The following is a 72089-nucleotide window of genomic DNA, read 5'->3' as shown; positions in this document are numbered from 1 at the left end:
TCATGGGTCCCTTCCCATCTTCTTTTGGAAATATATACATTGTTCTTGCTGTTGATTATGTGTCTAAATGGGTTGAAGCTCGCGCTACCCGAACTGACGATTCAAAGGTTGTGGTAGATTTTTTAAAATCTCAGGTATTTACAAGGCATGGAAATCCGAAAGCGCTCATTAGTGACCGAGGTTCCCACTTCTGCAATCGCACGGTCGAGGCTCTCCTCAAGAGATACAAGGTCACTCACAAGACATCGCTAGCCTACCACCCGCAGACCAACGGTCAAACAGAAGTTTCAAATCGGGAAGTGAAGTCTATCTTGGAAAAGACGGTCAACCCGAACCGGAAGGATTGGAGCTCTCGACTCGATGATGCTCTTTAGGCGTATCGAACGGCATATAAGACACCCATCGGTATGTCTCCATATCGAATAGTTTATGGAAAATCCTGTCACTTACCTGTCGAATTGGAGCATAAAGCGTGGTGGGCTGTAAAGCAATGCAACATGGATATCGATGCCGCGGGGTCTCATCGAAAGCTTCAACTTCAAGAGCTTGAAGAGATTCGCAATGACGCCTATGACAACGCAAAAATCTATAAAGAAAAGACGAAGGCATTTCATGACCGTCGAGTGTTAACAAAGGAATTTGTCATCGGCCAAAAAGTACTTCTCTTTCACTCCCGCCTCAAGCTTTTTCCAGGTAAGTTGCGTTCTCGTTGGATTGGCCATTTTGTTGTTACTAATGTGTTTTCTCATGGTGCTTTTGAGATTCAAAGTATAAAAACAGAAAACTGTTTAAAGTGAACGGCCATCGTCTTAAACCATACTACGAGCTATCCACTGAACACACCATTGAAGAAATACCACTTGCCAACCCGGAATACACCATGTAGAGATGACTCCATGTCAGGCTGAGGACATTAAACTAAGCCCTACTCGGGAGGCAACCCGAGTCTTGTTTTGTTAAAAAAAAAAAAAAAAAAAAAAAAATTGCACAGCTGTGGAATCAGAACCCACTGCTGTGATTTTGGTTTCAAATTTTCGGCAGGCTCAGATCACTGCTGTGACTTTATTCTCACAGCAGTGAAAAAAAAAGGAAAAAGAAAAAAAAATTGCACAGTTGTGGAATCAAAACCCACTGCTGTGATTTTGTTTCAAATTTTCGGCAGGCTCTGATCACTGCTGTGACTTTAATCTCACAGCAGTGAAAAAAAAAATTCACAGCAGTGACGAATAAAAAAAAATAGACTAATAATAATAATAATAAATATATAAATAAGTAAATAAATACAATTAGGTTACTTTTTTCCCTGCCTCTCTCCCACACAGCCTCACCCTCCATATTCACATCAGTTTTTTTTTTTCTTTTCCTTCTTTCCTTCTACTCACTCTATTTCTTCTTCACCAACCCCCACATCTTTTCGACCTCTCCTCGTCGCTTCAATACCTTCGGCAACGAACGCCGGTGCCGAACTCCGAGCACCCACCACACCAGCGCACGACTTCCTCCGCAACTCTCTCCGTCACGAGATCCATTCACGACCGTATTCTACTATAACGAACTCCTCTCCAGCACGTAGCAGCGACTTTCAACGATGACACTCCACGCCGAGTATTCGAGTAAGTCATAAAGGAGATTTTAATTGTGTGGCTTTTCGAATTTGTTTGTGACTTGAAACATAGAAACAGAGTTGAGTTATTTGTGGGCTGGAAATTAGTTTGTATCGTGGTGCCGTGATTTTGTGTGCTCGTGGTTGTAGAAATGCAAGATGGTTCAGAAACGACGCCGCGAAAGTAGAGCATCTTCGTCACACAACACTCCCACTGCTCCGGCTCCGGCAACGTACAACACCGACCACTTTGCCAGCCCTGCCGCGGCCGCCCGCCATGAGAAACTACGCCACCGAAGGTGCATCCCAGAGCGTGGTTTTCAGGTTTCCCCCGTTTCGAACCCATTGGGAAGCTAATCACGGAACTCCTCGAAACTCGTCGTTGGACCATATTCGGTGAACAACCACAGACCAAATCCATTGACTCAATAGTCACCGAATTCTATGCCAACTTGCCCGACGCTCGCAACGGCAAAGTTATGGTTCGTGGCAAAGAGGTTCCGTGCTCCGCCGCAGCGATCAACCGTCATTACAGCACGCCAAACATTCCCCTGGGTCAAGACGAGTACGTACGTTGGCTGGAAGGATCAAAGAATATGGACGACATTCTCCGAGTCGTCGCCAACCCCGGCACGCAGTGGTCTTACACACGCAGGCACCGCCTACCCTTCCTCGAGCTGGGGGACTTCAATCGCTACGCGAAGACTTGGCTCTACTTTGTCAATGCGCGCCTTTACCCAACTACTTCCTTCAGCACCATCGACTGTGATCGCATCTACCTCCTACACGCCATACTATCGGGAATCTCCATTGATGTTGGTCATTTCATCGCTGCTCGCATGCGCACGGTACCTGGGGAAGACATCCGCCCCGGACTGCCATTCCCCTCCCTCATCACGGCTCTCTGTTGTGAGGCGGACGTTCCAATCACTAACATCGACATTCATGTCAAATGTGGGAGTGTAATTATAGCAGAAATCATTCGCCGGTATGTACAGAATGATGATGTCGATGGTGACGAGGTGCGTACCCCGACCACGAACAATGACCAAGAGCAGCGTCCCAGCGTTCCCACGTCTCCATCGGTGCCGCTCCCTGTCCTATTAGATTTTGTCGCTCATGGAATGCACTACATGCTCAGCCAACTATACTACTCCGAGGCGCGACACCGACATACCGAAGAGACGCTCGCTCGTCACAGAGCAGCATTGGGCCTCCCACCATCCACACCGTTCCCACCGTTTCAATACCAGGAGCCCGTCCAATGGCCACCCCAATGGCCGCTGCAGTCACCACCACCACCTCCGCCAGACCCGGACGGGCAGTGATGCCACGAGGGAGTTTTCTCAACCCTTATGCTTTTTAACACTTTCAAGATTTCACATCGAGGACTATGTGTGTTTCAAGTGTGGGGGAGGGAAAACATTCAGTTTATCTTGTTTTCTAGTATAACTTCTTTATTTTTTTATTTTATTTTTTTTTTTTTTTCTTTTCTTCTTCTGCTTTATGTGTTTCTGAATAAAAATACCTGCTTGATCTCATCTCAACAGTTTTCAAAATACAAAAATAATTCCGGAACGATTCCAGTACAGCTTAGACCCAGTTTCTTAAATTGTTTGACATGTAGCTTGTTTTGCTCAAAATATCATCCACTTGAATTCATTACCATGTATTTTGCAAATGCTACTTGTCGACTGTTTATTTAACTGCTTTCGGTGCAATTTTTCTCATCAGGGCCAGTCTAGAACTCATCTTCGTAACCGTTCGAAGCGCAACATGCGATCGTGCCGATGCTTGGAGAATGACTGAGGCAATTAGGATAATAACACCATGGCCAAATCGACCAAGTTCCCTCAATGATGCTCTGCGAGAGCATCCCAATAGTAAGCCCCTCTGAGCCTTTCACGCTATAGCCGATTTCTTTTGAGCCATCCACATGACCAAGCTTCTAAAAAAAAATATATCCCCTCTACACCCTTATTCACGAGTGACTTTGACGTTTAAGGATGCCTTTTTGCTTAGATTTTGGATTGCGAGGCGTGTTAGTGGTTTTGTAGATGTTTGCTAAGATCCGGGCATATTTTTGAGATGTCTCCAGAATAGAATTCGGACTGTGGGGTTCGGAAATACTAAGTTCATTGTGTTGAAATACCTGCTGTGGGAAAGACTTCTGTACAACTGGTTTGAAAAAAAAAAAACAAAACAAAACTTGGGATTATGACAAGAAATATTGTTCTGATTGCTTACCAAAGATTGATCGTGGTAAATAGTAAAAGCGTTTGGGTTTCGAAAATGGGTAGAAAGGGTCCTAAGCGTCAAATGAGCTCGTGAATCATCAGAATTCCAAATATCCTCCGTTACTTAGCCCAAATTTAACCCAATGGCCCCATTACAACCCGAAAAAGACCTCATGACTTCAAGCAGAGCCTTCGTGCTGTGGAGACGGTCCCGGAGTGTGAGCATATCATCTGGCTCTCTCAAAATACAAATGGGAACCGAAAGTAAGTGGGTAAGCATGTTAACATGAGCATTCTGCAAACGATATATGTGGTAAAGCAATCCGTTCTCACTCCCACTCGAGCAAATACAATGCATACATGTGGAGCACTTTAGACATCTTGAGTTTGGGAGGTATTGGGTCGCGTTCGGTACGTTCTTTCATACCACTTCACTGTTGAGATTAAGGTTGAGATGTGGTATTTTGTATTATGAGTTTTGGAGGTAAGTTTGTCCGAGGACGCACAAAACCATAAGTGTGGGGGGATTTGATAAGTGATCTATTTCTTATCTAATTAATTTCAATTTCCACCATATTTCAGGTTTCAATCACTCATAACTACACTTGTATTAATACTTTTGTGTGTCAATGATTTATGTGCAGTTATATGTGAATTGGGGAAATTAGAGCAAAATAATACAAACTTTGGTGGTGGAAAGAAAAGAAATAAATCAAGCCAGGAAGAAGAAGCAGGGTGGGCCGCTGGACATCATCAAATAAAAAGCCCATTGATGTATTTGGGCTGTTTGGCTAATAAAATACGTAATATCTAGGTTTTGAGGGATTTTCGGGAGAATTGTTTCTATTAGACGGGCGAGTATTAGATTTGAGGGGTATAAAGTTTTGGACGCATCAGTGATCTGAGAGCATTCTTTTCTTTTGAATTTTTATTTGGCTGCGCACGAAGACCAAGATTGTTGTTCACGTGCTTTCGTTTGACCTTCAATATTTTTCTTTGTTTCATATTAGTAGATTATTTGTTCTTTTATTATAGTGTTCATTATTCAATACATCAATTCTTCTCCAGCCGCAATATCTAAAGTAATTTATGATGCAATCGTATTATTTTCTTATTTTAGTTATGTCTAGCTAATTCTTTTAAACGGTCGAGGGCTAATTCAAGCCCGAGACATGAACGGATAGCCACGGTCTAGACTTTGCTCAGTCTTATTATTGTGAAATTGTTATTACTCTTCGGATCGTAAACCGTTCCTGTTTATTATAATTTCTATTTGAATTGATCACCTAGGTAGAAATTTTAATATCTATAGCCATGCTAGTGTTTTTAATCCGTAATTGTTGAAAAAACTAGTAATTAGTGGTACGACTATGGTTATGAATTTCGTGAGGATTTTGTAATCTTAGTGTAGAGCTTAACCGAGATTAATTGAATCACGCGTGTGAATTTACATTATTTCGTTCACCTTACTTCCAAATCTTAATGCTTTTGTTAGATTAAATTTAGGACCCTTGGTCTCTGAATTGTTTGACAATTAGGGTTAGCTATCGGCGCGTCGTCATAGTTAGCTAATATAGTAGGGTTGTGTGGAGTAGTAATCGCTTGTTTTTACTATTTACCGTGTTGATTTCATAGCTAGTTTTCTGAGCATTGTCGAAGCCGAGGTTTGAAGTGATCGTCGAGGGTGCGAAAGAACCTTTAACCGTGCTTTTTATCATTTGATTGTCTCTCTTTAGTTTCTAATTTCTCAAAGCCCCTGCTTCTCTTTGTTCTATTTATTATTCCTGAAATTAGTAAGTTAAATTGTTTAAATATAGGTCTCTGTGGGTTCGACCCTTATTTGCTACTATACTCTAGTAATATTTAAGGAATTTATTTTTGAACGCGGAACGACACGCATCAGACGCGTTGTCCGTTATGATCTCGTGGGGAGTTCCATGCCGACAGATTATATTTTTCCAGATGAATGTGGTGACGTCGACATCTTTTATCAAGATGAAGGCGTCAGCTTCAACCCATTATTTGGAAAAATAGTCTGTTAAAAGTAGCAGGTACCTAAAACCGCCAGGGGCGATCAGCATCGGTCCCATGATGTCCATCGACCATTTCATGAATGGGTATGGAGCAGATATGGAGGACAATTGTTATGCGGGTCTTCTTAGATTGGGTGCATGGCGTTGGCATTGATTGCAGCGACGCGAATGTGCCTCGCAATCTGCCAGCATGGTAGGCTAGAAGTAACCTTGCCTCTTTATTTTAATGTCGAGTGCACGTCCACCCGCGTGATTTCCGCATTACCCCTCGTGTACGTCTTCTAGGATTCGCTTAGACTCCTCCGTTCCGACGCACTTGAGGTATGGTCCTACGAAGCTTCTCTTAAACAGGCTTCCGTCTATGATGCATGTTGTCGGCCCGTCGACGACCGACATGGGCAAAGGAGTCGATACGCATTGCAACTCGAAGAACCGCGAGGAAGCGAGGTGTTGCTGGCCAATCCGAACCAACAAAGGACGAACCGTCGCGATGCCTCCCGGCTGGCCGACGTTCGTCTGGGTTTCTCCCGGCCGGTCAGTCCCGCTAGGCAGTCTCCCGGCCGGCCATCCTGCCCGACCGTCTCCCGGTCGGCCAGCGCCCGTCCGGCCGTCTCCCATATGGCTATCTCCCGTCCGGCCGGTCCCCGTTCGGCCTTCTCCCGGCCGGCCAGTGCCCGTCCGGCAGTTTCCCATCCGGCCAACTGCCGGCCCTGGACCTCCCCTCGACGCATGGCCGGCCCTAGGATGTCGCTCGACCAATGACCGTCCCAGGGCCGTCACTCGGCTGATGGCCGGCCATGGATCGTCACTTGGCCGGCCCTGGGCCATCACTCGGCTAATGGCCGGCCCAAGGCCGTTACTCGGCCAATGGCCGGCCTAGGGCCGTCACTCGACCGATGGCCGGCCCTGGGTTTGCTGGAATTGATCTAGGGTTTAAGAAAAAGTTTAACGCTTCGTTAAGCGGTGGAATTTTAAAAAATTTCTTTTTCAAGTAAAACAGTCTTTTACTAACCTACACAAAGAGCAAGCACATGTAAATAAAAACTAATATGAGCATAGAAGTTTACTAACCTTTTTAGACGCTTGAATGTTGAGAAGCTTTTCGAAAAAGGTTGCAACGTTCGTCTCCCCTCGCAGCACGTCTCTCTTCCTTCCTCGGCAACTCGAGCAACCACGAAAGTTTCTATCACTAAATCACTCGAGAGAAAAGGAATTAGTGAGTGGGCACTTTTAAACACGACGACTCGAGAACAAGTCTCAAAGTCGAAGAGCTAAAACACTAGGTCAAATGTGGACCTAGGTGCCAAAACAAAAACGAAAGAAAACTAGAGAGAGAGGGAGAAGAAGTCGGCCACCACAAGGTCTAGAGAGAGAAGCTCTCAATCTCTAACTTATGTGGAATGAATGAATTGAGAGGAATGAGGTGAGGTATTTATAGGAGGAGGATTACCTTCAAAGGGTAGTTTCCTCATACCCCTTGCACGTCCAAATGAGCTTCTAGAAGCCTTTGGATTTTTTTTCTCATTTGCTTTCTCTTTAGTTGGTCGAAATTGCACTTTCCTTCTAGAGGAAATTTGTTTCCTCTTTTTTCTTTTGGCAAGTATCTTCATACATTAATGCACAAAATAAACCTTCTTTCCCACTATGGCATGAACGAAATTCAGCCTTATTTTCCTTGGGTTGGACGAAATTTGAGCTTCTAGAAGGAGCTTCTAGATGTTTCTTCATTTGTTCATGACAACATAAGAAGAGCCCATCAAGAATTTTCAAGTAAAATTCTATGAAATGAAATTAATCCTCAAGGCCCAATAAACTATTAATGGCTGAGTGTTTTAAGTTTCATTTGTCATCAAATGACCTTGTCAAAAAATTTATTGACATTCATTTCGTCCTATGTCCAAAAGGACAGAAATACCCTTTTGACAATTTTCGTAAAACTTGTCTCGTTCTTGTTTTGACTTAGCTTCTAGTTTAACTATTCCTACTCGATATGATTTGTGACAGAGACCTCATGGATCCAAATGAACAAAGCTTGAGCTAAACACTTGGACTCAAAAGTTCACAAACATTTTCCAAGTTTAGCTTAATGTCAACTGACTCCACTAAAGAGTTGACACTGAAAATCTCTCGGTTCAAATGAATTTATTTTCTACTCAAGAATTCAACCTAATTGTAATGAGCGGATCCACTGAATATTATCAATGTTTACCCTTCATGAATATCATCAGCTAGTCGGGATTTACAAAATTACCATTTTACCCTTCTAGCTGTTATTTCCTCAACTCTTTTGTCGCTTGTGAATAAGTTAGAAACAATGTATTGACGAGGAGCTAACAAGTCACATTGTTTCATCCAAAAGAGTCAAGACTCAATTTGGACACTGGCCAGTTCATTTATTCACACTCAAAGGAACAAAGCATGAGGTGATATACATTGCATTTCAGCAATCTTGTACATGAATTCCATATCTATGAGAACTTCACAAAGTTACTCATGACATTCTAACAACTTAGTACTTCACCAATAGGCCCTGTTCGGAATCACATAGTGAGTCCGAACTCTTACTTTCTCAAATGAGAATACGTAAGCTGTGAAACGACATGTCTCATTTCAGGATTAAGGTAAGCACGATGCAATTCATACGTAGTGACTTCGAGACATAAGAGGTTAAATGGTTTGTTCTTATTTTGTCTCTACAAGTGCACTGGTCAATTCAGTACCTTCGGAAGATACCTAGAAGAACTATAGAGTCTCCAACTCTCAATGCCCCATAACCAGACATCATAGATTCTCCTAACAATCATACTGAGGTCAATAGTCCTTTGACCCTTAGATTGCGAATATATCGTTTTAAGCAAACTACGAAGAGTTTGTTCATGCAAATCTACATTTATCTCTTCGTAAATTGTTTAGTTTGTTTATGGACTAAAGACTAATGTTTTATCATAAAGCTTCAAACAGACACAGAAGAATGAATGAACGTTTCAACTTTTTATTAAGGAATAAGCAATTACAAGCAAGAGTCTTCATGAGACTTTATTACATCAAATGTACAATATAAAGATTACAACTCTTCTTGTGGGCACCATTGACAACAGGGTTGTCACTTGGCTGGCCCAGGGCCGTCACTCGGCCAATGGCCGACCCAGGGTCATCACTCGGCCGATGGACGGCCCTGGGTCATCGTTCGGCCGGCCCTGGGTCGTCACTCGACCAGCCCTGGGTCGTCATTCGTCCAATGGCCGGCCCAGGGCCGTCACTCGGCCGATGGTCGGCCCTAGGTAGCCACTCGGCCAATGGCCGGCCTGGGTCGTCACTCGGTCGGCCATGGGCCGTCACTCGGCCAATGGTCGGCCCAGGGCCGTCACTCGGCCGATGGCCGGCCCTGGGTCATCACTCAACCGGGGTCGTCACTCGGCCGGCCCTGGGTCATCACTCGGCCACTGTTGTCAATGGTGCGCACAAGAAGAGTGGTAGTCTTTATTTTGTATATTTGATGTAATAAAGTCTCACGAAGACTCTTGCTTGTAATTGCTTATTCATTAATAAAAAGTTGAAACGTTCATTCATTCTTCCTTGTCTGTTTGAAGCTTTATGATAAAACATTAGTCTTTAGTCCATAAACAAACTCAACAACTTACGAAGAGACAAATGTAGATTTGCATGAACAAACTCTTCGTAGTTTGCTTAAAAAGATATATTCGCAATCTAAGGGTCAAAGGACTATTGACCTCAATACGATTGTTGGAAGAATCTATGATGTCTGTGTTGGGGAATCAAGCGCGTATCAGACATGAACAATCGCTCTGATACCACTCGTTGGAGATGATTCTCCCATATAACCTTATTAATGCGGAAAAATAATTAATTACGCTGATCATAAGCTAATTAAATTATGGTTATAATTAACAAGATCTAGTTATGTTTAATTAGTTTAATTCACAAGAGCATATTTATCAAGCAACCGATTTGAGCAAAAAAACGAATACTTACATTGATTTTCGGTTCAACTACAGAACGCTCCTAAACCAATCGCGCACTCCTTGCGTCGTCTTCATGAAGGACTCGAGGATGACACCTTAGTCTTCCGAAACGTAATCTCCGAGACGAATAAGAAAGATGAGTGGGCACAGTCTTTATCTCACTAGATGAGAAACGTGGTGTTTCAAATCTTGCTCTTATTTTACTAAGAATGGAAACAAATTTTCGACGGGGAGAGGCAGAAAATTTCGCACGGTCAAGAGGGAGAGCCACGAAATTATTGGGTCAAAATCCTTCTTCTTTTTGCCTTCTCATGAACCCCTATTTATAGTAGTAAAATAAGATATTCATGGAACCTTCCAGAATATATTATTTCCTTTTATTGTGTTCACACTAGAGGATTTAATCAAGGCCCTTGGATCTCAACAAGTGAATCAACTTTTTCTCTCATCCATCAGATCAATATCTATGAGATATTATTCTCTATTTAAATAGAGAATATTTTATTTAGTGAGATAATAAAGGAGAATATATTATTTCCCTTTAAATATATTCTCATATATTCTCCTAAATACTTTTCTTTAAATAAGGAGAGAATAAAAGACAATATCTTATATTATTCTCTCTCCTTTATTTAAACAACTAAAGAGAAAATATTGGTAAATACCAATATCATAAAAGTCGGATTTTAGGCACACGGCCAAGGCAAATTTGCGCAACTCCCATGCCGAAATTCCCAAATCCGATTTTCATATTTTGTGCAAGGCCCAATTGCTTAAAACCCAATTAATTATTTATTTAATTGGTCCAACAACAAACAAATAATTAATAATTGATTATTTACTTGATCCAACAATAAATAAACAATTCTACAATAAATATTTATTTAATTCTGCGAATACCCGTTTTTCAGAATTAATGCTGTCAATCACAATTACAGCAAGTGAGATTAATAATGATAAACATTATTATACGAAAGATCTTATCCGCCTTTATTAGAGCCGAATCGGTGACTATGGACCTAGTAATAGAAGCTTAACAAATCCGATGAAAAAGACGAAATAGTCATTTCCCTTTTTCCATCGATTCGGCTAATCTTGGTCAAATACTCCATTTTGTAAGCCAAGAATGAACTCTCCTTTAATACTAGAATTATATTTACTCATCGTGACGAGTGTCCACTGATATAGTCAGTTTGTGATCAAGATCCTCCAGGTTCAACTCGTGTCAAGAGAAGTCAATTTTTCCGTTATACTTCTCTTGATACATATCAGCCCTAAGCAGTATTGTTTCCCTAGTGAAAGATTCTTTCGAACGTTACTTACTTTGAAAGTGCTAGCAATCTATCGGTTCTGGAATCAACCCTTAGGTGAGTGAACATTCACTAGGACAAAAAACGTCATCCGGTGCGACGATTGTCGCACCAAATACCTCATATGTCGCACCTAATAGTTTATTAGGTGCGACATTAGGTGCGACAAAGTCGCACCGAATATGCCGTCGCTAAAGGCATTAGGTGCGACATGTCGCACCTAATAGTCATACCTTTAGGTGCGACAATGTCGCACCTAATATGTTTTTTAAATTAAAAAAAAAATTACAAAATCAGAAATATAATGCTGTTCGATCCAGGCGGCGGGGCGGGGGCTGGTCCAGGCGGCGGTGGGGCGGGGCAGGGGGCTGGTCCAGGCGGCGGTGGGGCGGGGCGGGGGGCTGGTCCAGGCGGCGGTGGGGCGGGCGGGCAGGGGGCTGGTCCAGGCGGCGGTGCGGGGCTGGTCCAGGCGGCGGGGCAGGGCTGGTCCAGGCGGCGGCGGGGCAGGCTTGGAGAGACAGACAGAGTGAGAGATGGCCGGTGAGACAGATAGAGAGAGAAATAGAGGGGGACGTACCAGGAAGGTCCGGCAGCGGCGGAGCGGAGAGGGACGGCGGCGGGGACTGGCTGAGAGAGAGAGAGAGACAGTGTGAGATGGTGAGAGACGGCCGGTGAGACAGAGAGAGAGATAGGGACGTACCAGGATGGGCCGGCAGCGGCGGAACGGGGAAGGATGGCGGCGGGGGCTGGCTGAGAGAGAGAGACCTTGTGAGATGAGAGAGAGAGAGAGAGTGAGTTAATGTGTGAAAAAGGAGAAACGCAGGGTTTAAAACCCTAAACCTATTGGGTGCGACATTGTCGCACCTAATACTCATATTGGGTGCGACATTGTCGCACCCAATATGAAATCCCAGATCCAAAAAAACATTCGGCGGGATTCGCTGACAAATTTAATTTTAAAACTCATTGGGTGCGACATTTGTCGCACCTAAAGGTATTAGGTGCGACATATTCGTATTAGGTGAGACAATGTCGCACCGAATAACACTAAACATTAGCGAAATTTTAAGTCATCCGGATGAGTATCCGGTGCGACATGTCGCACCTAATATGGGCTTAGGTGCGACTATTAGGTGCGACATGTCGCACCTAATACCCTTCCGCGCCCAATATGCTAATTTGTAGTAGTGATTAACCTTCTTTCAGGAAGGCTGAATTCCGTATCTGAAATCACTTCCCACTCGAATCATGCTCTGAGAGACTCCCAAGACATAAGCTGTGATTAGCATGGATAACCTTTTAGCGAATGATTCAAAGAGCTCAGTAACATGACCCAGTGTCCATGATCACTTCAGGATTCAGATCAATTCTCATTGTGACCATCATAGCGGCCTCGGTTAGTGTGTCGTAACGGTCCTTAAACGACACATCTACAACCAAGACATGTCCAAGTCGTACACTTACCACAAGTGTAGAATGCTCCCACATCGTGATCAGCCATCACCTATGTGTTCCACATACAGGACTTTAGATATAGCTTTCCAGGCGTATATCAGTCATCGACCTCATTTTAGCTCACCGCCCGAACTCGGGTGCCCAGCACGTGACTCAGTTTAATACGGAGGCTATGGAAGATAGCTGTTATTGATTCTAATTGTTTAGAAATCAACCCACTAATCATATAATGCTAATAAAGTAATCTTATTATCGAATTTAGTAATCATTTGTTCATTATCTTCAAGTGGGCAATATTCCCAACAGTTTGGTTATGCGGCATCGAGAGTTGGAGACTCTACAATTCTTCTAGGTATCTTCCGAAGGTACTGAATTGACCAGTGCACTTCTAGAGACAAAATAAGAACAAACCATTTAACCTCTTATGTCTCGAAGTCACTACGTATGAATTGCACCGTGCTTACCTTAATCCTAAAATCAGACATGTCATTTCACAGCTTACGTATTCTCATTTGAGAAAATCAGAGTTCGGACTCACTATGTGATTCTGAACAGGACCTATTGGTGAAGTACTAAGTTGTGAAGATGTCATGAGTAACTTTGTGAAGTTCTCATAGATATGGGATTCATGTACAAGATTGTTGAAATGCAACGTATATCACCTCATGCTTTGTTCCTTGGAATGTGAATAAATGAACTGGCTAGTGTCCAAATTGAGTCTTGACCCTTTTGGATGAAACAATGTGACTTGTTAGCTCCTCGTCAATACATTGTTTCTAACTTATTCACAAGCGACAAAGGAGTTGAGGAAATAACAGCTAGAAGGGTAAAATGGTAATTTTATAAATCCCGACTAGCTGATGATATTCATGAAGGGTAAACATAGATAATATTCAGTGGATCCACTCATTACAATTAGGTTGTATTCTTGAGTAGAAAATAAATTCATTTGAACCGAGAGATTTTCAATGTCAACTCTTTAGTGGATTCAATTGGCATTAAGCTAAACTTGGAAAAAGTTTATGAACTTTTGAGTCCAAGTATTTATCTCAAGCTTTGTTCATTTGGATCCATGAGGTCACTGTCACAAATCACATCGAGTAGGAATAGTTAAACTAGAAGCTAAGTCAAAACAAGAACGAGACAAGTTTTACGAAAATTGTCAAAAGGGTAATTTTGTCTTTTTGGACATGGCATGAAATGAATGTCAATTAATTTTTTGACATGGTCATATGATGACTTAAATCACTCGGCCAGGATGTGTTCATTGGGCCTTGTGAATTAATTTCATTTCAAAGAATTTTATTTGAAAATTCTTAATGGGCTTTTCTTATGTTGTCATGAACAAGTAAAGAAAAATCTAGAAAGCCTTTCTAGAAGCCTTTTGGCCGTCCAACCCAAGGGAATGGGAGACTAATACAAAGCTTCCATGAATCATGTGTTGTCAATGGTGCCCACAAGAAGAGTTGTAGTCTTTATTTTGTACATTTGATGTAATAAAGTCTCATGAAGACTCTTGCTTGTAATTGCTTATTCATTAATAAAGTTGAAACGTTCATTCATTCTTTCTTGTTTGTTTGAAGCTTTATGATAAAACATTAGTCTTTAGTCGATAAACAAACTTAACAACTTACGAAGAGACAAATGTAGATTTGCATGAACAAACTCTTCGTAGTTTGCTTAAAACGATATATTCGCAATCTAAGGGTCAAAGGACTATTGACCTCAGTATGATTGTTAGGAGAATCTATAATGTCTGGTTATGGGGCATTGAGAGTTGGAGACTCTATAGTTCTTCTAGGTATCTTCCGAAGGTACTGAATTGACCTGTGCACTTCTAGAGACAAGATAAGAACAAACCATTTAACCTCTTATGTCTCGAAGTCACTACGTAAGAATTGCATCGTGCTTACCTTAATCCTGAAATGAGACATGCCATTTCACAGCTTACGTATTCTCATTTGAGAAAGTCAGAGTTCGGACTCACTATGTGATTCCGAACAAGGCCTATTGGTGAAAAACTAAGTTGTGAGAATGTCATGAGTAACTTTGTGAAGTTCTCATATATATGGAATTCACGTACAAGATTGTTGAAATGCAATGTATATCACCTCATGCTTTGTTCCTTGGAGTGTGAATAAATGAACTGGCCAGTGTCCAAATTGAGTCCTGACTCTTTTGGATGAAACAATGTGACTTGTTAGCTCCTCGTCAATACATTGTTTCTAACTTATTCACAAGCGACAAATGAGTTGAGGAAATAACAGCTAGAAGGGTAAAATTATAATTTTGTAAATCCCGACTAGCTGATGATATTCATGAAGGGTAAACACTGATAATATTCTGTGGATCCACTCATTACAATTAGGTTGAATTCTTGAGTAGAAAATAAATTCATTTGAACCGAGAGATTTTCAGTGTCAACTCTTTAGTGGAGTCAGTTGACATTAAGCTAAACTTGGAAATGGTTTGTGAACTTTTGAGTCCAAGCGTTTAGCTCAAGCTTTGTTCATTTGGATCCATGAGGTCACTGTCACGAATCACATCGAGTAGGAATAGTTAAACTGGAAGCTAAGTCAAAACGAGAACGAAAATTGTCAAAAGGGTATTTTTATCTTTTGAGACATAGGATGAAATGAATGTCAATAAATTTTTTGGCAAGGTCATTTGATGACTTAATGTCACTCGGCCAAATTAGATTAATTGGGCCTTGTGAATTAATTTCATTTCATAAGAATTTTATTGAAAATTTTTAATGGGCCTTTCTCATGTTGTCATGAACAAATGAAGAAGCTTCTAGAAGCTCCTTCTAGAGTGAAATAGGCGCCCAACATACCCAAAGAAAGAGAGAATATTTTGTGCATAAATGTATCAAGATACTTGCCAAAAGAAAAAGAGGAAACAAATTTCCCATGCATGCATGAGGATATTCGGCCAAGAGAGAGTCAAAGGCAAGGCATGGAACAAAATAGGAAACAAATCAAGGCTTCTAGAATGCCTTGTTGGCCGTGTGACTCTATGAAGGAAAGAGGGAAATTGGCTCATGAATATGTGATATTCTATAGAAGAGGAAACTACCTTATAGAGTGTGAGACCTCTCCTATAAATAGGAGCCTCATTCCACACATTTCATTCATCCAAGTTTAAGAGATTTGAGAGACTCTCTCTCTAGAACTTGGCCGACTCTCTCTCTCTCTAGCTAATTTTTCGGTTTTTTGTTTTGGCACCTAGGTCCTCATTCGACCTAGTGTTTAGCTCTGCGACTTCAAGACTCGTTCTTAAGTCATAGTGTTTAAAAGTGCCCACTCACTAATTCCTTTTCTCTCGAGTGATTTAGTGATAGAAACTTTCGTGGTTGCTCAAATTGCCGAGGAAGGAAGAGAGACGTGCTACGAGGGGAGACGAACGTTGCAACCTTTTCCAAAAGCTTCTCAACGTTCAAGCGTCTAAAAAGGTTAGTAAACTTCTATGCTCATAATAGTTTTTATTTACATGTGCTTGCTCTTGTTTAGGTTAGTAAAAACGTTTTACTTATAAAAGAAATTTTTTAAAATTCCGCCGCTTACCGAAGCGTTAAACTTTTTCTTAAACCCTAGATCGATTCCATCAACATGTCGGACGCCCATGAGGTGTGAAAAGGAGGAAATGATATTTCCTCATGAATATGTGATAATCTATAGAGAAAAGGAAACTACCTTTGAAGGTAATCCTTCTCCTATAAATAGAGCCCTCATTCCTCTCATTTTCTCATCCCACATAAGTTAGAGATTGAGAGCTTCTCTCTCTAGACATTGTGGCCGATCCTCTCTCTCTCTCTCTAGTTATTTTCGGTTTTTTTTGGCACCTAGGTCCACATTTGACCTAGTGTTTTAGCTCTTCGACTTTGAGACTTGTTCTCGAGTCGCCGTGTTTAAAAGTACCCACTCATTAATTCATTTTTTCTCGAGTGATTCTTGTGATAGAAACTATCGTGGTTGCTCGTGTTGGCGAGGAAAGAAGAGAGACGTGCTGCGAGGGGAGACGAACGTTGCAACCTTCCATAAGCTTCTCAACGTTCAAGCTCCTAAAAATGTTAGTAAATTTATAATGCTCATAATAGTTTTTATTTACGTGTACTTGCTCTTTGTCTAGGTTAGTAAAATCGTTTTACTTGTGAAAAGAAAATTTTTAAAATTCCGCCACTTACCCGAAGCGTTAAATTTTTTCTTAAACCCTAGATCAATTCCAACAGCCACGGGGCCTCTAAACACTTTTTGGTCGCCTATAAATACGAGGCTCGACCCCTCAAGTCAGGTAATACGAAATTGAGTACTAAAACGTTGTTGAACTCATACTTCACTCGTTTCTCTCAAGCTTCGGCCCTCTAAACACTAAACTCTCTATATTCCACCTCAATCCTGCTAATGTTGAGCATCGGAGAGGTAAACAGAGGCAACCCCTCTGTTTCCCCTTTGTAGTTCATTGTTTCCTTCTCTCGCATGATCGACGACGGACGTGGTAAACACCACTCACAGCTAGGGAGAACACGGGATATCGAGTTCGAGACGCTCGAGTCTGAACGCGACCACTTGGTCCGGCCTTGGGTCGAACCGTTTGGGGCTCCTAAATAGTTGTCCGAAAAGGAGCGACAACAATGCAAAATATCGCGCTTCTCAGCACGAGTTTGCGTCTTGCCATTTTGTCAGATGAGGCCGTACCAGTTGTGATGTAATGCAATATTTCATTTCTCCAATCCCTCCTTCTATTTCTATGACGGCGACAATGGTCATGGCTATAGAAGGGTGTTTGATTGTTTCAACCGGTATGATCCTTTTGAGGTCCGGATCCGAGGTAGATGCCAAGGCAGCCAACGCGTCTGCCGAAGTATTCTCGCTTCGAGGGATTCGTGTCAGGGAGAATTCCTTGAAATATTTTGTGAGATCTTTTACGACTTTCAAGTAAGCTTCTATTCGCTCATCCCTAGTCTCGTATTCCCCTGAGTATTGGTTTGCTACGAACTGAGAATCGCAGAAAGCTTCCACTTTCTTTGATCCGACTGCTGTGGCTAACCTAAGTCCGACGATTAGTGTCTCGTATTCGGCTTCGTTGTTGGATGCAACGAAGTCGAGCCTGAACGATTGTTCTATGGTCTTGCCGTGAGGGGATGTCAGGTGTATTCCTACTCTTGCCCTTTGCTTTGACGATGCTCCATCCACTTTAAGTGTCCAGGTGCCTTCGACTTCATTCACGGCGGGATCTTTCTTCGGGAGTTCGATGATGAAGTCCGCTAAAACTTGTGATTTTGCGGAGGTCTTCATTCAATACTCAATATCGTATTCGCTCAGTTCTATGGCCCACTTAGTCAACCTTCCAGATTGATTGGGGTTGTGTAGAAAACTTCTCAGTGGATGCGTCTTCATTACTATTATGGTGTGAGATTAGAAGTATGGTCGAAGTTTCCGCGTGGTGAAAACGACGGCCAAGGCCAACTTCTCCATAACGGGGTATCGAGTTTTAGCATCGACTAACGACTTACTCGTATAGAATATTGGTCGTTGGTCCCCTTCTTCTTCTCTGACGAGTACTCTGCAAACGGCCGCTTGGGATACGGTGACGTATAGGTAGAGCGGCTCTCCCGCGACGGGTTTTGCCAAGATTGGGGGTGTCGATAGATACTCATTCAATTTTTTGAATGCTTCCTCGTATTTGTCATCCCATTCGAGCTTCTTATTTCCTCTAAGAAGCCAGTAGAAAGGGAGACATTTATCCGTGGATCGAGAGATGAAGCGGTTAAGGGCGGCAATACGTCTCGTCAACCTTTGTACTTCACTCCTATTACGGGGTGAAGGCATTTCTCGCAAGACATGTAGTTGATCTGGATTAGCCTCAATTCCTCGTTCGGTAACTAAATACCCAAGGAATTTACCGGATGAAACTCCGAATGAACATTTGGTGGGGTTGAGTTTCATTTAGTACTTGTTCAGTACCTCGAAACATTCCTCCAAATATCATATATGATCATTTTCCCTCAGGGATTTTACGAGCATGTCATCGATATACACTTCCATTGTTTCACCTATCTTTTCTTTGAACATTTCGTTGACTAACCTTTGGTAGGTTGCGCCAACGTTTTTCAATCCAAATGGCATGACCTTGTAGCAGTATGTGCCCCGGTCCGTAATGAAAGCTGTATTTTCTTGATCGTCTGGATGCATCAGGATTTGGTTATATCCTGAGAACACATCCATGAACGAAAGGATCTTATGTCCCACGGTTGCTTCGACCACCTGGTTGATGTGAGGCAACGGGAAGCTGTCATTGGAGCACGCTTTGTTCAGATCCGTGAAATCAACGTATACCCTCCACTTTCCATTCTTTTTCTTCACAACGACGGTATTATCCAGCCAATCCGGATATTTTAGTTCGCGGATTGAACCTACACTGAGCAGTCTTTCGACTTCATCGTTGACAACCTGTGCCCTGTCGGGCTCGAGTTTTCGTCTTCTTTTGTTTTACGGGTTTAAAACCAGGATCGGCGTTAAGTTGGTGAGACGTAACGTCGATGTTTATACCCGGCATATCTTCGGTCGTCCAGGCGAAGGTGGATTTGTTTCATTTTAAGAAACAAATCAGTTCTCGCCTGATACTACCTTTAAGCTCGGCTCCGATCCCAACGTCTTTCGGAGCCATCGAGCTGTATTTGTACTGTCATTTCAGTACTAGGAGCATCAAGGGAGTCGGACTCTTCCAGGTCAGCAACTTTCTTAGCCGATTCCACATTCATTAATTGCTATTGTTCATCTCTAGTTGCTTTTACATAATGTTTGTGACTAGTGAGGTAGCAACTACGGGAGGTCGCCTAATTGACTTGGATCTCTTTCACCCCCTCAGACGTAGGGAAACGAATACATTGATGAAAGGTTGAGGGCACAGCCCTCATCCTATGTATCCATGATCTTCCCAAAATGATATTGTAGGGGGAGAGAAAGTCTAACACTTGGAATTCTACTATCTTGTTGATTCCATTCGTTTTTACGGGTAGCTTGATCATTGCCAATGATGGAGTAATTGACCCATTGAAGCCTGTCAGTTGGGTTTGTTCTCTTTCGATTTCGTCCTCGTTGATTCCCATCCTAGCTAGGGTATCTTTGAAGATAAGATCTACAGAGCTTCCTCCATCGATTAGGACTCTGGACACCTCGCAGTTCAACACGTCGACCGTGATCACGAGTGCATCGTCGTGCTGGTATGTTGCCTCCAAGGCTTCTTTTTCGGAGAACGAGATTTGGATGTCTTGTTCTGGTCTGATTCTGGTGGTCCGGTTACTCAACTGACGTTGGTAAGCTTTGATTGAGTTAACCGAGCTGTTGCAAAATTTTGAACCGCCCATTATGAAGTCAATTCTATGTTTGGCAATGGTCGGCGGGGAATTTGGTTCCCCCTCATCGGCAGGTCCCGATCTCTTAGGGGAAGGGTTGCCCCTTCCTCTGTTGTTGTTGTTGTTAAAGACCTTCTTTTTTGGCGGGGGTCCTAGGTCAATGTCCTTTAGGTCCCCCTTTGCATATTTTTCAGCTAAGGCCTTGCGCATGGTCTCGCAATTAACCGTGTCATGGTCGTTAGCATTATGGAAACTACAATACACGTTGGGGTCTCGTGTCCACTTCTTTGCCTAGGGACCTCCCTCTTTACTATCTTCACCGATGTTTAAAGTGTAGTTAGGAGGGGCGTGTTGCTTTTTGGCATGAGGTGTAGCGTCGTGGAGATTGGCCCTGCGAGGATTGCCCTAGCATTGACAGGCCGCACCCAAGTATTGGAAGGCAGTGTCTTCTCGGCCGCACGCTACCTTTCATAGGAAGCGAATTCCTCTTTGACTTTCGCGTAATTCGCGGCTTTGTGAATCGCGTCTTCCAACGTCGAGGGATGATTAACAGTCATCTCTAGTTTCAGCTTTGATTCGTGCCTTAACCCGTTCCTTAGAGAGGTTATGGCAGATTCGTGGCATCGTTGGAGATTTTAGAGAGCACGTCATTATAACGGACCATGAAGTCCTTCAAGGATTCATTCTCTTTCTGTTGAATCCCCCATAAATCCGCTATGGTCAGATCGTCCTCCACAAACATCGAATAATGCTTCAGGAATGCAGCCAATAGTTTGTCAAAACTATTGATAGAGTTCGGCTCGAGTTTTGAGAATCACTCTAAAGCGGACCCGGACAAGCCTTCTGCGAACAGTTGGCAATAACCTACCTCTAGTTCTCTCTCTGTCAGCATAACCCGTCCCATTGCGACTCTGAAGGACAAGATAAAAGCTTTGGGGCTCGTAGTGCCATTATACCATGGGAGGCAGACCTTTCCGGTATCTCCAAGTTGAACCTTGGTGATATTTCTAGCGAAAAAAAGGAGTCATTCTTGTCTCATCGACGAGGCGATCTATTTCAGGGGCCGAACTGGTCGCAGAATGAAACTCTGAGCGCACAGCTCTCAGTTCTGCCGCTACTGACTCCTTAAATTAGTCAAGTTCGGTCAAGCTGGATTCGCCTCCATGAATGAGGCGAAGTCTCGTACGCTTAGGCGTGACCGTAGTCACCTCGGTAGGGTTATGATGGGTCTGATTCAGCCCGCCAAAATACTGTGGGTGAACATTCGGGAGATCGCCGGAGGGCGAGGTCCCGCATTAGTCTAGAAAGACTCGGGCGGCGCTCCCACCAGGGGAGGCGGAGGCAGCCCGGTCGGGTCGATCGTGACTTCTGCAGCGACTTCGCTAGCAGTCCCCCCAAGCTGGAAGCTTGTGCTGGGAGACCGGTCTATCCCTTGGGCGACCTGGATCTCGGAGAAGTCCAGACGGACTCCGGGAGGAAGAACCCGACTCGTCTGCACAGTCGAGGCTGCGTGACGAGCGGATTCCGAGGCGATCGTATCTCCGGACCCCGCTTAGGGGTCGGCGTGTTCTGAGGGGTCGAGAGAGTATTTAATCGGTCGTTAAGAGCTTGATTGGTCTCTGCATGTGCATCAATTTTTTGGGTCAGCATATCTAGGATTGCCCTGATCCCCGAAGGGATTTCCTCTCCAGATTCATAATGAGTCAGAGTGGAAGACATGATATGTATTTATTTTTCTTACGAACTGTTTCTTTCGAGGTTGGTCTTTTTAATCTTTCCCATAGACGGCGTCAAATTGTTGATGTCGATTTCTGGATCGATCAACAATCACAAATAATAATACGTATGTATTTGATTTTTATTAAATGGAGGTCTCAGAAGACGTCGTATAAGAAACAATTTAGAAATAGAAAAGCTATAATAAGAGGAAATTAAGAAAAACTTTATTGATCGCGAAATTGAATTACAAAAGGGCGAAATGCCGAGATCTAGCATGCGAACTCGACTCCGAAAGCAATGTAAATACAATAATAATAATTGAGAGAATTGATTCTAAGCTTGCGCTGCTTAAATCGACATTTGATCTTCTATTTATAAGCGAGGCAGAGTTCCTTTATTGAAGACACGTGTTGATTGATCCGTTCCTCCTTGTCGGGGTTGAAGTCGTCTCAGATCCGGTCTTCGCGGCGAGGTCGCCTCTTTGACTATGACCGATCCTTCTGGTCAGGTGGACGTGGTCGAGCTGGAATCCTTGGAAGAGCTGGAAAGTGTAATTGGGCTTGGGCCGACCTGTCGAGATCGAACTAGGCCCAGAAATGATCCCGTGAATCGATCTGCAAAGAGGGTATTGGGCTTTTGGTCAGACTAAAGCTCAATCGAGATAAATATTTTTAATAATTGATTTTTAACCCCCATAAAACTTACATTCAATGTTGACTATAAAACAAATTCAACATTTTTAAGAGACTTAGTCTATTATATTTTATACTTTTTATATAAAATAATTCAAACCCTAACACCAATGATCACACCTCAAGTTCTTACGTATAAAAAAAGAACGAAAAATTAAACTTTGTCATTAAGGCCAACTCTTACCACACACTATATCATCAAATATATTGCAAAATTTTGTCCAACCATACTTCAAATACAACATTATATTTTAGTGTGTGTACATTGTCACACCAAATTTGGTGTGTTAGTGTATCACATGGTAAAAGAAAAGAAAAAGAGTTTTATACTATTTTAGTTTTAGTTGTTTATCAATTCCACTACTAAACCAACTTTATAGTACTATTTTATTGATTTTAATAATATAGTAATGAAGAATAGTATTTTTTGTGTGAAATTTAGTGTTGTAATTGAAGTTGAAAAAAAAAATTGGTGCTAAAAACACATAAAAAAATAGTGTGATTTCAACACAATTTAGTGGTAGGGTTGAGTTAAAAAAAAAAAAAAAAACCTTTAAAATTAAAACTACTCGACGTATTGGGGGATATTTTTAGAGTAAATGGCGGCAAAAGTCCCTAAAGTTTCAAGAAACAACTAAGTTGGTCCCTATTCTTTTTTTTTTTTTGACGGCACAAGTCCTTTATGTTTAGTTTTAGTCATGCCGTTGATCCCCAACCTCATTTTAGCGTCAATTTTTGACGATGTTACAACAAAAACGTTAGTCTTAACTCTCCGTCGCCACGACTTCTCCGCCGCCACGACTCCGAACTCTCCATCGCTCCGGCAATCTCTAGGGGCGTCTCTCACCGGCTTCGACCCCTCGGAAGCTTTAGCCACCGGAAGAACGACCACTTTCGTGGCCTCGGCAATCTCTCCCATCTTCAGCCTCACCACCGGGACCTTCACTCCCTCGATCTCGGCCTCTTCCACGGCGGACTCGCCGGAGCTCAGCTCCTCGGAGACTCTCTTCTTCGCGGCCTCGCTCTCCGCCACGGCCAGAGCCTGCTCCATCGCCAGCGTCCTCTGCTCCGACGGGTTCTTGTGCTCTTTTCCCTGCCGGAAGTACATGAAAGCCAGGCAATCTCCGGGGAGAGTGTAGTTGAAGCTTTCCCAGCCTTTATCCCCTTTCTGGCGGGGAAAATCCTTCATGGCGCGAGCTAGCTCCATTGCCGCCTTGCCGTCCATTCCTCGGGAGACCATGAACGACGCCGTGGCGGAGCGTTGCTCAGGAGTCGGATCTCGTAGAGGAGCTCGGCGCCGCCCTGGTCGAAGGCGGCGATCACGGAGGAGTCGGTGCCGGAGGCGATTAGTGAGTCGCGGACCTGAGCGCCGACGACGAGGAGGTTCTGCTCGACGCCGGAGATTCCGGTGACCTCCTCCAACGCCGGAGGAGCGAAGCCTTCTTGGATTAGTGTGGGAATCAGCGGCGCGTACTCGAACCAGCGGCCGAGCCGGTTAGAGAGGACTTCGAGTCGGCCGTTGACGTCGAGGTCGCGGAATTGCGGCGGGAGAGGCGACGACGGTGGCCGGAAGGGCTGGTAGAGCTGCGGCGACGGGCCTGGTGACGCTGGTATGAGCGAGTCGGGGTTTTTCTTCTTCTGGTCGAACAGCGAGGCGGAGTTGGCGTCAATTTTTTAATATTTGTTTTTTTTTTGCGACTTAAAACCCACAGTCAGTTAAGACTAACGTTTTTGTTCTAACATTGTCAAAAATTGACGCTAAAATGGGGTTGGGGATCAACGGCATGACTAAAACTAAACATGAAGGATGGGGATCAACGGCATGACTAAAACTAAACATGAAGGACTTGTGCCGTAAAAAAAAAAGAATAGGGACCAACTTAGCTGTTTCTTGAAACTTTAGGGACTTTTGCCGTCATTTACTCACATTTTTATAATAAACTTGTTAGGGTATTTGTCTTAAGAATGACAAACCCAAAGTCTTCCATCGTGGCTCTCGCGTGTGACAAAAAAAGAAGAGAGCGCCGGTAAAAACCTTCTGTTTGCGAAAGAAAAATAATCGAATCTCTGCTTAATATTATATATACATATAATATATAGCTTACATATTCAAAACATAAGCCCTTTGCGCATCTCCATTCGATCTTAGTGAATCGGGAGCCCTAACCAAAAACTCAGATAATTCAGGTTTGTATACCTTTTATTTTTCTTTTATTTTTTTAATAAATTTTGGGGAAAATCTTTGACGAGATCAAAATTCTTTGTTTGCTCAATTTTTTATTTTCCGATCCGTAAAATTAGCATCTTCTTCTTCGACTACTACTTAAATTCTTTATCTTTTCTGTTTCCCAAATTGATATCAATCTCTCGTTCAATTTCGCTCACGGTCGTTGGGTTCCTTTCAGCGAGTCTTGTAATTCAGATCTCTGTCTCTTTCCGATTGATTTTTGGAAGATGTTTCTAATGCCAAATATTTATTAAGATTTTATCATCTAACTATAAACATATCTTCGCAGATCTGAATGTGTGTTTGGATTTGTCATGTTTTGATAGATGTACTCGCATATTAAATTAAATTGTATATAAGCTTATGAAGTTGTCTTGTTTTGATGGTGTTTTGCTTTGCCATTGTCATTGTATTTAAACTAAATCCTGTTTTTATTTTTACTATGATTTTGGACTATGAATATTGATACCCCATAGGTTGGGTATTTCTGAAAATACCCAGCTCAAAGAGGTAACAGTCATAAGAATGTCGCAAGTAAATCGAACCCAAGTTAATTTTGGTTTGTTGTGTTACAATTTCTGCTCAGATATGTTTGGTGTTATCAGTTACTTAGGTGTTTTTTAGTTTCTATCAAATGCTGGTTTAGTTTTGCTTACTGTTTATTCCTTGACGTGTTTCAGTAAAAGGAACGTGCATTCGGTTTCATCACATCGCGCTTTGATCATCTCTTTCACTCTGTCTCTCTCTCCCTCTCTCTCTCTCTCTCTCAGCCATGGTGAGTTCCATCAAAACGATTTTCAAGTTTGCTCTTGATATTTAATGCATTGGTTTTCCAATTTTAGCTTACCCTAAAACCAAGATTTATCCCATTTTTCGGTATCACAAATTTAAGGTCTTCGGGAAAAATCCCATATATCGTGCTATGATTTAAGCAAGACTGGTACTCTTGATTTTGTACATTCTTTCTATTTATTTTTATATGGTGGCACATTAGAAAGAGAAATACTTTATGATCATATACTCCAGCCAAAATAATTAGACGGAAAGAGGATCAAAATCGAGTCTGGTTTCTGCTCCCAAGTGAAAAACTCATTTCAGAAATATAAGATATGTATGGCTAATTTTTAGTGTTAAAAATTGGTACAATATGTATGGTTTTTCCAAGGGAATATGTGACGAGTAGTTGATCAACACTAATGAATGATGTGACTGGTTTGATAGTCTAGCAGACTTTACAGAGGAGTTTCGAGAAAGGAAAAGCCGAGAGGACGTCATCACGGCCTAACAGAGCAGAAGAGGCAGGAGATTAAGGAAGCTTTCGAGTTATTCGACACTGATGGCTCAGGTTTATGTTTTGTTTTGATTGTTTGTTTTTATTATGTCGTTGTAAGGTTTTGTCTTAGGATGTTGATCTCTATATATTCTGTCTTTTTTTTTTTTTTTTTTTTTTTTTTTTCTGTTTTAGGCACCATTGATGCCAAAGAACTGAATGTGGCCATGAGGTATGTGAGGATGGGTTAGTCTGTGAAATCAACTGCTTATTTATTGCATGAAAGAGAAGAACTAACATTTGGGTTGGGTTTTGACAGAGCCCTAGGTTTTGAGATGACAGAAGAGGTAATCCTCTCTTCTTCTTTTTTTTTTTTTTTTTTTTTTTTTTTTTTTTCTTTCAATTTAATATGGTTTTAAAATTGCTAACATATCTCGACTTGTCATCGCAGCAAATAAATCAAATGATCGCAGATGTTGACAAGGACGGAAGCGGAGCGATTGATTTCGAGGAGTTTGTTCACATGATGACCGCCAAGATGGGAGAAAGGGACACCAAAGAGGAACTTATGAAAGCGTTCCAGATCATTGATCAAGATAAAAATGTGAGGCTCTTTTATTGATTTTGTCTATTTTGAATTCTATCCCTAATTTTGTTTCTTTTTTTTTTCACATGGTTTTGGGACTTATTTAAATTAGGGTAAAATATCCATTGCGGACATTAAGCTCATTGCCAAGGATCTCGGCGAGAACTTCACTGAGGAGGAGATACACGAGATGGTTGATGAAGCTGACAGAGATCGTGAGTTATTATTTACTCATCTTCTTACATTGCAAATTTCCCTGCTTTTTTTTTTGTTGGGCTCTTGGTGCAAATAGTCCTTGGAAGTATTATGTGTGTACCATTTTGGTTCCTAAATTACTTTTATAAGCAAAATGGTCCTTGAGCTGTCAATTTCCTAGCATGTTAGTCCTCTTTAAAATATATAACTTTTTTAATGAATTCCAACACCTAAAACTGAAACACACACACACACGCACACCCCCCACACACACCACACAAACATTTAAATAACATGTTTGTAATTTCAACAAGTTAGCAAACCATCTTTCTTTAGTAGTCCAAAATTGTTTATCTTTTCTATAATAGTCCATAAATGTTTATCCATTTTTTTAGTTTTTGTATAGTTGGATTATATTATAATCAGTAAAAAAAAACTTGGATATAAAATAATCGACTTTGTAAATTTGGCAAATATGCTTTATGTTTCTCAGGGGACAGATTTAATAATAAATAAAAAAAAGAAGACGAAAGCGCTACAAAATCAATACTTTGAGGATTATTTTGCTCGAAAAGTAGTTTAGGGATCAAAATGTCACTAGCATAATTGTTCTGGGACATTTTGACTTTCTCTTGCCTTCCCGTTTTCTTTGTTATGTTCGAGGCATGGTTCATTGAATAATTAATGCCATAATCTGTTAGCGATACTCTACGTGAGTGCCTTAATCTTATTGCTAATCTTGCAAGGAATTGCTTTGATAAACAGATGATGGAGAAGTAAACGCTGAAGAGTTTATTAGGATGATGAAAAGAACCGGTTATGGGTATTAGAGACCAACACAATTATGCTTATTTAGATCCTCAACTATGCCTGTATTACGTACTTATTTTATGATTTATGGGTTGTATATATTTTGAAACTGTTTATTTATCGTCTCTAGTGTTGCCTTGTTGTACTTGAACCAATTTTACATAAGGTAAAGATGTTTCCGATATTTAAAGTAGTTGAGATTGCAAGGAAATGAAACGAATGTAGAATTGTAATTAAATATAGTCGGATTACAACCAAGGTCTGGTTTTCCGGGGGACCGGTCGGGTTCCGACGAACCGGAGAGGATCGGGACGAGACGCACATAAACAGTTGTCGTGTACTGAACCCGGTTGGATCCCGGTTGAACTGGACTGGAATCCTTTGGACCGGGTCTCGTTTCATTTATAAGGATTTTGGTTAGTTTTCGGGGAAATCTCACATCCCGAGTTTGTTTTTGGCAAAACCCTCCCTCGTTGGATTCCTTTTTTTCTCCATTGCGTTTGCTCAAACCCTGCCAATTTCTCGCGAATTTCGTCACAGATCTATGAATCTCGTCGGATCCTGTTCGTCTATTCTTTAGTTTGTCAAGAATACGAGGAATCCGAGAGGTATGTGTTTAGGGTTTCGGAGATTTTGGTTTTTTTTTTTTTTTTTTTTTTTCAAATTTTTTTGATTCAATCATAGGTTATGATGATGAATTGATTAATTTGATGATGAATTGATAATACTTGTCATGATTATGTTGAGTTTACATTAATTTTGTGATGATTTGATTATTGTCATGGAGATTATCTTGAATTAGATTTAATTTGATGATACTTGTCATGATTATTGTCATGATTATGTTGAGTTTACATTAATTTTGTGATAATTTGATTATTGTCATGGAGATTATGTTGAATTAGATTTAATTTCATGATGAATTGATGATTAGTGTCATGATTAAGTTGAATTAAAATGTTGATTAAAATTAATTTGATGATTATTGTGATAGTTATGTTAAATTGAAATTAATTTGATGATTGTTATGGTGATTTGTGAATATGTGGAATTGAAATTATTATGATTATGAAGTATGGTGTCCAACCTGACATACAAGTATTGCGACCCCGTCGAAGGATGACCGCGTGCACACAAATGCAAGTTTAGCGGGCACATCATTGGCGGTGGTGGAATCACTCGTGTGAAGAACCACTTGGTGAACATGGACAAGTCCAAAAGTGTGAGGTCATGCGACAAAGTTCATCCTAAAGTAAAAGCGGAAATGCAAGAGTTACTTCACGGGAACTCTCAAAAGAAAAAGCGACGTAAGAGTTTGGGTGAGTCGATACGAGCCGACCTTCGAAAAAATCTAGGGGGGAGTCGAGACTCTGACGAAGACGTAGACGAAGAGCAGGAACTCCGTCGGATAATGAAGAGGTCCCGAGAAGCACAAGCAACCGAACAATGGCGGAAAGAACGTGAAGGTCCCGGTGGATCCTCCGGGACTCTTGAGCTAAGAAGATTTGCTACTACCGCACCGTCGTTGTACCGAAGCGATAGTGCGCGCTAGAGGAGGGTGGACGAATCGCAACCCAGTATCAAGAAGAGGTTGGCCAAAGCCATCGATTAATTTTTCATTCACTCGCAAGTTGCCGCAAATAAGACACTTGACCATCACTTCCTGAACATGATTCATGTTTCCGGTGAAGTCGGTAAGTAAAAACTTTTTATATCGCTTTTACAAGTATAAATTGCAATATCGTATATTTGATATATTGATCTTGTTTAACTGTAGGACCGAATGTCCCGATGCCCAGCCCGAAAGACATTCACGGTTGGATCCTCGACGAAGAGGTAGATATGCGAGCTTATGTCGAAGAACAAAAGGTCAAGTGACAGACGTACGGATGCACCATCATGGCCGATGGTTGGACGGGACCCACGAGATTAAGCATAATAAACATTATGGTTTATTGTGGTGGGTCGGCCGTCTTCCTGAAGTCAATTGACGCGTCCGACAAGATCAAGAGTGCGGAGTACCTCATCGGGATACTCTCTTAGGTGATTGAACAAGTGAGACCCAAGAACGTCGTACAGATCGTCACCGATAACGGATCCAACTACAGGTCTGCGGGGAAGAAGCTGATGAGGAAGTACAACTTGTACCGGAACCCTTGCGCCGCACATTGCCTATACCTGATGTTCGAAGATATCGGGAAGAGGCCAAGTGTCGACAACATGGTGAAAACCGCTCGGCAGACGACCAAATTCATCTACAATCATGGCTCCGTTTTGTCCAAGTTAAGAGAGACTAGTACGGGTGAAATTGTGAGACCCGGGGTGACAAGGTTCGCGACCAACTACTTGGCTCTTAGAAGTCTCCGAGCCAAAAGATCACCTCTTAGGAACCTCTTCACCTCTCAATGGTGGGAGGATTTAAAGTTTTCGTCCTCACGAGAAGGGAAATGGGTTGCCGACAACGCTTTACAAACACGTTTTTGGCAATGTGTCGACGACGTGTGTGCTATATTCGAGCCCATGTACATGTGTTCACGAGTAGTGGACTCGGAAGTGCATCCCACCATGGGGTTGTTGTACTATGTTTTCAATGAGATGCGAAAGCGGTTGGAATCACTTCATGGACGTCATTGGGTCGTAGACATCATCGACAACAGGTGGAACAACCAATTAGGCCACCCGTTACATGAAGCAGGCAGCCTATTTTTTAAATTATAATATTATAATTATGTCCCTAACATTATTTTATATTATGTGCAGCTTTTTTCCTTAATCCAAACTTGCAGTACAACAAGAAAATCCATAAGGATAGTACCTATATGGCCTCGGTGACCAAGGTGTTCGACACTCTACACCCCGACAAAGATTCATCAATGTTGCACCCCGACGAAGATTCATCGATGTTGGCAAGTGAGTTGTTGTCATTTCGAGATATGCGAGGTGACTTTGGACAGAAAAGTGCAATGTCTACTAGGGGCACCATGAACGCAGGTACAATCTCATGAAGATGTTATTAAGGTTTTGTTCACTTATTAACTACATTCGTATTGACTGCAGCTACGTGATGGGAACTATATGGGAATGATACACCTACGTTTCAGAAGCTGGCAAGGCGAATCCTATCGCAAACGGCGTCCTCATCTGCCTGTGAAAGGAACTGGAGTACATTTGCTCTGATCCACACGAAGCAAAGGAACCGTTTGGCGCACTCAACCCTCGACAAGCTTGTCTTTGCAAGCTACAACATGAAGTTGAGCTTGAGAGACAAAAGAGTGAGGTATGCGGACGAAATGGAACCTCTCGATCCTCTTGATATCATTGAAAGGGCTTTCGATAGGTCAGACGGGGATAATGATGGCGACGATGAGCTTCACCGTTGGATCGATCCGGTCCACATGGATGGTGCTGACAACGTGTCCGATCCTTTGGTGGAATCTCATGCTCGGACAGAAGGAATAAACGTCGAGCAGGTTTTGATTGAAGAGGTCGGAGTTGATACCGTGATCATGATTCCGGTGATAGCGATAATCACTCCATTTACTCTCGACTTTATTGTTTCAATATTTATGGTTCGAATGATTGTGTGTGGCAGAGGCAGGTGGTCGTGGAGGCCATCAATATAGAAGTGGCGGCTCGTCACACGGGGGTAGCGGGTCACCACACGGGGGAGGCGAGTTTCAATACGCGGGAGGGGAGCAATCCAGGGCCGGAGGATCTCAATACGGGGTCGGCGGGTCTCAATACCAGGGCGGCGGGGACCAATACGGGGATGAACCGTTCAATCCGTTCCTTTTTGCTCTGGGAAGTGGAGGGAATCAAGGCGGGAACCAAATAGCTATGAACGATGCGATCTCAATGTCAGGTAGTAATGACGTTGATATGTTGACTTCAGAATTTGGATTGTTCTCTATTACACCCGACAGCTCTGAGACTGGTTATCCACTGCCAACGGCGTCATACAACCCTTACGAGAACCAGTCTTACTCGTCCTAACGTTACATCCCCATCCTCATCCCCGTCCCCGTCCCATCTCTGTCCCCATAATCGCATTGGAAGACACACAAGAGTCGTACAATGTCTACGGTCAAACCCCTTCCACACGTTGGGAGGACGAATATCCTCCGTACTCGCGGCCCATTAGTCTTAGCCAGGAGTCCTACGATTATCACTTCTGTATGTGGATGAACACATATTCTAGTCCATGACGTGGTACTAGTATAACCTGATGGTGGATGATCAACCACGCGGCAGATCTAGGCCGCGCAGATCTCAACCCTCAAGACACTCCACTTATAAGTAGTGGATTGTGTCGTACGTGTTATAATAAATTTATACTCTACTTATGACACTTTTTGTTTAAGAATTCAGTTTATGTTTGGTATGAACCTTCGATGTTTAAAGTTTGAACTATAAAAAGTATGTTTATTATTGCAAAATATTTTTCTGAATACCCATCGGTTTTCTACATTTTTTATTTTTTCCTCTACGATAAACGGTTTCCTACCGATACCTGTTTTTTTTTTTTTTTTTTTTTTTTTTTTTTTTTTTTTTTTTTTTTTTTTTTTTTTTTTTTTTTTTTTTCTGAATCCTCCTCGGTTTCCACTATGGTAAGCGGTTTCCCCCCAAGATTGAAGTCTCGGTACGCAGGGCCGGCCCAAACTCACCGGGGGCTCTAGGCGATTAAATATTTTGGGGCCCTATAATACTAATAAAAATTTAAATTTTCAGGGTAAAAAATGTAAATTTTTTAGAAAATGGGCCAAAAGTGTAAATTTTTAGGGTAAAAAAATGTAAATTTTCTTAAAAATACGCAAAAAGTGTAAATTTTTTGGGGCCCTTCCACATATGGGGCCCTAGGCCTGGGCCTAGCCCGCCTTAGCCCAAGGCCGGCAGTGCCGGTACGGTAACGGTAACAGTAGGGCGATCCTTGATTACAACGATAGCGAGGCGAAAGTCGAATGCTTACGTGTATAAAGGAACACGTATCCATTTTAATAAGAGATTATTCCTAAACTAACATCCTCGATATTTTTGGATCAAAATTCAACATGTCAAAATTCTATGTCAATTCCTCTGTCTAGTTTATTTACATGATCTTCAATAATCTATCTGATTTATTGACATTATGATTTTTTTTTGAAAAACTGAAAATTTGGAAAAAAAAACAAATTCAAGCAAACCAAACAAAAATCAACAACTACACATCCGAAATAAATTTGGTTTCGAGCCTCTCTCCATTTACCGGTGATAATTTAGGTTTATTGGTCATGACTCTAACTTTAGGGTTTGGATTTTGATGTTTCTTTGGCATTTAGGGTGGATGAAAGCAGAAAGAAGAAGAAGAAATCATGACGGAGAGGAAGAGGAATTGACGTGGAGGCGGAGAGAGAGATTATGTCCATATCAACGTGTTTCACGATTCCACTCATTCCAAAGTCTCGTATACACGTAATAGTTTGTAAAATTTGAAGAAAAAAAAAGAGCGGACTAAGTATCTAGCCCATATAGCCCTTCTTTTAAAATTGTAGCCCAACTATTAACATATTTATGAAAATAGCCAATTTGTTAGACAACATTTCGATATTCCAATAATACCCTTAAGAGTTAATACTATTAACTGTCAGAGTAAATTATATTAATGGTAACGAGAACAGTACTAAATCTTACTAACAGTAACAAGAACAACAGTAAATCTCATTAACGGTAACATAAACAACAGTAAGTATCATTAACGGTAACATGAACAACAGTAAATCTTATTAACCATAACAAGAAAAACAATAAATCTCATTAACGGTAACAAGAATAACAGTAAATCTTATTAACGATAATAAAAACAGCAATAAATATCATTAACGGTAACAAGAACAACAGTAAATCTTATTAACTATAACAAGAAAAACAGTAAATCTCATTAACGGTAACAAGAACAACAGTAAATCTTATTAATGGTAACAAAAATAACAGTAAACCTTATAAAGAGTAACAAATAAAACAGTAATAACATATTTTCAATTCATTCTAATTACACAAGAAAAAAAAAACCACAGATTATCTAATATAAAACAAGTTGTAATTCACCAACATTTATATGATTAAACACATTCCATTGCAATGAATTTCATGTTGTCAATGGTGCCCACAAGAATAGTTGTAATCTTTATTTTGTACATTTGATGTAATAAAGTATCATGAAGACTCTTGCTTGTAATTGCCTATTCATTCATTAATAAAGTTGAAACGTTCATTCATTCTTTCTTTGTTTGAAGCTTTATGATAAAACCTTAGTCTTTTAGTCCATAAACAAACTTAACAACTTACGAAGAGACAAATGTAGATTTGCATGAACAAACTCTTCGTAGTTTGCTTAAAACGATATATTCGCAATCTTAGGGTCAAAGGACTATTGACCTCAGTATGATTGTTAGAAGAATCTATGATGTCTGGTTATGAGGCATTGAGAGTTGGAGACTCTATAGTTCTTCTAGGTATCTTCCGAAGGTACTGAATTGACCAGTGCACTTCTAGAGACAAGATAAGAACAAACCATTTAACCTCTTATGTCTCGAAGTCACTATGTATGAATTGCATCATGCTTACCTTAATCCTGAAATGAGACATGCCATTTCACACCTTAGTATTCTCATTTGAGAAAGTCAGAGTTCAGACTCACTATGTGATTCCGAACATGGCCTATTGGTGAAGTACTAAGTTGTGAGAATGTCATGAGTAACTTTGTGAAGTTCTCATAGATATGGAATTCATGTACAAGATTGCTGAAATGCAATGTATGTCACCTCATGCTTTGTTCCTTGGAGTGTGAATAAATGAACTGGCCAGTGTCCTAATTGAGTCCTGACTCTTTTGGATGAAACAATGTGACGTGTTAGCTCCTCGTCAATACATTGTTTCTAACTTATTCACAAGCGACAAAGGAGTTGAGGAAATAACAGCTAGAAGGGTAAAATGGTAATTTAGTAAATCCCGACTAGCTGATGACATTCATGAAGGGTAAACATAGATAATATTCAGTGGATCCGCTCATTATAATTAGGTGAATTCTTGAGTAGAAAATAAATTCATTTGACCCGAGAGATTTTTAGTGTCAACTCTTTAGTGGAGTCAGTTGGCATTAAGCTAAACTTTGAAAAGGTTTGTGAACTTTTGAGTCCAAGTGTTTAGCTCAAGCTTTGTTCATTTGGGTACATGAGGTCACTGTCACGAATCACATCGATAGGAATAGTTAAACTGGAAGTTAAGTCAAAACAAGAACGAAAATAGTCAAATTGGTATTTTTGTCTTTTGAGACATATGATGAAATGAATGTCAATAAATTTTTTGACATGGTCATTTGATGACAAGTAACACTCGGCCATAATATGATTAAATGGGCCTTGTGGATTAATTTCATTTCATAAGAATTTTATTGAAAATTCTAAATGGGCATTTTCTTATGTTGTCATGAACAAGTGAAGAAAATTCTAGAAGCCTTTCTAGAGGATTTGGGCGCCTACTACCCAAGAGGAAAGAGAGTTTATTTTGTGCATAAATGTATTTAGATACTTGCCAAAAGAAAAAGAGGAAACAAATTTCCTATGCCTGGCATAAGGGAATTTCGGCCATAAGGGTCAAGAGAGAAGCAAATAAAAGAGGAAACAAATCCAAGGACTTGCTTGGCAAGACTTGGCCGTGTGCCTCATTAAAGAAAAAGGGAAATTGGCTCATGAATATGTGATATTCTATAGAAGAGGAAACTACCTTATTGAAGGTAAGACCTCTCCTATAAATAGGAGCCTCATTCTTCTCATTTTTCTCATTCCACATAAGTTAGAGATTGAGAGCTTCTCTCTCTAGAACTTGTGGTTGCCGAACTCCTCTCTCTCTCTCTCTCTCTCTCTCTTTCTAGTTTATTTTCGATTTTTCTTGTTTTGGCACCTAGGTCCTCACTCGACCTAGTGTTTAGCTCCGCGACTTCAAGACTTGTTCTTAAGTCGTAGTGTTTAAAAGTGCCCACTCACTAATTCCTTTATTTCGAGTGATTTAGTGATAGAAACTTTCGTGGTTGCTCGAGGTGCCGAGGAAAGGAAGAGAGACGTGCTGCGAGGGGAGACGAGCGTTGCAACTTTCTAAGAGCTTCTCAAAGATCAAGCTTCAAGAAAGGTTAGTAAACTTCTTAGCTCATATTAGTTTTTAATTACATGTACTTGCACTTGTCTAGGTTAGTAAAAACCGTTTTTACTTGTAAAAGAAAATTTTTAAAATTCCGCCGCTTCCCGAAGCATTAATTATTTTCTTAAACCCTAGATCGATTCCAACAAATGGTATCAGAGCGATGGTCAAAGAGATGGATGTACATGTTTTTAAAATTATGAGCTTGAAAATCGTTTTCGAAAGTTTACTAATTTTGTGACAAGTTAGAATTGTAATATTAGATTTTTTTTAATTTATTGCTCTTGTCTTTAAATTAAAAATCATGTCGATTTTCTATGAGTTTGGGATGTTTTCAAAACACATTAGAATCAGTTCTAAAAGTTTTTAATTTTTTATATTAAAAAACGTGTTTTAAAGTTTTGAGAAATTTCGAGTAAAATTTTGTGACTAGTTTTCTTGTCTTACTAGTTTCTTATTTTTACTTGAATTATTTTATGCTTGTTGTTATTTCTTTTATGCCTTGTTATTACCTTGCTAATAAAACACAAATAAAAGCTTTAACAACCTTCATAAAACGTTCCGTTACACTTGATTCTTTTTCGCACCTAAAAAGGACCAAGCTTTAATTATTTCTTTTTCTTCGAGCTGGAGTAAACCCGCATTAAAAGTGGCATAACTCTCTGCTCAGAAATCTAAATTTAATGATTCTTGAATCAAATTAAAGTTCTGTTTGTCATCTGTCCAATGCCACCGGTTTCGGCTCTAAAGGACATCGGAGCCGCCAGATATGGCGATTTTACTCCGTGGTGCGCGGCTGTTCCAAAAGTCCAGTTTTTTAGAAATCCGGATTTTCAAACCCCACTACCATGAGTTATAGAACTCTAATGAGAAAATTTTCTTGAGCAAAAATGTTTTTCATATGATTATAAACATGATGTGTAAAGATTAAAATGTTTTGATTTTTGAAAGTTTAATTGAAATTGAATTTTTACATAACTAGTTTGAATTTTGAAAAACCGTTTTCACTTTCAAACTTGAAAATATTTTGTCATCCAAATCAAATAAGTTTTCAAAACTATATCTATATCACATATGTTCAAAATCTATATGCTCTTGAAAATTTGAGTGGGAGGTCTCTTTGTAGACAAGAAAAAAAATAAAAAGATGTGTAATCTCAAACTTTCAAGTGTTCGAGTGATTTGAAGTTCACACTTCCCTCACGCACTTTCCCGAAATAGAAAATAGGAAAAGATCGAGTATGTACCTTGTGCCTTTATGCACTAATACTACTCTGAACATGTCGATCTAGGATTCTCTTCTAGTTGTCCGCTCTGTCGCTCTCTAACTAGGAAATTTGTTTCCGAACTTATAAGAGTCGATGAACCAACTCCAAAAACTAAGTGGGAGGGTTATACTTGTTGTTTGTAACCCACGATCCCCAACACTAATGAAAGAAGCAATTAACGTGGGACTAAGAGCCACTCTTGCGACCCTCACTTAAATGGGAGTACTCCAAGGCGTTATTGCTTCGATCATTGCTCAATGAGCTACGTCCGAGAGTGAGACGATGATGGCAAGGCCTCCCCTTGGGGGATTGCTTTTCAAGGTTGACCTTTTGGACTAAGTGGTTGGTTGCACACTTAGGCTCAATCCCTAGTAATCCTCCCTTGAGGCTCTGCGAAAGGATGTGAGTGATCAAACAAATTTAAAAGGTGGCTAGTCAAAATAGATGTATTGACATCTTGGCATAGAATTAATGATGTGTCATTTACTTATAAAAGGAGATTTTTTGCGGCCTTCTCTTGAGGGAGTAAATTATCGTTTGGTTTATAACACCTTTGGATTTTATAAAAGTCTTAATAAAACTTAAATCCTAAACCAAAGACTAATCATAAACTTGTTTCAACTTTTATAGGCAATATGTCTCTGAACCCTCTCTCAACCATTCTTTCCTCGAATAAACTCGAAGGCGACAATTACGTCGACTGGAAACGTAACCTCGACATAGTCTGTCGACAAGCACAAATGGGTTCTCACCACCCCCTGTCCTCAAACGAATGATGATTCGACGCAAGAGGAGAAAGACGCCCTGGCGGCCTGGCTTCGATCCGATGAGATTGCGAGATGCTATATTTTGGCATCGATGAACAATGTGTTGCAACAACAACATCGTGATTACGAAACTGCCACCGATATGCTCTACAATCTCCATGAGATGTTTGGAGGGAAAGGACATCAATCTAGGCAACAAGCGGTCCGACAATTCATGAACTGTCGTATGAAGGATGGAACTCCCGTTAGAGATCATATGATGCTGATCATTAGCTATCTCAACGAGATGGAGATCCTTGGATCTGAGATTGATGGGGAGACTAAAATAGATATGATCTTGGAAACTCTCCCCGAAACCTTTGATACCTTCAAGTTGAATTATTCCATGAAAAAGCTAGAGTACACTGTTGCCGAGCTCATGAAGGAACTTCAAACCGCTGAGGCACTCACTAAGAAAAAGAGGGCTCAAGGAGAAGTACATGCTACTGCCTCCACATCTGGATCTAAGAAGAGACCTCACAATGCCGAGAAGAAGAACCAACCTAAGGTTCAAACGAAGAAGAAGGAGCCAAAGGCTCCGAAGGTGGACAAGTCTAAAGACAAGTGCCACCACTGCAATGAGCCTGGTCACTGGCGTAGGAACTGTCCTGCCTACCTCAAAACCAAAGTAAAAGGTATTATACTTGTTACTGAAGCTTGTTTAGTAGCTGATAATGTATCATCGTTGATTATTGACTCCGCTGCTACTAACCATATTTGCTGCTCCTTGACTGGTTTTAGGAAAAGCAAAACCTTAGAGGATGGCGACTTCTGCTTCAAGTGGGGTGATCGGAGCGTGGTGTCTGCGAAGGATGTGGGATCCGTGACGCTATCTTTTGAAGATCGAACTTTAAATTCGAATAATGTTTATTATGTTCCTTCCTTTGGGAAAAACCTAATATCTGTTGCTCAACTTTTCGAGCAAGATTATTATTTAAAGTTTATAAAGAATGGAATTCGTATTTCTTTTTCTAATTCTTTTGTCACTGATGCATATATGAAGTTTACATCTATCCCACTCAACCTTCTCTTTTAGACACCAATAACGATCTAATTAGGGAGCCAAAGAGGATCAAACTTTCTGAATCCTCCGATCTAACAAAATCAACATACCTCTGGCACTTGAGACTTGGTCATATCAATCTAGATAGGATTAAGAGACTTGTGAGGGACGGTCCACTCCAAGACTCTGCAATAGGTTCACTACCTACTTGTGAATCCTGCATAGAAGGAAAAATGACTAAGCGACCTTTCTCCGATAAGGGTCGAAGAGCCACTGAGTTGCTGGAACTAGTACATTCTGATGTATGTGGTCCGCTCAACCAACAGGCACATGGAGGATACGAATACTTCGTTACCTTCACCGATGATTACTCACGATATGGGTTTGTCTATTTGCTCAAACACAAATCCGAGACCTTTAACGTATTTAAGGTCTTTAGGGCTTTAGTGGAAAAGCAAACTGGCAAAGTGATCAAAACCCTTCGATCTGATCAAGGTGGCGAGTATATGTCTGGAGAATTCCATGACTTTCTTAAAGAAGAAGGTATCGCTTCTCAGCTTACCGCACCTGGCACGCCTCAACAAAACGGAGTGTCAGAGAGAAGAAACCGAACTCTTACGGAGATGGTTAGATCAATGATGAATTACTCATCACTCCATCTTTCCTTTTGGGGATATGCCCTTGAAACAGCCGCCTATATTCTGAACCAAGTTCCGTCCAAAACGGTTCCTGGTACTCCTTATGAACGATGGACTGGCCGTAAAGTGAATCTTGGCTGCATCCGAATTTGGGGTTGCCCTGCACACGTGCTGAGGCAAAAGACAAGCAAGTTGGCTAGTAGGTCAGAATTGTGCCTGTTTGTGGGATATCCAAAGGAAACCAAAGGTTTTACTTTCTATAGTCCCGAGGACGATAAGACTTTCGTTAGCACGAATGCTCGTTTCCTTGAGGAGGACTTTATGAAAGATGCAAAACCTAGAAGCAAAATTGTGCTTGAAGAAAAGTTGGGTGAGGAAGCTTCTACCTCATCTGTAAGAACTGTTCTTACCCCAACTGAAACACAACCTAACTCATCAGAATCTCTTCAAGTAGTACTTAGACGTAGTGGGAGGGCTACTCAAAAGCCTGACAGGTACATGTCTTATGGAGACTCTCTTGTAGCCGTCTCTGACATGGATGATCCTGTTTCCTATAGCCAAGCGATGGCTTGTTCTGAATTAAACCTTTGGCTTGACGCCATGAAAGTTGAAATGCACTCGATGTATGTCAACAATGTCTGGAAACTTGTAGACCTTCCTGAAGGGATTAAATCCGTAGGGTGTAAGTGGATATACAAGAAGAAAATGGGTCCTGATGGGAGCGTCGAGACGTTCAAAGCACGACTTGTGGCGAAGGGTTATACCCAACAAGAAGGGATGGACTATGAAGAAACCTTCTCGCCAGTCGCGATGCTTAAATCCATCCGCATACTCCTATCCATAGCTGCAACTCTCGACTATGAGATCTGGCAAATGGATGTCAAGACAGCCTTTCTGAATGGCAATCTTGACGAGCGCATTTACATGGCTCAACCAGACGGTTTCGTGGAAGAAGGTCAAGATACCAAGGTTTGTGAGTTTCTTAAGTCCATTTATGGATTAAAGCAAGCATCTAGGTCATGGAATATTAGATTCGATGAAACTGTAAAGAGCTTTGGCTTTGAACAGTCAATAGATGAGCCTTGTGTTTACAAGTTAATACACGAAGGTAAAGTTGTGTTTCTGGTACTATATGTCGATGATATACTACTCATTGGTAATGACGTGGGTAAGTTATCTGAGGTTAAGGTCTGGCTGGCCAAGCAATTCGATATGAAGGATCTAGGAGAAGCCGCGTACATTCTGGGGATCCAAATCTTTCGAGATAGGAAAAACCGGACCCTGTCGCTCTATCAAGCATCTTATATTGATAAGGTAATGGATCGCTTCTCGATGCAAGACTCCAAGAAGGGCCAAACACCCTTTAGGCATGGAGTTCCACTCTCTAAGGACCAGTCTCCCAAGACTGCACAAGAGATTGAAGACATGAGGAAAATTCCTTACGCCTCTGCCGTAGGAAGCCTCATGTATGCTATGCTTTGCACTAGACCTGATATATGTTTCGCCGTTGGCGTAGTTAGCCGTTTCCAATCGAACCCTGGACCCGAGCACTGGATTGCTGTTAAGCATGTTCTTAAGTATCTTCGAAGAACTAGGAACTTGATGCTTACATAATCAGGTACTGACCTGACTATGACGGGATATACCGACTCCTATTTTCAAGCGGATAAGGATTCCAGGAAATCCACTTCAGGATCTGTGTTCATCCTTAATGGTGGAGCTGTTGTATGGAGAAGTATTAAGCAATCTTGTATTGCTGACTCCACAATGGAAGTAGAATATGTGGCTGCTTGTGAAGCATCCAAAGAGGCTGTATGGCTTAGAAAATTCCTTAAGTATTTGGAAGTTGTTCCAAACGTCGACGAGCCCATGACCCTTTATTGTGATAATAGTGGGGCTGTCGCTAACTCAAAGGAACCTAGAAGCCATAAGCGCTCTAAGCATATTGAGAGGAAATACCATTTGATTCGAGAGATCGTGCAGCGCGGAGACGTGGAAGTGAAGAAGATCTCAACGGTGGACAACCTCGCAGATCCATTCACCAAGGCCCTAGCGAACAAGGTCTTCGACCAACATCGTGAGGAATTAGGCATGAAAGACTACACACATCTTCTTTGAGTCAAGTGGGAGTTTGTTGTCAATGGTGCCCACAAGAAGAGTTGTAATCTTTATTTTGTACATTTGATGTAATAAAGTCTCATGAAGACTCTTGCTTGTAATTGCCTATTCATTCATTAATAAAGTTGAAACGTTCATTCATTCTTTCTTTGTTTGAAGCTTTATGATAAAACCTTAGTCTTTTAGTCCATAAACAAACTTAACAACTTACGAAGAGACAAATGTAGATTTGCATGAACAAACTCTTCGTAGTTTGCTTAAAACGATATATTCGCAATCTTAGGGTCAAAGGACTATTGACCTCAGTATGATTGTTAGAAGAATCTATGATGTCTGGTTATGAGGCATTGAGAGTTGGAGACTCTATAGTTCTTCTAGGTATCTTCCGAAGGTACTGAATTGACCAGTGCACTTCTAGAGACAAGATAAGAACAAACCATTTAACCTCTTATGTCTCGAAGTCACTATGTATGAATTGCATCATGCTTACCTTAATCCTGAAATGAGACATGCCATTTCACACCTTAGTATTCTCATTTGAGAAAGTCAGAGTTCGGACTCACTATGTGATTCCGAACAGGGCCTATTGGTGAAGTACTAAGTTGTGAGAATGTCATGAGTAACTTTGTGAAGTTCTCATAGATATGGAATTCATGTACAAGATTGCTGAAATGCAATGTATGTCACCTCATGCTTTGTTCCTTGGAGTGTGAATAAATGAACTGGCCAGTGTCCAAATTGAGTCCTGACTCTTTTGGATGAAACAATGTGACTTGTTAGCTCCTCGTCAATACATTGTTTATAACTTATTCACAAGCGACAAAGGAGTTGAGGAAATAACAGCTAGAAGGGTAAAATGGTAATTTAGTAAATCCCGACTACCTGATGACATTCATGAAGGGTAAACATAGATAATATTCAGTGGATCCGCTCATTATAATTAGGTGAATTCTTGAGTAGAAAATAAATTCATTTGAACCGAGAGATTTTCAGTGTCAACTCTTTAGTGGAGTCAGTTGGCATTAAGCTAAACTTTGAAAAGGTTTGTGAACTTTTGAGTCCAAGTGTTTAGCTCAAGCTTTGTTCATTTGGGTCCATGAGGTCACTGTCACGAATCACATCGATAGGAATAGTTAAACTGGAAGCTAAGTCAAAACAAGAATGAAAATAGTCAAAATGGTATTTTTGTCTTTTGAGACATAGGATGAAATGAATGTCAATAAATTTTTTGACATGGTCATTTGATGACAAGTAACACTCGGCCATAATATGATTAAATGGGCCTTGTGGATTAATTTCATTTCATAAGAATTTTATTGAAAATTCTAAATGGGCATTTTCTTATGTTGTCATGAACAAGTGAAGAAAATTCTAGAAGCCTTTCTAGAGGATTTGGGCGCCTACTACCCAAGAGGAAAGAGAGTTTATTTTGTGCATAAATGTATTTAGATACTTGCCAAAAGAAAAAGAAGAAACAAATTTCCTATGCTTGGCATAAGGGAATTTCGGCCATAAGGGTCAAGAGAGAAGCAAATAAAAGAGGAAACAAATCCAAGGACTTGCTTGGCAAGACTTGGCCGTGTGCCTCATTAAAGAAAAAGGGAAATTGGCTCATGAATATGTGATATTCTATAGAAGAGGAAACTACCTTATTGAAGGTAAGACCTCTCCTATAAATAGGAGCCTCATTCTTCTCATTTTTCTCATTCCACATAAGTTAGAGATTGAGAGCTTCTCTCTCTAGAACTTGTGGTTGCCGAACTCCTCTCTCTCTCTCTCTCTTTCTAGTTTATTTTCGATTTTTCTTGTTTTGGCACCTAGGTCCTCACTCGACCTAGTGTTTAGCTCCGCGACTTCAAGACTTGTTCTTAAGTCGTAGTGTTTAAAAGTGCCCACTCACTAATTCCTTTATTTCGAGTGATTTAGTGATAGAAACTTTCGTGGTTGCTCGAGGTGCCGAGGAAAGGAAGAGAGACGTGCTGCGAGGGGAGACGAGCGTTGCAACTTTCTAAGAGCTTCTCAAAGATCAAGCTTCAAGAAAGGTTAGTAAACTTCTTAGCGCATATTAGTTTTTTAATTACATGTACTTGCACTTGTCTAGGTTAGTAAAAACCGTTTTTACTTGCAAAAGAAAATTTTTAAAATTCCGCCGCTTCCCGAAGCGTTAATTATTTTCTTAAACCCTAGATCGATTCCAACATTTCATTTGACGCCGAGAACTTAGTAGCAAATAAACACTCATAACAGCAAGCCTGGGCCTCCAATGAGATATCCGAGACTGGTTCCGTCATCGCCGATCTAGTCCAATTTTCTCGGAGAACTTTCTCGAATGCCTCCTCAGAACGAACCTAAACGCGGTCCCCATCTCAAGCCTTTCCTTGAGAATCATGCCTCGTTCGCTACCGCCTTGCTGGAACACCAACGTGATCGAGTTCTCCAACACCGCCAACGTCGTCACGAAGAGGAACACTGACAAGATCACAACCAGCTACAGTGCAAACTATCCTTTCACCTCGCGCATCGTTGGATCAGCCCCACGCGTTGTCGTGATCTGTATAAGCCACTTCACAGCGTTGAGCAGCCATCGAGTCAGCTCTGTGCATTTGAGAAATCGGCACTCGAGCTCATCACCGAAGCAGTTAGGCATGAGGACACGAAGGCCGATCGGAAGGATTTCATAGTCGACAAGCCCTCACCGACGGAGCTTTATACCCAACCTTTGGACACCTATTGGACCTTCGAACAACTCTTTCGAACAACCTAATACAGATATCTAATTTCAAGACTCAATGCGTTGTTTATTTGATTTCAGAGACATTAATTTTTTTTTCGTCAGAAACAGAGCAACGGAGAAAATGAAACTGGAAGTTCCAAAATCACAGTCCATATTGGAGTCCAAGATTTCATTTCAAGAATTCAATTCATGATAATTAAGTTCCCATTTTCTATAGAGTCTTGTCTTAGAACAATAGGTCATTCCTCTGAATTCTTAAATATAAAGATTATTCAAGAAATACGGTCTTCGATACACATCGAGTTATATTTAAGGGTTTCATGCTTTAAAGGTTTAGGTATTTATTGTATTTCCTTCAATGCAGATGATCTCTATAATGATCCCGAATTCAACGAATAAACGGACAGCTCTCTTATTAAAGAACTAATATAATACAAGAACTTAAAAATAAGAAATACCGACCATGATACAATAAGACAAAGTCAGATCTAACAAGAAGACCATTATGATACAATAATACGAGACATCTTAACAAGGCGACAACTAGAAAGCGTATAACTCAATGAATACAATAAAGACATATAAGACATATCATATGACTTTTATGAATCACTACAAAGAATACAAACTCCATTGTAAATGCTCGAGGTACGAGAGGGAGATCCTCGAGGTGCTCCATTGTAAATGCTCGATCGACGAAAGGTCAACTAGAAAGCGTATAATAATAAAAACTAAGGTTTTGAGAAATCAATTGATATGGTTATTTCTTGTTTGTCATAAAAGATTGAAAGACTCATAACTCATATGACAACATCTGTTTGTTTCACTCATAGAATCAATCTCTAGAAGCATCAGATACAACTCGATAGCAGGAACTGAAAACCAACCCTCTGACAAATCCGGCTGAAGACCACTTTACAGCCACGTGTGAAATTGGGAGCCGTATGATGGTCCCTAATACCTAGCCACAAGTCATCCCCTTTTTATTTAATTTTAAGGAAAAACCATTAATAAGGATTTGTTACGCGCGATATGCCGATGACTCACTACTGGGAATCGTGGGTGCCGCACTTTATAACACAACAAGAATCTAAAGCGGTTCATAATTTTTTTGCCGAGAATCCAATGTAATCGGAAATTAACACTTCAAAATCAACTTTTATCGATGATTTCTTATGAACTTAGCAAAAATATACACGGTTCACCCAAACACATCCGAACAACGTGATTCGATTCATTTCATGGCGCCGAGGCACTCTAGAGCCGATCGCCATTGATTCTTCCAAGATTGCCTCCATCGAGACATCGCTGAGCTTCGACGATGACAATGAACTTGATTTTGAGTAGCAGGAAATCAAGCTCCCTTGACAGCTTCTGATTTTGCTTGCCAATGCCATCCTATCTCCGTTCTCGATCACGATGTCGAATCTGCGAACTTGGACATGTCTTGAAGAAAATCCTAATCCCGGCGATTCATATGAACTCGATTCAAACATTCGTGAGATTTGGATCTGATGAACGATTAGGTCGTCCCGGGTCATCTCGCAGTCGAAGGATCCGTCGAGGGTAACGGTGGGGTGGACAAGGAAGCTTCTTGGAGGGTTTCGTGGCCTTGGAGATCGAAGTGTGGAGGTGAATCAGATGTGAATTTGGGAAAAGGGCTTTATGGGAACTTTGATTAATATTGGCTATGTTCCTAATTAAATTGATTCTTTGGCTACTATTTAAATGTCCCTCCTATGAATAGGCTACTTATTAACAAATCTAAATTTTTTTTTTTTTAAGAATATGGAAATTCGTTTCAAATTTTCAAATTTTTCATTTTTTTAACTACTTCACATACTAAACGAAAAATGATCTCTAACTTTGCTTTTGTGATCATTAATTAAATACAGAAGAAAATAAAAAGATATTCCATTAAGAGAATTTTTGTACCAACATATATATGAAAGTCATACTTTTGGATTAATTTTGACTTATCAGATTTTGATCCTAAAATATTGAGGAAGTCATAGTTTAGTAATAATCCATTTTTAGAATTGTAATGGCGTATTTATAGCATCCTAATTCTACATCACCCGGGGACAAGTCTTCGAGCAACAATCTTATGTTCTTCAGATCGCATCGCATGTCCCACTTGATCCAAGTCCCAATCTGTTTGTAATTCTACCCGACTCCACTCCTAATCCGAAGTGGGCCATAGTCTTGTTGGAGTGTTGCAAGCTCAAAGTGGTTTGGTGAAGTCACAACTCCGAGGTAGACAGACCAAGCTGGGGCATTGAGGCCCAAGTTCTTCTATGAGTGTTTTTAGAGGGCGAAGTCTTATCCTGACAATTACTCCTCAATCACTAGTTTAGATAAGTTGCTTCCATAAGTGATTTACATATAATAGATTGAATATGCAATTTAACCCATAATTCGAGCCAAATTAAAGGCAATATGCTTGTTTCTCTTTCTAACTCAAGATTAAAGAGGAAAAAAAAAACTTCTTGTAATGGTAGTTTGATACGGATATATAACTCCGTTATACCAACTAGGCCTGTGCACGGTCCGGTCCGGTCCAAAACCGGCCAAAAAACCGGACCGGACCGTTCAAAACGGTTCAAAAAAACCCAAACCGGACCGGACCAAAAAACTGTAAAAACCGGACCGGACCGGACCGTTTTAAATCATCCAGACCGGACCGGACCGTTTTAAACCGTTTAGACCGTTTTGAACCGTTTAGACCGGACCGGACCGGACCGTTTTGGACCGTTGGACCGTTTTGAACCGTTTAACATAATTTTTTTAAAAAAAACCATTAATTTTCCACCAAAACACAAACATATAATCATATTTAGGAGTTAAATACATGCACAAATGCCTAATTTGGTTAATTGGACATCAATTAATTTTTTTTTAATTTTTTTAAATTTTTTTTATAAATAAACCGGTCCGGTCCGGTTTAACGGTTTTTTTTAAAAAAAAACCGGACCGGACCGTTTACATTGAGTAAACCGGACCGGACCGGACCGGGGAAAAAAAAAACCGTTTTAAACCGGACCGGCGGTTTAAAAATTCCCGGTCCGGTCCGGTTTACGGTTTTTACGGTTTTTTTGCGCCGCCCTAATACCAACTTCTATATATACTTGGAATACTCTCTCTCTCTCTCTCTCACACACACACACACACACACACACATATATAATTACGTAAAGACCAAGTCCAAGTCATAAGAAATAATATTAAGTGGCAGAACGCGAAAGTCAACAAAATCTCTCTATTGTATACGACTTTTTCTTGTCCCTTCCGTACTAACACAATTCTTCATTTAAATATGTAATAATGATCACAGTATCACACGGTTTGAAAATTTTCCATTTAAGTTTGAAATAGCTATATTCTCTATATTATATACGAGTATCACCAATATGGTATTACATAAAATTTAACAAAATGTTATTGGTTCTTGACGAAAGCTATTAATTTCTTATGAAGTTCTATGTGACATGATTTTTAGTATGGACAAATTTGAAAGTTATTTAAGATTTTGCATAACTACTTGTCTGTGCAAATCAAATTATTTGTATTATGTTTTTAATTATGAAGTTTTTGGAGATATGATCGGATTCGATTTCTGAATCTACTGATTCGCGTAAGATTGTGTTTTGATCTTTAACAAAACTCGTTTAGGGTTTTTTGTTTCGGTCATTCACTATTTTAGTCGCACATGACTGACTTGTCTATTTACATGTCTCTTTACATTGGAGATCTTCATCGACAAACTAGTCTAGAGAATTACTTTCAATCATTATACTTTATTTGTTCAAGGTGGTTCATGTTTTATGCATTTATTTCAATGAGACGATCGTTGCGTGGAAAAGAGTGATATCTAATCTAAGGCGAGCTTAAATTGCACTTGATTAGAGATTTAGAGAAGACAGTTGTTTAAGAGGCAATCTGCAAACTTTAGTACTTGTACCTCAGATGATATTGGTGATTGCTTTCCAACACCAGCTTATATTGGGAATTAAACATGTTTCACTGATGCAGAAAATAGAATCCTAAACTATTTAGATTCTATGGAAACACGAGCAACATATCTAGTTTATATTTTGAATGAACATATCGATGAGCCATTATAAAAACTAATAAGAACTATTCTAATAGAAGGATCAAGGAAAACTAACATGAAATCCTTATTGGAATTGATCTAGGGTTAAGAAAAGATTTAACGCTTCTAGCAAGCGGCGGAAAATAAAAATGTTCTTTAAACGAATAAAACGATTTTTATTAACCTAGACAAAGAGCAAGCACATGTTATTATTAAAAACTATCCAAGAGCGATTACACGTTTACTAACCTTTATGAAGCTTGATCGTTGAGAAGCTTGTGGAGGTTGAATCGCTCGTCTCCCCACGCAGCTCGTCTTTCTTCGTTCTTCGGGAACTCGAGTAACCACGAAAGTTTCTATCACATAAATCACTCGAGGTAAGAAGGAATTAGTGTGTGGCACTTTTAAACACGACGACTCAATAACAAGTCTTAGAGTCGAAGAGCTAAAACACTAGGTCAAATGTGGACCTAGGTGCCAAAACAAAAACGAAAAGGGAAGAGAGAGAGAGAGAGAGAGAGAGAGAGAGAGAGAGAGAGAGAGAGAGAGAGAGGCGGCCACAAGGCCTAGAGAGAGAAGCTCTCAATCTCTAAATTGGGTGAGATGAGAAACAATGAGAATGAGGACCCTATTTATAGGAGAAGGATTACCTTCAAAAAGCTAGTTTCCTCTTCTATAGAATATCACATATTCATGAGCAAATATTGCCTCTTTCTCCCTTATGTCACGCGGCCATAATGCCTTCTAGAAGGCCTTGTATTTGTTTCCTCTTGTGTTCCCTCTCTTGCCTTGGCCGCCCACTTGCCTTTCTAGAGGAAATTTGTTTCCTCTTTTTCTTTTGGCAAGTATCTTCATACATCAATGCACAAAATTAACTTCTCTTTCTTTGGTTTGGACGAGCAAGGGGCTTCTAGAAGGAGCTTCTAGATGTTTCTTCATTTGTTCATGACAACATAAGAAAACCCCATTAAGAATTTTCAAGTAAAATTCCATGAAATGAAATCAATCCTCAAGGCCCAAATTCTTTAACTTGGCCGTGTGGTTTAATTCATTTTCATCATATGACAATGTCAAAAAACTTATTTATTGACATTCATTTCGTCCTATGTCCAAAAAGACAAAAATACCCTTTAGACAATTTACGTAAAACTTGTCTAGTTCTAGTTTTGACTTAGCTTCTAGTTTAACTAATCCTACTTGATATGACTTGTGAGAGTGATCTCATGGATCCAAATGAACAAAGCTTGAGCTAACATACTTGGACTCAAAAGTTCACAAACCTTTTTCAAGTTTTAGCTTAATGTCAACTGACTCCACTAAAGAGTTGACACTGAGAATCTCTCGGTTCAAATGAATTTTTTTTCTACTCAAGAATTCAACTTAATTGTGATGAGTGGATCCACTGAATATTATCTATGTTTACCCTTCATGAATATCATCAGCTAGACGGGATTTACAAAATTACAATTTTACCCTTCTAGCTGTTATTTCCTCAACTCATTTGTCGCTTGTGAACAAGTTAAAAACAATGTATTGACGTGGAGCTAACAAGTCACATTTTTTCATCCAAAAGAGTCAAGACTCAATTTGGACACTGGCCAGTTCGTTTATTAACATTCCAAGGAACAAAGCATGAGGTGATATATATTGCATTTCAGCAATCTTGTACATGAATTCCATATCTATGAGAACTTCACAAAGTTACTCATGACATCTTCACAACTTAGTACTTCACCAATAGGTCTTGTTTAGAATCACATAGTGAGTCCGAACTCTGACTTTCTCAAATGAGAATACGTAAGTTATGAAATGACATGTCTCATTTCAAGATTGAGGTAAGCATGATGCAATTCATATGTAGTGGCTTCGACATATAAGAAATTAAATGGTTTGTTCTTATTCTGTCTCTAGAAGTGCACTGATCAATTCAGTACCTTCATATATTACCTAGAAGAACTATAGAGTCTCCAACTCTCTATGCCCCATAACCAGACATCATAGATTCTACTAACAATCATAATGAGATCAATAGTCCTTTGATCCTTAGATTGCGAATATGCAGTTTTAAGCAAACCATGAAGAGTTTGTTCATGCAAATCTACATTTGTCTCTTCATATGTTGTTAGGTTTGTTTAAGGACTAAATACTATAGATTATCATAAAGCTTCAAACAGACAAAGAAGAATGAATGAACGTTTTAACTTTCATTAATGATTCAGCAGTTACAAGCAAGAGTTTTCGTGAGACTATATTACATCAAATGTACATAAATAGACACTACTTTCTTCTTGCGGGCACCATTGACAACAATCCCGCCATTTGAATTTCCACGCCAGTTGACAATCGTCAAGTCTTTGAGATCCTCGCGTTCTTCGGGGATGGATGGACACCCAAGTCTTCTGAGCCGTTCTCCGGATGAACAAGGACTAAGGCGTGGGACAACTCTTTACTCACTAATTATTCCGGCAAAGTGTCGGAATAATTCTTTCTTTCTTTTCTCTTTGAGAAGTGGTTAGAACGAATTTCTCACTCTCGGGATGAGAGAAAAAACGTCTATGTCGGGAATAGGGAGTGGGCTAAAATTCCAAGTGTGGAATGCCCTTAGGTTGTCGAAACTTTCCACTACCCAAGCCCCTTATGTATAACCTTCTAGCTTACCCAAAATAGAATATGCACTTACTTGATTTGATTTGATCTTATTCTAATTAATATGAGATATTTATTATATGAATATAATAAAAATATTCAGATCATATCTATTATTTATTTACTTTTTATATTTGGAATATATTATTCAGGTAACTGAATAATATATACCATCTTCATGATATTTTGATTAAATAATATAACTAATAAATTATTTGTTTATCACAATAAGACATACTATTCTAGAAATAGAATAGAAGAGAATATCTTCATGACACTCTCATAAATAATTACCATATCAAATATTCACCAAATCGGATCATATTTATTATGTAATATATATTTCCTATTTGAGATAAGCCTCAATCCAATTGGGCTTTGATCAAACATATCCAAGGCTCATGTACACGACGTTGAACACATAGGGATATGACATCAGCTAATAGCAACTTTGATACTTTGGCTCAAAATAAGCCAAGCTATGTTCTTGGACACTTATACTAGTAATTGTAGACCTATTTATCTACAATTGTTGTTATTTGTAGACTTATAAGTCAACAATTTATGACAACTGTATACTTTCATGTCTGCATTTATTAGTAGAAGTGTCCAAAAACATAGTTTGGTTTATACTGGTCCAAAATATCAAAGTTGCTACTACTTGTGACCATTTCCCTGCACACATACTACAAGCCTCATTGGGTCTTGCGGGCTGATTTAGATATCTCTTTTCAGGTCCATTTATATCTTAGTGATATTCCGAAGTTACTTTACAATTAATAACTTATTCGTAAAGTACTTTATTGCGAACGCAAAATATGTTGAAACTAAATTGCGGTAGTGAGTTTGTAGTCAAATCTCATAATTACTACAAGAGTATTCTTGTTCATATTGTCGGAACCAACTAGTGGACGATGGACCTAATAACTCAAAACTAGATGAACACGAGCGAAAGCGTAGACATTGTTACCTCTCTTACTTTCGTTTTATCAAATCTTGGTGATATTCCACTATAATCCAAAGACTGAACCTCTCGAAGTTATCATAATTATATCTACTCGATCTTTTAGATAAAGTGTCCATTGATATAACTAGTACATTTAGTCTACCCTCCAGGTTCAGCTCGTGATGCGAAAGAGTCAAATATACCGTTATACCCTTGAATCACTTACGAGCCCTGAGTTCAGACAAATATAATCGACATATTTACTTAAATCTTTAAGCTATACTCATGTGTTCAGACAAATATTATTTGATAATCTAATTGGTATTAAAATCAGCATATGGATATTGGTTATCAATGATCCAATTATTATAGTTTTATCTTTTTAAAAATAAAATATGCATGAAAAATAGTACTATAATTTTATTAATCTAAATTTAAAATATGTACACGTATTCTATCACCATTTTTTATTTGATCTAATTGGTTGCAAAGTAAAAAAAAAAAAAAAAAAAAAAAAAAAAAAAAAAAAAAAAAAAACCCTTCTTCATATTTAAAAGTGAATCAAAGTGCATACATATATATACACATTAATATAAAAATATAAAGTGATACTTATTACACATATGTAAACATATTAACTCTTATTAAATGTTATTATTTACTTATTTTGCCACCCTATCACATTTAACTTATTTACTAATGAAAACGTCAGCCTGTCAGGGCAAAGCGCGGGCATTTATATGTCAATTTTTTTTTTCTTTTTTTTTTTATAGTATATGTCTAATTTAATCATTCCCATGAGTGATGAAGTGTTTTTTAGTTTTTTATTTATTATTTACTTATTGTAAATACGTAACATGAGGCATGTGACGTAGCGATGCATGGATGTGAAAAAGTAGTAATGATACCGTACCTTTACAACATGATGAATATAAATTTCCAAAAAAAAAAAATGATGAATATAAGATTATAATATAACAACTTACGTCTGTGAGGAACTTAATTGTCTTCGTTGGATTTGAATAATAATATTCGGCTACCGATTTGCCATGGAATTATATAGTTCATTTCTACCATCTATGTTATAAAAATAAAAGTTATATCATATATCTATTATTTATTACCTACCATCACCTCTTTTTTTTTTTCGTAAATCTTTAACTTGAACTCCTAATTTAATTATCTGTTGGTTTTAATTTTCTAAAATCTGACCAAGTAGGTTAACCTAATGAAGTCTCGAAGGACGATATATTTTTTGGAGCAAAGAAAATTAAAAGACGATATATTTTCCATGCATGCAGAAACCTCTATAATTTATACTTAAATATCTATTAAACTGTTGACAAATTTAGACTTCAAATTCCGAAAAATCATGATTCCAGGAAAAAAAAAATTCAAAACACGTTACATTAAATTTGATGGTCAACGGTGCTAGATTAATTACATAAATTTCTAAAAACAAACAAGAGCTAGCGCTTGAGAAGACTAAAGTGGAACCAGTGATTAAACTACTGATATTTGGTATTGTTATTAAGATGTTGCTAACCGATTGGTGTTTAAACAGGCATTTTGTAATTATATTTAAATATTAATATCGACTTTATTGGTCATAATGACATACCTGGACGATCATGGGCAACTGGACGGCTTCCGTTTCTTTGTCTCTTCCGATCGTGATTTGAATTCTTTCGTTCACTAATGTTCAGACATTCCGGTCATCCGGAAGCGAAATTTCCGTTATGAATGCTGGAAATTTTCGGTTCCAATTAATAAAAAAAATTAATGTTTTCTATTAAGAAAACACAAACGGTTGAAAAACGTGAAATCTGGGCCGTTGGAGATTAATCCAGTGGTCCACATAATTATTAAAAAAAGGGAAATAGAGGGATATATAAGTAATTATAAACCCTATTGGATCCTCTGTAGAATAATTTAGTTTGGCTAAACAATTTTGTTTATATTGTTCAAGATAAGCTGCAAGGAGTTGTTCAAGACACGAGTTACTTAAAGTCACTTTCCTCCCGTGCGAGTACTGGAAATATCATGTTTCCAGTTATGAATATTATGGTGAGATATTTTTGGATATTTGATTTCCGACAATAAAATATTCCCGAGAGATTTGGTGTTAACCTAGTAAAGCTTCTTGTGGGTCGAATTAGGTTAATCACTTTTTCTGTTAGGTAAATTTACGCCGCCTTAACCCTTGAACTAGTCTCTATGCCATGGAGATCTTTATCGACAACTAGTTCTTAGTACTTGCAACTGATGTATCTTCATTTCTGCATAGTTTGTAAGTCTGTGTTTTTGCATTGACATGCTTGTTAATCTTCGGGAGAGGATTGAGTGAAAGAGAGAAGAAGCCTCTGATCTAAGGGGGGTTTAGATTGTCATCCATTGGCGAAGTCAAAGAATGTGTTTGAGAGAGGGAAGTCATAGTGGATCGCTTTTCACAGCCGGGCGTATCAGTCCACTTGAGTATGTGTTTTATCACCGAATAGGACTACCAAATCTCTTGTGTCTTTTATTTCTTTATGTTTGATTATTGATTAATTTAATCCTGCTAAAACAATCAATTGTTCAACAAGTTATTTCACCCAGTAGTTGAATAATCATCTTAAAACACGTTAAGTAATTTCAATTGGTATTAGGGCGGGTCACTCAATTCACAGAATGTGATCCAGTTTGTCTACTAACGTTTGTTTAAGATGAACACAGATGAATGATATAGTATTGGTCGACCTCCACTGCTGGAAGGATATAACTATGGTTACTGGAAGGCCAAGGTGAAAGCTTTCCTCAAAGTTGTTGATGATAAGGCATGGAGTGTTGTAGAGAATGGATGGACTGCTCCTAAAGTTATAGATGATAAGGAAACTATTACTACTCTGACTCAGGACAAGTGGTGTGAATATCATCAAAGGGAAGCCTCATGGAACTCTAAAGTCATGAATGCCAACATATTCAAGTTGATCTCTAATTGTGAAGTCGTCAAAGAAGCATGGGACATCCTTCTTGTTGCTCATGCGTGTATTAATAAGTCCAGATCTCAACGTCTCTATTCTTACTACCAGGTTTGAGAATCTGAATATAAAAGAGGATGAAACTATAGCTAAATTCAGTGCTAATATTTCAAATGAGGCTTTTGCATTGGGAGAACCTATCAAAGATTCCAAGCTTGTGAGCAAGGTGCTAAGATCCATTCCGAAACAATTTGACATGAAGGTGATTGATGTGGAAGAGACTCATGATGTGAAGAATAAGAGACTTGATTACTTGATGCGGTCTCTAAGAACATGTGAGATGAATTTGAGAGTGAAGGAACCATAGAAGAAGAGCAAAGGTTTTGGCCTCAAAGATGAAGTACTCTCAGAGACTGAAGATCCGGGTGACATGTCTCGTCAAATTGCCTTGCTTGCCAAGAACTTTGGAAGATTCATGAAGGAGATGAACAGGTGAGGAGCAAAGCAAGGACAACAGTCTACACCAAACTCTCAGAATAGAAGAGATGGCAACTCTCAGAGAAGAAACAGATTTGGTGATAATGGCAACAAAAAACAGAGGAAAGAGGCTAAAGTAAATCCAATGTAGAGAATGTGATGGAATTGGGCACATTCAGGCAGAGTGTGTGAAAACAATTTGAAGAAGAACAATAAATCTAGTGTTGTTAAGTGATTTTGATTGTAGCAAGCCTGATGAAGAGAATACTAACTATCTATTTTCAATGTTGTCAAATATAAAAGCAAAGGGGAAAGTTTCTTCTTATTCAAACCATGAGTTGGTTGAACGTCTTCATGTGGAGTGAAGTAGTGACAAAGAAGATGATATTATTGAGGAAGGTATTACCATGAACTACTACTTGCTACATGAGAATTGGCTTGCTATGATAGACAACAACAAAGAAACTGAGTAAGAATATTGCTTGTCTGAAGCTTGAGAAGAGTGATCTTGAAAAGAAGGTAACTGATCTTACTACTAAGAAGAATGAGTTGACTGATACTGTGATTGATCTAAAAGAACAGGGGAAAGCTAATATGAAAGCTCATTCTAAGTTGAGTCAGTTGAAGAAAAATGTGAAGGTGCTGAACTTTGGTTCCAGCAATCTTGACTCTATTCTTGCTATCCAAACAAGAAGTGAGAACTGTTGGAATTGATCTAGGGTTAAGAAAAGATTTAACGCTTCGAGCAAGCGGCGGAATTTAAAAATTTTCTTTAAAACAAGTAAAACGTTTTTACTAACCTAGACAAAGAGCAAGTACATATAAATAAAAACTATAAATGAACATTATAAGTTTACTAACCTTTGAGAAGCTTGAACGTTGAGAAGCCTTAGGAAGGTTGAAAAGTTCATCTCCCCTCGCAGCACGTCTCTCTTCTTTCCTCGGGAACTCGAGTAACCACAAAAGTTTCTATCACTAGAAGCGCTCGAGAAGAAAGGAATTAGTGTGTGGGCACTTTTAAACACGACGACTCAAGAAAAAGTCTCAATGTCGAAAAGCTACAACACTAGGTCAAATGTGAATGAGGCCAAAACACTAGGTGCCAAAACAAAAACGAAAAGAACTTAGAGAGAGAGAGAGAGAAAGAGAGAGAGGAGTGGGCGGCCAAGTCTAGAGAGAGAAGCTCTCAATCTCTAAAACTTTGGAATGAATACACAATGAGAATGAGGCCTCTATTTATAGGGGAGGGATTACCTTCAATAAGTTAGTTTCCTCTTCTATAGAATATCACATAGTCATGAGCAAAATTTGCTCCTTACCCCATAGTGTCACACGGCCAAACATGATTCAAGCAAGTCCTTGGATTTGTTTCCTCTTTTATTTTGCTTCTCCCTTGCCTTGTAATAGCCGCCCACCTCACTTTCCTTCTAGAGGAAATTTGTTTCCTTTTTTTCTTTTGGCAAGTATCTTCATACATTAATGCACAAAATAATCTCTCCTTTTTCTTTGGGTGTTGGGAGTGTAAGACTTTCTAGAATGGCCTTCTAGATTTTTCTTCACTTGTTCATGAAAACATAAGATAAGCCCTTTAAGAATTTTCAAGTAAAATTCTATGAAATGAAATTAATCCACAAGGCCCAATAAACTTATTATGGCCGAGTGATTTAAGTCATCATATGACCATGTCAAAAAAATTATTGACATTCATTTCATTCTACGTCCAAAAAGACAAAATTGCCCTTTAGACAATTTTCGCAAAACTTGTCTCGTTCTTGTTTTGACTTAGCTTCTAGTTTAATTATTCCTACTCGATATGATTTATGACAATGACCTCATGGATCCAAATGAACAAAGCTTGAGCTAAAATACTTGGACTCAAAAGGTCACAAACCTTTTCCAAGTTTAGCTTAATCTCAACTGACTCCACTAAAGAGTTGACACTGAGAATCTCTCGATTCAAATGAATTTGTTTTCTACTCAAGAATTCAACTAAATTGTGATGAGTGGATCCACTGAATGTTATCTATGTTTACCCTTCATGAATATCATCAGCTAATCAGGATTTACAAAATTTCCATTTTACCCTTCTAGCTGTTATTTCATCAACTCCTTTGTCGCTTGTGAATAAGTTAGACACAATGTATTGACGAGGAGCTAACAAGTCACATTGTTTCATCCAAAAGAGTCATGACTCAATTTGGACACTGGCCAGTTCATTTATTCACATTCTAAGGTACAAAGCATGAGGTGATATACATTGCATTTCAGCAATCTTGTACATGAATTCCATATCTATGAGATCTTCACAAAGTTACTCATGACATCTTTATAACTTAGTACTTCACCAATAGGTCTTGTTAAGAATCATGTAGTGAATCTGAACTTTGACTTTCTCAAATGAGAATACGTAAGCTATGAAATGGCATGTCTCATTTCAGGATTGAGGTAAGCACGATGCAATTCATACGTAGTGACCTCGAGACATAAGAGGTTAAATGGTTTGTCCTTATCTTGTCTCTAGAAGTGCACTGGTCAATTCAGTACTTTCTGAATATACCTAGAAGAACTATGGAGTCTCCAACTCTCAATGTTCCATAACCAGACATCATAGATTCTCCTAACAATCGTACTGGGATCAATAGTCCTTTGATCCTTAGATTGCGAATATATTGTTTTAAGCAAACCACAAAAAGTTTGTTCATGCAAATCTACATTTGTCTCTTCATATATTGTTAGGTTTGTTTATGGACTAACGACTAAGGGTTTATCATAAAGCTTCACACAAGGAAGCATGAATGAACGTTTCAACTTTTTATTAATAAATAAGCAATTACAAGCAAGAGTCTTTGTGAGACTTCATTATATCAAATGTACAAAAGTAAAGACTACAACTGTTCTTGTGGGCACCATTGACAACAAACTCCCACTTGACTCAAAGAATATGCGTGTAATCCTTCATGCCTAATCCCTCTCGATGTTGGTCGATGACCTTGTTAACTAGGGCCTTGGTGAATGGATCTGCCAGGTTGTCCACCGTTGAGATCTTCTTCACTTCCACTCCTCTGTGCTGCACGATCTCTCGAATCAAATGGTATTTCTTCTCAATATGTTTAGAGCGCTTATAGCTTCGAGGTTCCTTTGAGTTAGCGGCAGCCCCACTATTATCACAATAAAGGGTCATGGGCTCGTCGACGTTTGGAACAACATCCAAATACTAAAGGAATTTTCTAAGCCATACAGCCTCTTTGGATGCTTCACAAGCAGCCACATATTCTGCTTCCATTCTGGAGTCAGCAATGTAAGATTGCTTGATACTCCTCCACACAATAGCTCCACCATTAAGGATGAACACATATCCCAAAGTGGATTTCCTGGAATCCTTATCCGCTTGAAAATCGGAGTCGGTATATCCCGTCATAGTCAAGTCAGTACCTAAATATGTAAGCATCAAGTTCCTAGTTCTTTGAAGATACTTAAGAACATGCTTAACAACAATCTAGTGCTCGGGTCCAGGGTTGGATTGAAAACGGCTAACTACGCCAACAGCGAAGAAGATATCAGGTCTAGTGCAAAGCGTAGCATACATGAGACTTCCTAGGTCTGAGGCATAAGGAATTTATCTAATGTCCTCAATCTCTTTGTGCAGTCTTGGGAGACTGGTCCTTAGAGAGTGAGACTCCATGCCTAAAGGGTGTTTGGCCCTTCTTGGAGTCTTGCATCGAGAAGCGATCCATCACCTTATCAATATAAGATACTTGAGAGAGCGACAGAGTCTGGTTCTTCTTATCTTGAAAGATTTGGATCCCCAGAATGTACGCGGCTTCTCCTAGATCCTTCATATCGAATTGTTTTGCCAGCCAGACCTTAACCTCAGATAATTTACCCACATCATTACCTATGAGTAATATATCATCGACATATAGTACTAGAAACACAAATTTACCTTCATGTATTAACTTGTAAACACACGGCTCATCTATTGACTGCTCAAAGCCAAAGCTCTTCACAGTTTCATCGAATCTAATATTCTATGACCGAGATGCTTGGTTTAATCCATAAATGGACTTAAGCAACTCACAAACCTTGGTCTCTTGACCTTCTTCCACGAAACCGTCTGGTTGAGCCATATAAATGCGCTCGTCAAGGTTGCCATTTAGGAAGGCAGTCTTGACATCCATTTGCCAGATCTCATAGTCAAGAGTTGCAGCTAAGGATAGAAGTATGTGGATCGATTTAAGCATCGCGACTGGCGAGAAGGTTTCTTCATAGTCAATCCCTTCTTGTTGGGTATAACCCTTAGCCACAAGTCGGGCTTTGAACGTCTCGACGTTCCCATCCGGACCCATTTTCTTCTTGTATATCCACTTACACCCTACGGGTTTAATCCCTTCAGGAAGGTCTACAAGTTCCCAGACTTTGTTGACATACATTTAGTGCATTTCAACTTTCATGGCGTCAAGCCAAAGGTTCGATTCAGAACAAGCCATCGCTTGGCTATAGGAAACAGGGTCATCCACGTCAGAGAGGGCTACGAGAGTGTCTCCATAAGACATGTACCTGTCTGGCTTTTGAGTAGCCCTCCCACAACGTCGAAGTACTACTTGACGAGATTCTGATGAGTTAGGTTGTGTTTCAACAGTTCTTACAGATGAGGTAGAAGCTTCCTCACCCAACTTTTCTTCAAGCACAATTTTGCTTCTAGGTTTCACATCTTTCATGAAGTCCTCCTCAAGGAAACGAGCATTCGTGCTAACGAAAGTCTTATCTTCCTCGGGACTATAGAAAGTGAAACCTTTGGTTTCCTTTGGATATCCAACAAACAGACACAATTCTGACCTACTAGCCAACTTGCTAGTCTTTTGCCTCAACACGTGTGCAGGGCAACCCCAAATTTTGATGCGGCCAAGATTTACTTTACGGCCAGTCCATCGTTCATAAGGAGTACAAGGAACCGTTTTAGACGGAACTGTTGTCAATGGTGTCCACAAGAAGAGTTGTAGTCTTTACTTTTGTACATTTGATGTAATAAAGTCTCACAAAGACTCTTTCTTGTAATTTCCTATTTATTAATAAAAAGTTGAAACGTTCATTCATTATTCCTTGTGTGAAGCTTTATGATAAAACCTTAGTTTTTAGTCCATAAACAAACCTAACAATACATGAAGAGACAAATGTAGATTTGCATGAACAAACTCTTCATGGTTTGCTTAAAACAATATATTCGTAATCTAAGGATCAAAGGACTATTGATCTCAGTACGATTGTTAGGAGAATCTATGATGTCTAGTTATGGGACATTGAGAGTTGGAGACTCTATAGTTCTTCTAGGTATCTTATGCCGCTTGCTCGAAGCGTTAAACTTTTTCTTAACCCTAGATCAATAAATGGTATCATAGCTATGGTCAAAGATATGCATGTACATGTAATTAAAATTATGAGCTTGAAAATCGTTTTCGAAAGTTTACTAATTTTGTGCAAGTTAGAATTGTTTTCTTAGTTTTTAATTTATGGCTCTTGCCTTTAAATTAAAAATCATGTTGATTTTCTATGACTTTGGGATGTTATTAAAACACATTAGAATCAGTTCTAAAAGTTTTTAATTTTTTATAATGAAAAACGTGTTTTTAAAGTTTGAGAAATTTCGGTATATTTTTGTGACTAGTTATCTTGTGTTACTAGTTTCTTTTATTTACTTGATTCGTTTTATGCTTGTTGTTATTTATTTTATACCATGTTATTACCTTATTAATAAAAAAAAATAAAAGCTTTAACAACTTCATAAAACGTTCCGTTACATTCAATTCTTTTTTCGCACTCAAAGTCTGAACTTTAATTATTTCCAGTTTTCTTCAAGCTCGAGAAAACCCGCAGTAAAAGTCGCATAACTCTCATCTCAAAATTCTAAATTTAATGATTCTTGAATCAAATTAAAGTTCTGATTGTCCTCTTTCTAATGCAATTAGTATTAGGTCAAAAGGACATCAGAGCCGCCATTTATGGCGATTTTACTCCGAGGTGCGCGGCTGTTCTGAAAGTCCAGTTTTTTAGAATTCCGGATTTTCAGCCCTACTACCATGAGTTATAGAACTCTAATGAGAAAATTTCCTTGAGCAAAATCGTTTTTTATAAGATTATAAACATGATGCGAAAGATTAAAATGTTTTGATTTTTGAAAGTTTAATTGAAATTGAATTTTTACAAAACTAGTTTGAATTTTGAAAAACCGTTTTCGTTTTCAAACTTGAAAATATTTTGTCATCCAAATCAAATAAATTTTCAAAATGTTTTCAAAACTATATCTATATCACATATGTTCAAAATCTATATGCTCTTGAAAGTTTGAAAGTATAATCTCAAACTTTCAAGTGTTCGAGTGAGTTGAAGTTCACACTTCCCTCATGCACTTTCCCGAATAGAAAATAGGAAAATGTCCGAGTATGTACCTTGTGCCTTTATGCACTAATACTGCTCTTCCTTGAACATGAAGATCTATGATTCTCTTCTAGTTGTCCGCTCTATCGCTCTATAACTAAGAAATTTGTTTATGAACTTATAAAGACGATGTTCCAGCTCCAAAAACTAACTGGGAGGGTTATACTTGTTGTTTGTAACCCACGATCCCCAACACTAATGAAAGATGCAATTAACGTGAGACTAAGAGTCACTCTTGTGGCTCTCTCTTCAATGGGAGCACTCTATGGCGTTTTTGCTTCGATAATTGCTCAATGAGCTACGTTCGAGAGTAAGACGATGAAGACAAGGCCTCCTCTTGGGGGATTGTTTTTTCAAAGTTGACCTTTTGGACTAAGTGGTTGGTTGCACACTTAGGCTCAATCCCTAGTAATCCTCCCTTGAGGCTCTGTGAAAGGATATGAGTGATCAAACGAATTTAAAAGGTGGCTAGTCAAAATTGGTGTATTGACATCTTGGCTAAGCATTAATGATGTGTCATTTACTTATAAATGGAGATTTTTTGCAGCCTTCTCTTGAAGGAGTAAATTATCGTTTGGTTTATAACACCTTTGGATTTTATCAAATGTTAAATAAACTTAAATCCTAAACCAAAAGACTAATCATAAACTTGTTTCAACTTAATTAGGCAATATGTCTCTCCACCTTATCTCAACCATCATTTCCTCGAACAAACTCGAAACCGAGAACTACGTAGATTGGAAACTGTAACCTCGACATAATACTCACCGTTAACAAGCACAAATGGGTACTCACCACCCCGTGTCCTCCTCTGACGAATGATGATTCGACTCAAGAGGACAAAGACGCCTTAGCGGCCTGGCTTTGATCCGATGAGATTTTGAGGTGCTATATCTTAGCATCTGTGAACAATATGCTGAAACAGCAACATCGTGACATCGAGACTGCCGCTGACATGCTCTACAATCTCCATGAGATGTTTGGAGGGCAAGGGCGTCAAACAAGGCAACAAGCAGTCCGACAGTTTATGAACTATCGCATGAAGGCTGGGACTCCTATCAGGGACCATATGATGCTGATCATTAGTTACCTGAATGAGATGGAAATCCTAGGATCTGAGATTGACGAGGAGAGAAAAATAGATATGATCTTGGAAACTCTCCTCGAATCTTTTGATACCTTCAAGCTGAACTACTCCATGAACATGCTAGTGTACACTATTACCGAGCTAATAAAGGAGCTTCACACTGCTGAGGGTCTTACTAAGAAAAAGAGGAATCAAGGAGAGGCACATGCTACTGAGCAAAAAGCCTCCGCCTCTGGATCTAAGAAGAGACCTCACAAGGTCGAGAAGAAGAATTGTCCTACCTATCTCAAAGCAAAGGAACATAGTATTGTACTAATTACCGAAGCATGATTAGTAGCTAATAATGTATCAACGTGGATTCTTGACTCCGCTGTTACTAACCATATTTGTTGTTCCTTGACTGGTTTCAAGAAAACCAAAAGCTTAGAGGAAGGCGACTTCTGTTTCAAATGGGGTGATGGGAGCCTGGTGTTTGCGAAGGCTGTCGGATCTGTGACGCAGTCTTTTGAAGACCGCACTTTAACCTTGAATAATGTTTATTTTGTTCCTACCTTTGGGAAGAACTTAATATCCATTGCGCGTCTTCTTGAGCAAGATTATTGTTTAAACACTACTACAAATTCACATTTCTGGTGCGGAAGGGTATCAGGTGCTACATGTCGCACCTAATAGTCGTACCTAAGCCCATATTAGGTGCGACATGTCGCACCGGATACTCCGCCAGATGACTTAAAATTTTGCTAATGTTTAGTGGTATCCGGTGCGACATTGTCGCACCGGATATGTTTTTGTTGCACCTATTACTTTTAGGTGCGACAAAGTTGCACCAAATACCTTTCGGTGCGACTAATGTAGCACCTAATAGTTTTAAAATTTAAAGTTGTCAGGCATATTCCCCAGAAATTTTTTGGGTTTGGGATTTCATATCCAGTGCGACATGTCGCACCAAATGTCGCACCAGATATGATTATTAGGTGCGACATCGTCGCACCTAATAGTTTTAGGGGTTTAAAAACCCCAAACGCCTTCTTCTTCTTCCTCGCCTGAAATCTTCTTCTTCTTCTTCCTTTTCCCGACCATCCCTCTCTTGAAGCAGTCTCTCCTCCGCCTCTACCTTTATCCCTCACGTTCCTCACCACCCAATTCGACGCCGACACCTCGCCCGCCGCATCCCTCCGTGTTGACGAACGCCTTCTGCCCGAAACCCCACCATCGCCGTCGTCAGCCCTCGGCGCCGCCGTCAGCCTCCACCTCACCACCGTCGGACACTCCGCCTCCGGTCCCTCACCAGCGCCCTCTCAGCCACTCTCTCTCTCCGGTGATCAGCCCACCTCCGGCGACCAGCCCCTCTGGTACGTCCCCCCCTCTCTCTCTCTCACCCTCTCTCTCAATTAATCTCACTCTTTATCTCCCACCCCTGATCAGCGAGGCCGTCCCCCACTGCCGCCCCACCTGCCGCTGCCCGTCCTTGGCCGAGCCCCGACCCGCCGCCGCTAAACCACCCTCGGCCCAGCCCCGACGTGATCAGCCTTAACCCCGACACCATGTTGCCTTGACATTGAAGGTTAGTGACTATTTTTATATAATTGTTATTTAGATTGAAATGAAAATTGAATTTGAAATGGATATATGTTGAAATTAGAATATTGAGTTAAATGGTTGAAATTAAAATGAATATATGTTGAAATTGGAATGTTGAGTTAAATTGTTATATGTTGAAATTAGAACGTTGAGTTAAATTGGAATATTGAAATGGATATTCGTCTGTTAATTAGTTTTATGGATATATGTTGAGTTTAATTGTTCGTTTAGTTTGATTGTAATTTGTTGAAAATTTAATTAATTAGTTAATTAGTATCATATTTAGTTAGATTAATTAGTAATATATTTTAAAATGATTAGTAACATGTTATATTTAATGTAAACATATTGAAAATTTATTGCGACCGAGCCACAGAGGCTCGATTTAGTAGTTAGTATGTTAATAGGAAAGACCTGGTTGATTATATATGTGTTTTTTTTAATTGCATATTTTGGTTAGTCAATATTTTAGGGGAAACTCTGCCGATTTTTCGGTAGAATAATACGTATTTGTAAAAAAAAATTAACTCTTTCAATAATATAACGAATTCTAACCATTTTTCCAAATTAATACATATTTTTCACAATTTCTCTTTCACTCTTACAAATTTGCTCTCGAATCTTTCAAATGTTAACGAGTCACTCTCAATTTTCTAACAATTCATCACTCTCAATTTCATAACAATTCACTCCAAATTTCAAATATTAACGATTCACTCTCAATTTTACCTCTCAATTTCCTAATAATTCACTATTACAAAATGAATTCTAACGATTCATTTTTATCTCTCAATTTCCCGTCTCATTCAGAAGAATGTCAAATCCAAGTAGGGACTGGATTACCGAGAACAATCGGTTGAGTTTGCAATATAAAACAGGGGTTAACGAGTTTATCCGCCTTGCAAGCAAACTCCCGAACGAAAACGGTCATTATCGTTGTCCTTGTAAGTCTTGCAATAACGTGAGATGGTTGGACATCGGGGTTGTAAAGAATCACCTTTTTTGAACAAGGGGTTTACCCCGGGATACACCGAATGGTATCATCACGGCGAACATCATGTGCTTACCCAAGTAGAAGATGCCAGCGAGACTAACCAGAGAGGAGTCGGTGGATTGCACGATGCTCTCCATGATATAATGGATCACGATGAGTTCGACGATTTTACGGATCCGACTCCGAGTGAAGTGCGTGCAGAGGAGCAAGTGGAAGACTTATTCGTCGAGTTGGAAGCAGAATTGTACCCTGGATGCAAACAGTTTTTGTCTTTGTCGTTCTTGGTTTCGTTGATGCACATCAAAGTCACGAACCATTGGACGAACAAGTCGTTTACAGAATTGTTACAGCTCTTGAGGAAGTCTCATCCAATTGGTAACTGAATTCTAGAAAAAACACTACGAGGCAAAGGCAAAGATGAAGCATTTCGGCATGGGATATGTTATGATCAACGCGTGCATCAACGATTGTGTGTTATTTCGAAAAGATCTCGAGAAAGCTGAAGTGTGCCCAATTTGCAATGAGAGCAGATGGAAACCAACCGGGAAGAATGTATCACAAAAGATATTATAATACTTTCCTTTGAAAGATCGATTGAAGCGATTGTACGCTTCTCGACACACGTCGCTTGAGATGCAGTGGCACGAACGAGATTGCGTCAAAGAAGAAGGCGTTTTGCGACATCCTGTGGATGGTTCGACGTGGAAGAATCTAGACGAGAGATACCCAGATTTTGCTACAAAGCCTCGTAACGTATACGTCTAGGACTAGCTTTTGATGGGTTCAACCCGTTTGGGGAAATGAGTCTATCGTACAGTATGTGGTACGAGCTCACTTGGAAAAGACATGGATGTGTTTTTAGAACCACTAGTTGAAGAGCTGAAAGAATTGTGGGATACTGAGTTCCAAGTGCGAGATGGGGCGAACGATGAAGTGTTTCGGTTGCGTGCCGCGCTTCTATGGACGATAAACGACTTTCCGTGTAATAACAACCACAGTCGTCGAATACTAATTAAATAGTAAATACTACTACAATTCATTTGTACAGGACGTCTACTTCAGGTGATCATGACCCATCAGGAGGAGAGCGTGATCCCCCGCAGATGCCGAGGAAGAAGCGAGGACCAACGACTGGCCTCGTTTCTGCGAGAGCTGGTGTTGGGACCCCTGGATCTGACACAACATGCGTTCTACCAAGACGTCAGGGAGCAAAATCCTTTGATCGGGACCTTCCAAAACCGATTAGGAAACCTGATCAAGAGTACCGTTCCAGTTGACCTCCCAGACTGGAATCATGTGCCTGCGCAGAGTGTGGCGGCTCTTATGAACTCGATTCATAACTAGTACCGCTTCGTTTACGCTCATCCCGACACTGGAGAGCTTGTGCCTGCAGATCCTATTCGCAACGAGATTGATATGGCTATCATTCGCGATGCGAAGAGGATGCGCCGTGGCCAGAAGTCGAGGTTGTCGCAACTCTTCTTCAAGACATTTTGCGGGAGTAAGGATCTCGCTAAAAACGAAACTCCCAAAGGCTATAACCAGGAAGCCTGGTTGAAAGCAATAGAGACGTTCGACTCGCCGGAGCATAAGGTATGAGTTGAACTTCCGATGGTTATTTGAATTTCTTAATATTGAGCTTAACGAATTTATGTCTCGCAGGCAAAGTCTGTCCACAACCGGGAAAATTCAAAGAAGAAGAAGACGAAGGCGAGACAAGGGTCGCTTAGTTTTTTTGGTCATCGCTCGAGGAACGTAAGTCGCTTAATATTAATATGCAATATATATGTGATTCATATTTTAATGTTGAAAAATTACAGCGAAGGGAAGATGGGAGTATAGGCTCGGCTTTAGCGATATGGTCAGAAAAACACCATGACGCTAAGGGATCGTGGACGACGGACTTCGCGAAGTCGCAATTCGTAAGTTATTTATTTTATTTACTATATTTAATTACTTAAATTATTCTTATCTGATAAGTTTTTTGTGGTTTTTTTTTAAGGATCAAATCACCGCCCAAACGATAGATATTTTGTGGCAAACGGACGAGCGAAACACCGTGATATCCCAAGAAGATGCAGAGATGTACGCGATGCGCGACGTTTTGGGAGTACGCAGAGACTGGGAAGTCGGTTTAGGGCCTTCGATCCCAAGGTCATCGATGGGTGTTGCCCAAACGTTAGATAGAGGCTCGACAAGTTCGTCATCTCAGACCGATCCATTGGTTGCCGAGATGCGAGCTCAGATGGATGCCCAACAAGCCGAGCAGCAGGAGATGCGGAAACAGATCACCTTCCTCAGCCAGATGCACAACCAGCCTCCCACGACTCCCCAACCTCCGCCTGCACCGCAACCAGGTGGGACTGATCAGCAGACGCCAGGTTCCACGCCGGGTTCTACGCCTGGTTCTATGGATTTCTTGTGAGACCGTCCTTACAGAAGCGGCGGAACGAGCGGCAGCGCGTCAGGCAGCGGTGGACGAGGACGCGAAAGCGGTTCCCGAAGTTCTGGCAACTTATTCGGTAGTGGGAATTCTACTATCGATAAGTTTTATACGAAAAAAAATTAGGAATTAACTTTTTCGCTTTTTTAGAATGAATTTTCTAATTTTTAATTAAGAATTCTATTTTCAGAATATTATTTCTAATTAATTTTCTAATTTTGTTAATATAATGGCGGGAATGTTATTAGGTGCGAGAGTGTCGCACCCGATATGAATTTATCCTCCAATTTCAATAAATTTGGTAGGAAAATAGCTTGGGCATTTGGTGCGACATGTCGCACCTGAAAGTGTCGCGCCTAAAGGTATGCTTATTAGGTGCGACATGTCGCACCTAATGCCTTTAGCGACGGGCTTTTAGGTGCGCCTCTGTCGCACCTAATGTCACACCTAATAAACTTTTAGGTGCGATATTAGACGTATTTGGTGCGACATTCGTCGCACGGGATGACGATTTTTGTCCTAATGAAAGTTCATTAATAATGGAATTTGTAATTCGTTTCCTGATAATTCTTTTGTCACTGATGCATGTATGAAGAATGCTCTTTCTTACATTTATCCCATTCAACCTTCTCTTTTAGACACTGAATTAGATATAGATCTAGTTAGGGAGCCAAAGAGGATCAAACTATCTGAATCCTCCGATCTAATAAAATCAACATATCTCTGGCACTTAAGACTTGGTCATATCAGTATAGACATGATTAAGAGAGTTGTGAGGGACGGTCCGCTCCAAGGCTCTGCAATAGGTTCACTACTTACTTGTGAATCTTGCGTAGAAGGAAAAATGACCAAGCGAACTTTCTCTGATAAGAGTCGAAGAGCCACTGAGTTGCTGGAACTAGTACATTCTGATGTATGTGGTCCGCTCAGTCAACAGGCACGTGGTGGATACGAATACTTCGTTACCTTCACTGATGATTACTCAAGATACGGTTTTGTCTATATGCTCAAACACAAATCTGAGACTTTTAACGTATTTAAGGTCTTTATGGCTTTAGTGGAAAAAAAACTGGCAAAGTGATCAAAACCCTTCGATCCGATCGAGGTGGTGAGTATATGTCTGGAGAGTTCAATGACTTTCTTAAAGAAGAAGGTATCTCTTCTCAGCTTACCGTACCTGGCACACCTCAACAAAACAGAGTGTCAGAGAGAAGAAACCGAACCCTTATTGAGATGGTTAGATCAATGATGAGTTACTCATCACTCCATCTTTCTTTTTGGGGATATGCCCTCAAAACAGCTGCTTACATTATGAACCAAGTTCCGGCTAAAACGGTTCCTGGTACTCCTTATGAACGATGGACAGGCCGTAAAGTAAATCTTGGCCGTGTCAAAATTTGGGGTTGCCCTGCACACGTGCTGAGGCAAAAGACTAGCAAGTAGGCTAGTAGGTCAAAATTGTGTCTGTTTGTTGGATATCTAAAGGAAACCAAAGGTTTCACTTTCTATAGTCCCAAGGAAGATAAGACTTTCATTAGCACGAATGCTCGTTTCCTTGAGGAGGACTTCATGAAATATGTGAAACCTAGAAGCAAAATTGTGCTTGAAGAAAAGTTGGGTGAGGAAGCTTCTACCTCATCTGTAAGAACTGTTCTTACCCCAACTGAAACAAAACCTAACTCATCATAATCTCGTAAAGTAGTACTTCGATGTTGTGGGAGGGCTACTCAAAAGCCTTACAGGTACATGTCTTATGGAGACACGCTCGTAGCCGTCTCTGACATGGATGACCCTGTTTCCTATAGCCAAGCGATGGCTTGTTCTGAATAGAACCTTTGGCTTGACGCCATGGAAGTTGAAATGCACTAAATGTATGTCAACAAAGTCTGGGAACTTGAAGACCTTCCTGAAGGGATTAAACCCGTAGGGTTTAAGTGGATATACAAGAAGAAAAGGGGTCCGGATGGGAACGTAGAGACATTCAAAGCACGACTTGTGGCTAAGGGTTATACCCAACAAGAAGAGATTGACTATGAAGAAACCTTCTCGCCAGTCGCAATGCTTAAATCCATCCGCATACTTCTGTCCATAGAGCTCTTGACTATGAGATCTAACAAATGTATGTCAAGACTGCCTTCCTGAAGGACAATCTTGACGAGTGCATTTACATGGCTCAACCAGACGGTTTCGTGGAAGAAGGTCAAGAGACCTAGGTTTTTGAGTTGCTTAAGTCCATTTATGGATTAAAGCAAGCATCTAGGTCATGGAATATTAGATTCGATGAAACTGTAAAGAGCTTCGGCTTTGAGCAGTCAATAGATGAGCCGTGTGTTTTCAAGTTAATGCACTAAGGTAATGATGTGGATAAGTTATCTGAGGTTAAGGTCTGGCTGGCAAAGCAATTCGATATGAAGGATCTAGGAGAAGCCGCGTACATTCTGGGGATCCAAATCTTTCAAGATAGGAAGAACCGGACTCTGTCGCTCTCTCAAGAATCTTATATTGATAAGGTGATTGATAAGGATATACCGACTCCGATTTTCAAGAGGATAAGGATTCTAGGAAATCCACTTCGGGATCTGTGTTCATCCTTAACGGTGGAGCTGTTGTGTGGATGAGTATTATGCAATCTTGCATTGCTGACTCCACAATGGAAGCAGAATATGTGGCTGCTTGTGAAGCATCCAAAGAGGCTGTATGGCTTAGAAAATTCCTTAAGTATTTGGAAGTTGTTCTAAACGTCGACGAGCCCATGACCCTTTATTGTGATAATAGTGGGACTGTCGCTAACTCAAAGGAACCTTGAAGCCATAAGCGCTCTAAACATATTGAGAAGAAATACCATTTGATTCGAGAGATCGCCCAGCACGGAGAAGTGGAAGTGAAGAAGATCTCAACGGGTGGACAACCTGGCAGATCCATTCACTAAGGCCCTAGCGAACAAGGTCTTCTACCAACATAGAGAGAGATTAGGCATGAAGGACTACACGCATCTTCTTTGAGTCAAGTGGGAGTTTGTTGTCAATGGTGCCCACAAGAACAGTTGTAGTCTTTATTTTTGTACATTTGATGTAATAAAGTCTCACAAAGACTCTTGCTTGTAATTGCTTATTTATTAATAAAAAGTTGAAACGTTCATTCATTATTCCTTGTGTGAAGCTTTATGATAAAACCTTAGTCGTTAGTCCATAAACAAACCTAACAACACATAAAGAGACCAATGTAGATTTGCATGAACAAACTCTTCATGGTTTGCTTAAAACAATATATTTGCAATCTAAGGATCCAAGGACTATTGATCTTAGTACGATTGTTAGGAGAGTCTATGATGTCTGGTTATGGGACATTGAGAGTTGGAGAATCTATAGTTCTTCTAGGTATCTTTCAAAGGTGTTGAATTGACCAGTGCACTTCTAGAGACAAGATAAGAACAAACCATTTAACCTCTTATGTCTCGAAGTCACTACATATGAATTGCATCATGCTTACCTCAATTCTGAAATGAGACATGTCATTTCACAGCTTATGTACTCTCATTTGAGAAAGTCAGAGTTCGGATTCACTATGTGATTCTTAACAGGACCTATTGGTGAAGTACTAGGTTATAAAGATGTCATGAGTAACTTTGTGAAGATCTCATAGATACGGAATTCATGTAAAAGATTGCTGAAATGCAATGTATATCACCTCATGCTTTGTTCCTTGGAATGTAAATAAATGAACTGGCTAGTGTCCAAATTGTGTCTTGACTCTTTTGGATGAAACAATGTGACTTGTTAGCTCCTCGTCAATACATTGTTTCTAACTTATTCACAAGCGACAAAGGAGTTGAGGAAATAACAGCTAGAAGGGGAAAATGGTAATTTTATAAATCCCGACTAGCTGATGATATTCATGAAGAGTAAACATAGATAATATTCAGTGGATCCACTCATCACAATTTAGTTAAATCCTTGAGTAGAAAATAAATTCATTTGAACCGAGAGATTTTCAGTGTCAACTCTTTAATGGAGTTAGTTGACATTAAGCTAAACTTGGAAAAGGTTTGTGAACTTTTGAGTCCAAGTATTTTAGCTTAAGCTTTGTTCATTTGGATCCATGAGGTCACTATCACAAATCATATCGAGTATGAATAGTTAAACTATAAGCTAAGTCAAAACAAGAACGAGACAAGTTTGACGAAAATTGTCTAAAGGGTAATTTTGTCTTTTTGGACAT

The 72089-nt window shown here is 39.8% G+C and overlaps 2 protein-coding genes and 2 pseudogenes across 2 annotated transcripts; 3 read left to right on the top strand and 1 right to left on the bottom strand.

The window, feature by feature from the left end:
- The window catches only part of LOC149407788 (uncharacterized), a 6332-nt pseudogene extending 5958 nt beyond the window's left edge, over positions 1–374 (top strand).
- Positions 375–22091: 21717 nt separating this feature from the next.
- Positions 22092–24060, bottom strand: LOC149407787 (rubisco accumulation factor 1.2, chloroplastic pseudogene; annotated as a pseudogene).
- Positions 24061–24361: 301 nt separating this feature from the next.
- Positions 24362–27670, top strand: CEN2 (centrin2). Its single transcript, XM_089615424.1, has 8 exons — positions 24362–24576; positions 25297–25391; positions 25838–25961; positions 26082–26118; positions 26206–26233; positions 26338–26490; positions 26585–26687; positions 27433–27670. Exons 2-8 carry the CDS (start codon positions 25389–25391, stop codon positions 27495–27497), a joined length of 513 nt encoding a protein of 170 aa, XP_089471550.1. The 5' UTR covers positions 24362–24576; positions 25297–25388; the 3' UTR covers positions 27498–27670.
- A 1934-nt stretch (positions 27671–29604) lies between these two features.
- LOC149407785 (uncharacterized) lies at positions 29605–30628 on the top strand. Its single transcript, XM_089622043.1, has 3 exons — positions 29605–30172; positions 30238–30468; positions 30579–30628. Exons 1-3 carry the CDS (start codon positions 29605–29607, stop codon positions 30626–30628), a joined length of 849 nt encoding a protein of 282 aa, XP_089478169.1.
- Positions 30629–72089: the final 41461 nt, after the last annotated feature.

This window comes from Urtica dioica, chromosome 1 (genome assembly GCF_054948205.1).
Source record: "Urtica dioica subsp. dioica isolate 48M chromosome 1, U.dioica_male_clone48M_v1_H2, whole genome shotgun sequence".
NCBI classification, from domain to species: Eukaryota; Viridiplantae; Streptophyta; class Magnoliopsida; order Rosales; family Urticaceae; genus Urtica; species Urtica dioica.
This window is presented reverse-complemented; position numbering and strand designations above follow the sequence as displayed.

What these genes read in the sequence shown, in the direction of transcription:
- CEN2 (XM_089615424.1), top strand. An exon ending in ATTCGACACTGATGGCTCAG is followed by an intron (nt 25,962 to 26,081) that starts GTTTATGTTTTG and finishes TTTCTGTTTTAG; the next exon opens with GCACCATTGATGCCAAAGAA. An exon ending in TCATTGATCAAGATAAAAAT is followed by an intron (nt 26,491 to 26,584) that starts GTGAGGCTCTTT and finishes TATTTAAATTAG; the next exon opens with GGTAAAATATCCATTGCGGA.
- LOC149407785 (XM_089622043.1), top strand. Translation starts at nt 29,605, where the DNA reads ATGAGGAAGTACAACTTGTACCGGAACCCTTGCGCCGCACATTGCCTA. An exon ending in CCACCCGTTACATGAAGCAG is followed by an intron (nt 30,173 to 30,237) that starts GCAGCCTATTTT and finishes TATTATGTGCAG; the next exon opens with CTTTTTTCCTTAATCCAAAC. An exon ending in TAGGGGCACCATGAACGCAG is followed by an intron (nt 30,469 to 30,578) that starts GTACAATCTCAT and finishes CCTACGTTTCAG; the next exon opens with AAGCTGGCAAGGCGAATCCT.